The following is a 72,089-nucleotide window of genomic DNA, read 5'->3' on the forward strand; positions in this document are numbered from 1 at the left end:
TTTTAAATTTATTTTAATTTTAATTTTGGTTTTAATTGGATTCATGGGGTGGTTGAGATTATGAAGGAGAGAGAAAAATCAGTATTTATTTTTTTAGTTAATTAAAATTCTGTGATTGGTTGTGTGTAAAACAATTTCTTAGGTATGTGTCCTAAGAATTTTCCGTGGCGTGCTGTGGTTGTCCGTGTTCACAATGTGTTTGTTGTTTTTGTCTTATTACAATTATTGGATGGCGCGGTGGCGTGATTTGATTGGCTCATGGTTTATTTTTTGTTTTACTTGACTTAAGTTGGGGCATACCCAATTGATCTCAGAGAAAAATTCTTTCATGAACACGACTCTAAATTTTAAATTTATTTTATTTTAAATTTTGGTTTTAATTGGATTCATGGTGGTTAAGATTATGAAGGAGAGTAAAATCAGTATTTATTTTTTTAATTAATTAAAATTCTGTGATTGGTTGTGTGTAAAACAATTTTTTAAATATGTGTCCACCTAAGAATTTTATGATCTGAGGTGTTATTTATTTTGTCACGTTAATATTGATGTGCATGAGAATAATAAGGGTAATGCATACTAAGAAATAACATGTGAATAATAAAATCTGGGCCACGTTTGACCATGGGCCTAGCGCCAAATTCATCTCCACATCTCTCCGTTCCAGGCCCTTTGCGCTTGTCAAAAGAAGTCAGTTCATACAAAAAATTGCTTTCTCACTTCCCTGTGGGCCTTCTTTTTAAATTGTTTCTTTTATTTTTATTTTTGATCAATAATTCAATTTCCCTCAAATAAAAAAAATGATAAAAAATATCTTCTTGACTAATTAGATTTTTAGAATCCATAATTTTTTTTGGAATTTTAATTGTTGTTTTTTTCTTTAATTTTTGATTGGTCCATGTAATAAAAATATTTAGTTTTCTTAAGTTTTAATTCATGAAAAAATAGCTATAAGCTTGATAAAAAACACCATTGTGCTTATGATTCTTACTTGTTAGTTTAGAGTTTAATTCTTTCATTTTTGTGAATATTTTTGCACAATGTGAAATGCCCAAAATACCCCTAGTCGTTAAAGTTGATTTAGATCTACTTAAATGACTTTCTTCTATCCTTTTTACTTAGTATATTCCATTAGGATATTATATCTCTTAATTAGAATTTAGACTTTCATAAACAACAATTATGTTAGTCGATTAGGTTAGTCCCCCTTATTCATTTATTTTTTCTTTTCCAACTTTAAAATACCTAATATGAAGAGGCGAATCACATCATTGTTCACCTAAGTGGAAGAGAAGTGAGTGAGTGTATTCCCTGATTTGCTTCGACGCCACTTATACACTATTATGTGATTCAACTCGCAAAATAATCCCCTTTAAAAAATACCAATCAAAAAATACTCAAAATACCTAATAAAGGTTCAAAATTAAAACAATGTAGAAAGATGATGAGTGACCCCGTAGTGGGAATTGTTCATCATCCCTCTACAATTAAAAAACACAAACCAAGGTTTTTTTTCTTCTAAGAACAAGTTAAGTCCATTACATACTTAGGCGTGTAAGTCTCCAAAGGTCGAGCATCGTGGATTGTGATTTTAACCTCTGTTCATCTAAAAAACACCAAAACAAATGGAAAATTTTGAGCTGAACTATGGTAGCTTTGATTCCTGGTAAGGGATATGTAGGCATTAAGTCGCGGGGCCTAAGCGAGCAGAATTGTAAATATTCTTTCTTTTTCCCGTGTTTCTTTTGCATGCATTCGCATTAGGCTTAGACTTTAGTTTTACACCCTTTAGATAGAAATAAACATAGGTAGATACCGTCGAGTACGACGGACGTGAGAGGTGCTAACATCTTCCCCTTGCGTAACCGACTCCCATACCATGTTCACTGGTTGCAAGACCTTGTTCTTATTCTTTTCTAGGTTTTCTGATATTCCTTTCCCTCAATGGGATAAATATATTAGTGGCGACTCTGATCCATTTTTCACGGTAGTGACAATTATATTGAGCTGAAGGTGTCAAAGTTTCTGGAACCATAGATTTACTTCATCCTCATTGGTTGTTGTACATGTGGAATTTATTTGAGATTCCCACAAGTTTCTGTTGTCTTTAGACATTATACCCTTCATGAGAACAACATCTTTATCATCTTTGATTAAACACTCTGATTTGGAGAAATTTACCAACAACTCCTGATCACACAGCTGACTGATCCTAATAAGATTAGATGACACTCCTTTTACAAGAAGAAAATTTATAATTCTAGAGATCCAACATTCATAAACTTTTTTACTCCCTTGATTTCACCTTTAAAACTGCCACCAAATCTGACAGCATATTTGGGGTGATACCCGACATCTACCAGTAATTTACGAATACTTGTCATGTCTCTAGAGCATCCACTATCAAAGTACCACTCTTCTCTTTTTTTTTCTCAAGGTGGTATGAGATATTAGGTTGACATCTCTTTCTTCGATACTTCTCTTTTTGCTGACTTAACCAGCTTTAGAATGAGCTGAAGACTTTTGATCTCCAAGAAATTTGTAGCAGAAAGGATTAATGTAACCATACTCACCATAATAATGAAATCTTCAAGTTGAAGAGTTTAAATTTGGAGCTTCATTGAGTCCGTCAAGATGTTAAAACATGTGGTTTGACATGTTGATCATTCTTTTCTTTTCAGCAGGAAAGGATTTTTCTGCAGACTTTTTTTTTGGTAAAATATCATAGTGATATTTGACTTTTCTGCATTCAATATCTTGTGTTATTTCAGTTTCATTATTCATCCTTTTCAAGGATTTTGTCAATTTGTCAAGCTTGTAATTTAAGAAAGTTACATCCTTTCATAAATGAGAGACATTGCACAAAAGTTCCATCCCTTAAATCTCCAGATCAGTAATGATCTTTCTTTGTTCTTCCACTTTCATGAGATTTTCTTCACACTTGTCACAAGTATCCTTGTAGGATACATTTAGGTCTTTATAGAGATCATTCTCATAACAAGATTCTACTTCACCTTCCCATCTACTAGAAAAAGCCCTTACTAGTTTGGAAGTTTAAGTAGTAGACTCATCTTCTGAATCATCATAATAAGATCAATATACAATTAATCACTTTTCAAATTCTTGAGATAGGTTGGACATTCTGGCCTAATGTGACCAAATCATTCACACTCATGACATTGAATTCTTTTGCTTTTATTGGACTTTTCTTCAGGTCTGGTATCATTATGAGAATCATTGTTATTCCTGATGTCAGATGAGATGATCTTGACATTGAATCTTCCTCTTATATCCATTATCTTAAGAATTTTATTGAATTGCTTCCCAAGTAACACAACTATTTTAGACAGTTCTTAGTATCTAGATCAGCTTTACCTATTTCATATTCAGTACTAGATACAAAGGCTATGCCTTTGTTCTTTTTCTCATACTTGTCAGTAATAGCTAATTCAAAAGTTTGAAGTGTGCCAATCAGTTCATCAACCCTCATGATGGTAATGTCATGAGCTTCTTCAATGGTTGTCATCTTCATGTCAAATTTCCTAGGTAGAGACCTAAGAATTTTTATTACAAGTTTTTATTCTGACATTTTGTCTCCCAAGGCACTAAATCCATTTTCAATTTCAAGAATCTTCATATGATATTCCTGGATAGTTTCATTATCACTCATCTTCAGACTTTTAAACTTGGAGGTGAGAAGCTGGAGCCTAGACATTTTTACCTTGGATGCGCCTTTATAAGTTTTCCTGAGGATTTCCCAAGCATCTTTTGCCACACTATAGGTGTTGATCAACCTGAAAACATTCTTGTCTACTCCGTTGAATAAAGTAATCAGAGCCTTGGAGTTTGCAAGAGAAGATTTATCATCCTCATCAGACAAATCTTCTTTAGGCTTTTAAGGACACATTCCCTTATTTGTCATTATCAATAGGATGTTCCCATCCTTTTAAAATAGCCTTCCAAACTTTAGTGTCCATAGATTTCGGGAAAATAATCATTCTGACTTTCCACCAGTCATAATTAGAAGCATCCAAAAGATGTGGTATGTTGTTGTATCCTCCTTCTTTATCCATTAGTACTAGAAAATATCTTCCCTAGAGCTCACTCAACAAACAGAGCAGGGTGCTTGCTCTGATGCCAATTGAAATTCTGGAACTTACAATAGATGTCAAGACAGATTTCCTAACAACACATAATGTCAAGATAAATATTATAACATTTGTTGACTTACAACACAATTAATCAAACTGAAAACTTAATGCAGAAAGATAAAGAATACATTAATTGTTAACCCAATTCAGTGCAGCAACCCCTAATCTAGAGGCTATCAAGCAAGGAAGGAAATCCATTCGTAGTACTAATTCAAAGTCTAAACAGTCCCAGTTTAAAACTTCTCGCCTAATCCCTACCCTGTGCTACTTCTGCCTAGAAGTAGACATTTAGACTTGGGAAATTGATATCCCACCTCCAATCACTGTAATGATAAAATAGTCACACACCTTGTGACCAAGGGAACCCAAATAGAAAGATTAAACTTTCCAATAAAAATACTTAGTTAAGCACTCTAACTAAGAACAATACCCGGTATTGCTTAAAAGCTTTCATCAAGAACAATACTCAACTCCCATTCTTAAAAGCTTTAAGAGGGATAACACAAGTCCACCTCAGTGTATCATAAGATATATGAGTGATGTAACATCCCAATTTTATTAGCCATTTTATTAATTAGCTTATTTGGTGTTTTTATTAATTAATTATTTTATTTAATTATTTGGTATGATATTTATTTAATTTGAGTTTTGTGCTAATTAGATTAATTGGACTATTATTAAATATTATGAGATAATATGTTATTGGGCCTAAGTGGTATAAATATGACACTAGGTGGAATTATGGGTTAAGCCCAATTAATTAAGAGAGGATAGTAAGGAAATAGGGTTTTAGAGGTTACTATCATTTTGGTTAGAAAGAAGAATGGAAGAGAGAAGAGAAGAGAAGAGGATTTGTGAGATTCTTGAAGATAGAGGGAGATTAACTTGAGGTAAGGTTTAGAATTCAAATGATTATAGGTTTATATAATTGGGTAATGTTGTGTGTATGATTTGTGTATGATCTCTTATTTTCTCAATTTCATAGATTTGGAAAATGTTAGGGTTTATGTGAAATCAATTGGATTTTTGTGATTTGTTCATGTTCAATGTGTTATATGGATGAACCATAATTAGAAACATGAATAGGAACCCATAACATGTGATAAATTTCTATTGGAATGAGTTTTGTTGTGTTAAAATTGAATTTGAGTTGGTGTTGGAAGTTCTGAAAACGCACAATATTTTTCTGTTTCTAGTGTTGTTCGCTGGGCGAGTGCGCATTTTGTGGTCTTTGTCGGGCGAGCGTAGTGGGCAAGAGAGTGGTCAAATTTCTGACTTCAAGAGCTAGGCGAGCGAGGGTCTTCGCCGAGCGAAAATGCCCTGTTTTAGAAAAATTAAAATGTGCATAATGTTTGATCTGTAACCCTATTTTATGCATCGTTCGAAGCATTAGGAAGCTAATGTAATTATCTATATGATATGATAGAATTTATTGGGACTTGATTGGTTAATTATGATATTTATATGGAAATAACATGTAATTATGAGTTGTATGTTTATGACTTGATTAGAGATAAATGACAATTGTTGGCATGTTATGTGGTATGACATTCATGATATGTGTAAATGAATATATACAATTCGAATGTGTTTTGTTGGGAATGATTATTCGAAATATGTATGTATTGAGATGTGAATTGAATAATGATAATGCAATGCATGTTATGCTAGACTTGAATACATGTGATTGATTGATGTGTGTTAAGTGATGCATTGTGTGGTATTGAAGTCATGTGGTGTAAAGTTGTGCAATGTTGGAAAGATGTGATTATGTAGTTTAAGGGGTTGATAATAGTCTTATTTGCATAAGTCTTGCTTGTGGTAAACTTACACTAACATGAATCTTTGAAAGAGGCAATATTGAGTAATCTCATGGAGATTATGTGCTTGTCCCAAACCTAACGAGTATGAGGTTTGAAAGCTTAACGAGTATGGGGCTTTGAGGTGGTTATCTAGTTTGAGATATGGACAATCGGCTTGCGGAAAATGATAACAGAAGGATCCACATGCATGTCGCATAGAGTCACACTTAAGTCGCACGTGTCGGTGTGAATTGTAGTTGGGTGTGATTATGTGATATGATGGTGTGGATATGAGTTTTGGTTGATATGCATATATGTGGGTGTTGTGATTTGATATTGTATACTTTATAGTATTTCATTATTAGATTATAATTGTTGGTTTTGGTAATTGGATATGATTACTCGAATTATAGAACTTTGTCGAATGAGCGAAACATGTGAATCTTGATATATGGTATATGAATGCATGTTTTTGGGAAGAGTGACGAATTTTGAAATGTATTCTTGTTGTGTTTTACATTTCCCATTATTATGTTTATCTATAATGATTTGAATTCTCACCATTATGTTTGAATGATGTTTATCGTGACATTGTGCAGGTTCCGACGAGTAGTGAGCTTATTCTCTGATTAGATAGAGAGTCAAATTCTCTGGTTATGTAATATTTGGGGGTTTATTTGAACTCATGTTTTGGTTATTTGGATATTGTTATATTCTTCGTATTTTAACATGATAATTTGGATATGTTGTTAAAGGCTATGTTGCATAGATCTTGGATTTCATATAGCATAGTGATTATGTTATTTTGAATTGGTAGATGAATATAGTATGGGATATATTCATTGAAATTGTTTGAATTGTATTTATTTTTCTGCGTACAATATGCATTATATGTGAAAGCATGAAGTGTCAAATTGTGTTACAATATGATTAGTGCATGTTTTATATGTTTGTTCTAGGTTTTCATTGCGGTGAAAATAACATGCGACGCCCTTTTTATTATATGCATATGAATACTCTGTCAATGATTGTTATAATTTGGGGTTAGAAAAAGAGTGTTACAAGTGACTCAAAGAACGGAACGCGCGAAGTAATAGAGAGACTCCCAAAATAACAACCCTTATTGCACCCATAGTTTTCGTTGTGTGAATACTTGGCAAACTAGGTTTCCCAAGTTTCTTTTTATAGACTCTTGCAGAATGGGCTTGGACTTTAAGGTAAATTCAATTTCCCCTTTATGAAAAGAGCTGCAAGATCTTTGCACATAATAGGAACAAATCAAATCAAATCTTAGTTTTCTTAAAGAAGTCTCAAAAATTCTTTTTCTAAAAACATAGACTAATTTGTATTTGTCGTAAACATCCTTTGACTGTCAGCGCCTGTAATGATTACCTGAATATACCAGATTCTCATATTTTTCAATCAAATCTTCCAAGGTTAAAAAACCAGTCTGAACTATCAGGATGTTCTGGTGTAGGATGTCACAATATCTTGCAGAACTTCTTTCAAAACACATAACAGCTAAACCTGTTATAACAGTAGAATAAGATGTTTCAACATCTTGCTCAACATCGGTTAAGAACTATGTTTTAGCAAATTTATGCCAAGTACAAAAACCATAGAACTAACAAATTTGTTGGATAAATAATCCTTTAGAGGTTCCATGTCCTTGAAGATCGACATTATAATAGCATTTGATACTTTAGACTGGCGTTATCTTATTAAATTCTTGTTCTAATTGACTTTGATCGAAAGTTTTGTAATTGGGTTCTTACCATTCTCCACTCAGCCAAGCTATCAATCATGATAAATAGGAAAGCTGTAATATTCTTTTCTTACTATAAGAAGATCCTCTGTCTCCCTTCCTCTTCCATATTACTGAATTTGAACTTAGTAGTCAGAGTTATCCATGTTGGTGGATCAGGGAAAGTTGACATGCATATAAAATGGTAAGACGATCATTCCTAGCCACACTTTTTTTGAAGATGACTTATGATACTCTACAAATCTACCAGGAATAATGCTTTATTCATTGACCATCTTTTTCAAGAATATAGTCAAACTTATGGTTAACACATCAGTCAAACTAAGTGTAAGCTTTATGGTAAAGATAGATCTCGATCTAGATTGAGGCACATTGTAGATATAATTGGACTCATTAAGGTACAAACACCATTTTACTATCTTAGAGTTTCTATATTCAAAATAAAACCCATTTCTCATCTTCTTCAGATCATAACAAATAAAGTATTAGTCAAGCTAGCTACTTAGAATGGCCACCTTATTTCTTTGATGGACATGGTTTAATTAGTTCAGTCAGTCCTACAAGACACGCTTAGGATTTACGAACAATCAGTCAATCTTCTTAACCAATTGGATTCTTGGGTAATAATCTTTTAGTGGACAAGTACATAGACGATAAAAATATTATTACTACATATTGTATGGTTATTTGCTCAACTTTGTTTGATGGAGATATTGGTTTGAGAGATACTAAGAATATTAAAAAAAACTAGTTATATATCTCTTTATTAGAAGTTGTTGACTACCAATAAATAATGATCTTGGTACTTTCTAAGAAAGTATAATAAAGGTATCCTATATTTGAAGGGTTGTATGAGATATTTAGGGTGGTTGGTGGTGGTTAGAGCTAGCCCATGCAGAATGATGAAAAGTTTTGTATCTAAGGTTTCTGGGTTAATAATGACCTCTCATCCTTAACCCTAAAGCCGAGGTATTTATAGAGATCCCTTATGCCTGAATTTTTGGACCCAGAAATGGTTATTCTACCACTTATTTTATGAGTGTGGGATAAGCGAGAATTTTTTTCCTCCTATAATTATAGGGGTGTGTTCTCTTTTTTATAATGAATCATCTATTACGATTGTGTTGATTGTCACATCATCAACCATGTTTCTTGGACATATGGATAGTGAAAAATGCATTTATTATCCCTAGCCAAATCTAGGCGGCTTACAATATGTCGAGGGCAACCTAAACGCGTCACTGGTCCTCACTCGCATTCCTTCATACAATGCGACCATGGTATTCACCCAACCCTAGTGAGATTAGCATTGCTTCCTTTGGTCCTTATTCTTTTAGGCATGATAAACTTATCCCAATACATAATTCATCAAACACGGTGTCTTGTAAAGAGCGAAGTGATTTAGTTTGAGTATTTACGTTGAGGCCCTCAAGAGATACTTTAAGTTCAGTCTCTCAGGTGAGACTTTAAGTTGAGTTCCTCATACGAGACTTTAAGTTAAGTACTTTAGGTGAAACTTCAAGTTAAGTCCTTTAGATGAAACTTCAAGTTAAGTCCCTCAGGTAAGACCTGCACTGTGCCATTAGTTGTATTGTCTATTAAAGAATCTGTGTCATAATACACTTCAGAATCTTGCAAGAGATTCAATAATTTTTCTTTAAAAAAATTCACTCTAAGTTTAAGGATCTATATTAAAAAAGAACTCTATTAACTTGTGATTATACAAATATTAATTTTTGTAATAAGAATACTTGTTTTTAAGTCTATGCTTGTTTCTATATAAAAAAAGTAGTCAATGTTTGATTTAAGTATATTATATTATATATGTATAATATTAATGCATTCTTTCCCTTTAATTTTTATAAATACTTGACATGTTTAATGAAAATGTGTAAGACTATGATGTTTTGTTTTGAAGTAGAATGTGTTGTAGACTATATCAACTAAACATTCAAGTAACAACATGAAAAAAAAAAAAGAAAAAAAGGAAAAGGAATGATGATGTTTTAATTTTAACTACTGCAATTTTCTTGATTAATCCAATGAAATAATTTTTAAATGACTTATTTCCCTATTCAAATTTACAAAGGATTTTAAATTTTAGTGTTTTTTTCAAACATATCATTATAGTTTTAGTAGTTACAAGATTTAATTGATGTGGATATTCGGATATTATTTTTCAAATGCACGCTCAAAATTGATTTTATGCTTCATAATAGGTATGTGATGTGTTTGCACCTCACATTAAATTTTCAACTTGTTTAATATAACCACTTCTCATTATGTCATATTCTTTTGTTTTATGCTATAAACCAATGTATAATTAAGTTTATAGTAATTAGTATTATTTTCTAGTAAATACAATTAGTAGAGTATGACATTGATATAATTGAAAAATGCATTAGTAAATAAACATTCATAATAGGCATGTGACGTGTTTATACTCCCATCACATTTTTTAACTCGCTTAATAAAATCTTTTCACTTGTATGTCAATTTTTTTTCTTTATGCTATAAACCATTTAATGTGTAATTATATTTATAGTAATTATTCTTGTCCCGTAACTATAATTAGTAGAGTATGTTATTGATATAATTGATATAATTATATGTTAATATTGCAATGTTTCGACATCACATCCATATGTTTATCATAATCACATTGGACTTGGCATTTTATTGGTTGGTTCAACTCGAATACAAAAAACACATACTTCATTGTAACAATTTTTGTAAAATATTTTTAAGCACGCCCTAATAATTTATTATCACCTCAATTAGTAAATTAAAAATATATGATTTTTCATTTTTATTGTTATTAGATTTCTTGTACCTATCTTAATTTTGTACTAAAAATAATGGAATTTATTAGATTTAGTGTTACATTTTGTTAATTAAAACAGAAAAGTAGCACAATCAATTAAATTGTAAAATACGAAAAGGAATTAATAATAATAATAATAGCATTTTTCTTATTATTATATGTAATCAATTTATTTGCTTTAGAATATAAATCAATAAATAACTATCTATATAACAATATAATATTGATATAGTAATCTATTATATTACTTATATTGAACCTTTCATTCTGCTAGTTTGTTGAACTGAGAGAAAAAACATGTATTACATTCTAATAACATCAATTTTGAAAATGTATATTGATTTTTTTCACTTTATATATTTTTTCTTGAATTTTGATTTGGAACGGTATTTCTTATTTTAATTTTTTATTTCAATTTTGTTTTTTTTTTATGATTGATTTCAAATGAATTGAATGTCAATTACATTTGCATAAATATTTTTGTTATTGTTCTATTTGTTGTAAAATCAAAATTATGAAAAAAAAAATGATATTATGAGGTATTGGCGAACTAATATTGTTATTGTTCTACATTGCGCACATTAAAAAAATTACACAAATTACACTAGTAATACAAATTAAAATTAAAAAAAAATACAAAATACTAGTTTATATTATGAGGTATTGGCGAACTAAAAAAATAGGCCAATGGATTTGGGAGTGACCGTTTGGACACTAGTAATAATAAAGCTTATTCATATTTTACAGTCATATGAGTTACTTACCATGTAGATTGAAAGGTATGCTTTTAGGTCTTGTTTCCGAGAGCAGATAAGCAAGTAATCCCGGAAGACCAGACCTTGAGGGTAGCTCCCGACAGAAGGTTGGAAGGTAAATCTGGAAGACCTATTCTGGAGGAAACATGTACTTGATATCCAAACATGTGATATGTTCTCAGAGAATTCAATCGGGTGGTCAGTGGACACTTAATCGTGGTGCTATGAGTTGACAGGCTTTCCTGTACTAGATAGTGAGGAAACCTTAGGATTTGAGATGGATATGTAGTCTATGTATGTACCCTGCAGATCCGAGAGGGCCTATAAGATAGGGGAACTCACTGGGATTTAGTAATCTCACCCCATTCATCTTATATTTTTTCAGGTACCGTGCAAGATCGAGTTTTGTCAAATGCTTGGATCAAGAGCTTTTGATTGGATATTGTGAAGACCGTACCTGATCTTTTCTTCCGCTGTGTATTATTATCATTGTGTAAACATATTTATCGTATCCATCTTCAAGATTATATTGGAATGTATACAGTTATGTCATTATTTCTGACTTGTGTATGTACTCAGTACCAGTTATTAGTATTCTGCTAATATGATTTTAGACACATATTGGTAGGATATTACAGTTGGTATTAGAGCAAGTCGACCCTCGACCTAGCTGTGAGGCATCATTAGAAAACCTCATTCTCCCTCATATGTGTGTGTTGCTAGCTCGATTCTACTGCCATGTTATTCAGTTGTTGAACTTGATCAACTCACCAACTGGATACATGATAGGCAGGATCGCGGTAGAGCCTCCACGAGGATGTGTTAGCCCCAAAGTGACTCGTGTGGTAGCAGAGGTCCAGTAAGGATTTGGGGAGAATTGTCGGACATGGATAATGCTGCATATGCAAGGTGGTTGCAACAATAGTCTCCACGGGAGAAGTCATGGGAGTTGGAATTTTAAAACACCTTTTGGGACAAAGAGAACCTTTAAGACGGAGTGTATCTTAGAGGAATTAGTTGAAGTGGTAGAAGTCGGTTAATTTGGGAGAATGTTGGAATTGTCAAACATAAGAGGAAAAATTATCACAAAATATTTGACACCCCAACTATTGTGGTAAGGCCTAAGACGACTAGAGTTCTAAGATTTTGATTGGATGGAGTGAACCTTCTCTGGAATATCTGTAGTAGTGAAGTGAATCTATGAAGCACCTAAGTAGGAATGATGTAAAGGAATTCCGTGATAGAGTTGAGCTTGGAGCTATTAGGAATTCGTTACTTGATCATGGTGCTCGTAGCAAACATAGACAAAGAAACGGTTGGATGGAAGAATTTGGGAGTTGGACAGAGGTGTTGGATCTTTCTAATTACTTTGGCCTAGGCAGTACTTTGAGGGACAAGGTTGTTAGAATCTAACTTGTTCTGGTGTACCTTAAGATTATCATTCATACATTCATCTAAAGGAAATTTACATCTTAATTTATATTTTGTAGGAGATTATCATGCAGGGGTCATGGGCCGAACTTGTCAACAAGATATTCATTTCTAAAATTTAAAATTTTTTAATTTTAGAACATACTTTCATTATTTTGAAGTTTTTATTTTTTTGTCTAAGGTTTAGAAGAGGAGGATAAATATGTTCCTTCAAATATTTATCCTTGAACAATAGTTGAAAACCAAGCATCCATACTCTTATCTCTTATCGATGGTCAAACTTCTTATTTCGAGCGGAATAAGAATGCGTTAAGGATGGGTGTTCGCTGCGAAAGCTTCAACACATGTCACTGTCAGGCTTTATGTGTTTGCATTTTAAATCCTTTATTTTAGGGCATATCACTCGATGTTCATACTTTTCATTTAAAAAAGGAAATAATGAATTACTTTATTAACATATAGTCATAAATTTTTTCTTGCCTTTAGGTATTCATATTCCACCAGACTATTGGAAAAAACAATAACTATTGATGTTTCATAGGATTACTATGTGATATTTTAAAATTAGGATCAACATTTTATAAAAAAAATTATACATTTGTTGGGTTCATAAATTATTAAGATTATTCACAAATAGTTTATTCACATTGAGAATGAAATTTAAACTAATATTCTTATATCTTTATTACCATTAAATTAATAATACATACACATTTGTGTTTTATTTTGCAAAACATTACTTAAAATTCAGTAATCCTCGTTACCAATTGAAAATCATGAAAATCATGAAAAACCAGTATTTTATAACTTTTTGCGTGCGCACATTAAAAAATCACACAGACAAACACGAGAGTGCATGTCACAATATTTATTTAACAAATAATTTAAATTAAATTTTAAGAAAAAATACTTGTATATATAACATAATAGTAAAACTTATTCATATTCTACCCTTAATAATTTTGTAAATGTATATGACATAGTACTAAAACTTATTCATATTCTACCATTAACAATAAAGCTTATACTTTGTTTATGTGTTGTTTGAGTCTTCTATTAGATTGGATGCTTCAACCATCAATGGCTTGAACTTATACAATTCTACTTCTCACTACCATACTGTTATGTATTTTCCATACAATTGAAGCTCAACATTTTCAGACTACAAAATTGTTTGTTAATGCTTCTAGTTCATCAGGGAAATATGTGACACTTTTATGTGAGTTATTTGAGGTCAACTTTCAACATTTTCACATTTATCGGAAGGTTTTTTCCTTCAAAATTACATTTTAATTCATGTTTTGTAGGATATTATTGTGTCGGTTGGGCCGAACTTGTCAACAACAGAGATCCTTTCTAAAACTTGTTTTTTTTTTTCAATTTTACTTCATGCTTTCATTATTTTTTGAAAATTTTGTTCTTATTTTGTATCAGGTTTTGAATCTTAGGGAAAATTTGTTTCTTAGAATGTTTATCCTTGGACAATAATTGAAAACCAAGCATCCATACTCTTATTTATTAATCAAACTTCTTCTTTTGAGCGGAACAAGAATATGTTAAGTATGAACGTTCGATGCGAAAGCTTCAACTCATGTCATCCTCAATGTGTCGACATTTTAAATCCTTAGTTTTTGGGCATATCACTCAATGTTCATACATTTCATTTTTAAAAGGCAAGAATAAGTTAATTTATTAACATATGGTCACATAATTTTTCTTGCCTTCATCAGATTATTGAGGAAAACAATAACTATTGATGTTTCATAGGAAAACTACTTTAAGTTTTTACTTGACGATGACTTGATATATATTATTAAGGGAAATGATACTATAAAGTTAGGATAAACATTTTATAATTTTTTTAATACATTTTTTGGGGTCATAAATTGTTAAGTTTATTCAACAAATGATTTCTTCACATTGAGAATCAAATTTAAACTCATATTCTTAAATCCTTATTACCATTTAAATTAATGACACATACAAATTTGTGTTTCTTTTTGCAAAACACTACTTAATAATAGTGTCAAAACGGATAAGCTCTCCACTTTTTTTTGTGCGCACATGGGTTAAAATATTAACATATATTTTTTATTTAATTTTAATTATTTGTGTAATAAACTTGGTGACATGCATTCTCGTGTTTGTTTGTGCGGATTAACATGTTAACTTATACTAGATCAAGCTATTGAGTTAATGTGTATCAACTAGTTAGTATGAGATTATAAGGCTACCTATTAGATTAACACTACTTTTTCTACATGTGGAATATTGATAAGGGACAAAAATATAAAGTGGTATTTTATGCACATTCAACAACAAGAATTAATCTAAAAGTTTCATTTGTTTTTAATCTGTTTAGCAGGAACTATACTAACCCTTAAACTGTTTAAACTGTTGAATGTTATATCTTACAGGATAGTCATGTAAATCAGTCGGATGATCTAATGCTTTATAAGAAGCATCGCAGTTTGAAATGATTTGGATGTCTGGGTAGGCATTCCTGATTGCATCATAAAAGTGATGATAACTTCCTTTGTAGATAGGTATTACTTTATTTTTGCAGTCTTCATTTCCGACAGTAACATATCTAAGGTCAAGAGGAGTAGGATGTCCCATAGAAGCTCTAACGGAACCCCACCTTGAAGTGGGACTTCCTCTTGCAAACTCGATTCCATCAAGAGCATCCTAGAAGTACAATTAAAATTAGAAATGAAAAGCCATTAATCATGTAAGTTTGAAATTTCAAAAAATAGAAAAAATGTTAGAAAAAGAAAGTCATGCATACTTGCACATAGGGAAAAATGTCGGATATGTTAGCCTGTTCAGAATGACTGATACCTAAAATAAAAAATCAAGACATAATTGATAATTATCCCATAAAAGAATTAGTACTAATTCTTGGCTAAACGCATAAAAAGGACATAGTTACCATTATTAAAAACCCATATAAGAAGTGCCTTTAGGTCTTCTTCTAGCTGCTCAAGAAAAACAAGGTTAATTGAGATATAAAAAACTGTCACTTTGGAAAGAATATGAACAAGATTGAAGAGCAACGATGGAACATGAGAGGCATAAGAAAGGCATTTATATATAATCATGCCATTATCATTAAAAACTCTTATTACATGCAAGCTATTTTGTATTCTTTGAGTATAGTAGTGTTAATTAGTTGTGAGGAAAAGGCTAAGAAGTTCAACATACTATGTAACAGTAACAAAGTTGAAGCAAACAAAAATAGCCAATGTCTTTATGTTCTTAAAGAAAATAAGTGAAGAATCCAAATACACTAACTTGGAGACCCTCATAGAAACCAAAGTCATCATCGGTCCAATAGTTTCAAACATCACCGTAGTGTCCGAGCCTGTTCTCCCAAGGTCCGACAGTTTCTTTCCACCGAAACGCTTTTCTTAATACATTTCCTTCAACAAAACAGCCACCTGTTGCAATGCAAATGACAAAATAGCATGTTTTAGTGATTAAAAGTACAGATTTGACAAATATTTTAGGGACTTTGGATATGTAGTAGAGAAAGTATAATTAAGGGATTGAATTGGAGTTTACTTGATTATTGTTCAATAACATACTAACTTGAAATGCTTGTCTTACTAAATGCTATTTTAAATATGTGCTTTAGATAAAAACATTGCAACATGAAATTTTGTGAAGGGTTGCTTTGATTATTTGAAAAACCTTGGACATACAGGTATGCTTTTAAAGCCTGATTATCAATTACTAAAATACACGTATGCATCGTGGTGGCTGGATTTATGTTAAAGCCCAATCAACAAATAGGGTAAAAGGGTGTGGTAAATCCAGGATTTATGTTTTATAAGGGGCCTTTAGTAAAAAAAAACTTCAGGGCTCAAACCAAAACTCGCTATAATGGCAGGGGGCTTTGTGTGTGTGTGTGTGTGTGTGTGTGTGTGTGTGTGTATATATATATATATATATATATATATATATATATATATATATATATATATATATATATATATATATATATATATATATATATATATGTGTGTGTGTGTGTGTGCGCGCGCGCGCGCGCGCTTTTATTCACTAAAGAGGACTAAAACATTTATTTTTCATTTGCAATGTAATAAGTGTTGGACCTTGGGAGAACAAGCTTGTATGTTTTGATAAAGGAAATATATTAAGAAATGTGTTTCAGTTAAAAGAAAGAATAATTTTTTTGTACACCTTGTATGAGTGAAAAAACCCTGAAAATACACTTTAGGAGTGTAAGACCTGCACTGTGTCGTTTGTTATGTTGCCTATTAAAAGGTATGTGCTATAATACACTTTAGGATCTGGCAATAAATCCATTCTTTCTCTTTAATTTTTATAAACACTTAGACATGTTTAATGAAAATGTGTAAGATTATGATTTTTTCGGTTGCATTGCAGGAGTATGTGTCATAACTATATGAACCAAACATTCAAATAACAGCCGGAAAAGAAAAAACCAAAACGGAAACAGAATGATGTTGTTTTAATTTTAACTACTGCGATTTCCTTGATTAATCCAATGAGATAATTTTTAATGACTTATTTATCTATTAAAATTTATAAATGATTTTAAATGTTAATGTTTTTTCATACAAGTCATTATAGTTTTAGGAATTATGATTTAATTGATGTGTATATTTGGACATTGTTTGTCAAATGCACGCCCTAAATTAGTTTTATGGTTCATAATAGGTATGTGATGTGTTTGTACCTCACATTAAATTTCCAACTTGCTTAATATAATCACTTCACTTGTATGTCATATTCTTTTGTTTTATGCTATAAACCAATGTGTAATTATGTTTAATTTATAGTAATTAGTATTTTTTGGCTCAAGTAGTCTAATGACTAAAACTCACCCTTTAAAGGTGAACAAGTGAGACGTCACAGGTTTAAACTTGCGTCCCTACACCTAATATCCTAATGTCCTTACACATCTACCAACTGAGTTGGCTTGAAGGAATTAGTATTTTTTTCTAGTAACTATAATTAGTAGAGTATGATATTGATATAATTGAAAACTGCATTCATTAATAGGCATGTAATATGTTTGTACCTCACATCAATTTTTCCAACTTAGCTTAATATAGTCACTTTGCATGTATGTCATATTTTTTTGTTTTATGATATAAACCAATATGTAATTATGTTTATAGTAATTAGTAACTATAATTAGTAGAGTGTGACATTGATATAATTGAAAACTGCGTTCCTCTAATAGGAATTCATCGTAGGCATGTGATGTGTTTGTACCTCATACTAGATTTTCCAACTTGCTTAATATAATCACTTCGCATCACATGTATGGCATATTCTTTTGCTTTAGGCTATAAACCAATGTGTAATTATGGTTATAGTAATTTTTATTCTTTTCAAGTAACTATAATTAGTAGAGTATGACATTAATAAAATTGGAAAATGCATTAGTTAATAGACATTCATAATAAGCATGTGATGTGTTTGTACTCCCATCAAATTTTTCAACTCGCTTAATCTAATCACTTCACTTGCATGTGATATTCTTTTTCTTTTATGCTATAAAACATTTATGTATAATTATGTTTATAGTAATTATTCTTATCCTGTAACTATAATTAGTAGAGTTCGACAATAATATAATTATATCCATATCTTTACCATAACCATTTTGGACTTAAAATTTTACTAGCTGGTTCAAATTGAAGACAAATAACAGATACTTTATTGTAACAATTTTAAAGAATATTTTTAAACACACCCTAATGATATATTATCAACTCAATTAATAAATTAAAAATATATAACTTATCATTTTTATTGTTATTTAATTTCTTGTACCTATCTTCATTTTGTACTAAAAATAATGAAATTTAATAAATTTAGTGATACTTTTTATCAACTAAATCAGAAGAGTACCACATTAAATTAAATTAAATTGTAAAATAAGGAAAGGAATTAATACTAATAATACTTATTATTATTATTATTATTATTATTATTATTATTATTATTATTATTATTATTATTATTATTATATGTGTGTGATCAATGTATTTGCTTTAGGATATAAATCAATGAATAACTATTTATACTGTAATATAACATTGATATAGTAATCTATTATTACTTACATTGAACCTTTCACTCTGTTTGTTGGTTGAATTTTAGGGAAAAAATACGCACTCCATTCTAATAACATCAATTTTGAAAATGTATATTAATGTTTTTCCAATTTACAGTGAATGTTTCTTATTTTATTTTTTATTTCAATTTTGTTTTTTTTTTATGTTTGATTACAAATTAATTGAATGTCAATTATATTTACATAAATATTTTTGTTGTTCTTTTTGTTGTAAAATAAAAATTATGAGAAAAAATAATTTCTTGCGTGCGCGCATTAAAAAAACCGCACAAACAAACACAAGAGTACATGACATAATATATATTACACAAATAATTTAAATTTAAATTAAAAAAATACCTGTTTATATTTTGACGCATGCGCGAATTAAAAAAATAGACAAATAGGCTTGGGAGTGTCTGTTTAAACGCTAGTAATAATAAAGCTTGTTCATATTCTACAGTTATCAATTTTGAAAATGTGTATGACATAGTAATGAACCTTATTCATATTCTACAATTAGCAATTTTGAAAATGTATATGACATTGTAATAAAGTGTATTCTTTGTTTCTGTGTTGTTTGAGTCTTCTGTTAAATTGGATGCCTAAACCATCATCGGTTTTGTTGTGAATTCAATGCCAAGAACAAAGTATAAAACAAGGAAGAATAAAGGACAAGGAAGAAGAGGAACACAAGAATTGGTTATAACCGTTATTCTTTTACTTTCTCTTAAAACAAGATTACAAGTTTACAAGAATAACAAATAACCTCTCTCACCCTAAATTAGGATTTGCAGCTTAGCAATGATGAGAGACTAGTATGCTATTTATAATAAAACCTACTAGTCTCTCATCATTGCTAAGCTGCAAATCCTAATTTAGGGTGAGAGAGGTTATTTGTTATTCTTGTAAACTTGTAATCTTGTTTTAAGAGAAAGTAAAAGAATAACGGTTATAACCAATTCTTGTGTTCCTCTTCTTCCTTGTCCTTTATTCTTCCTTGTTTTATACTTTGTTCTTGGCATTGAATTCACAACAAATTGGTGCGGTGAGCGTGGAGAAGATGCCGTCAACAAAGTATGAGATTGAAAAGTTCACCGGAGTGAATGATTTCGGTCTGTGGCGCTTGAAGATGAAAGCCCTATTGGTTCAGCAGGGTTGTTTGGAAGCGTTGAAGGGAGAGGCAGCCATGAATGCTGCATTAACGGCAGCGGAGAAGACGACTATGATTGAGAAGGCACACAGCGCAATTTTGTTGAGCCTTGGTGATAAGGTTCTCAGGCAGGTATCAAAGGAGACGACGGCATCAGGGTTATGGGTGAAACTTGAAAGTTTGTACATGACCAAATCGCTGGTAAATCGACTCTACCTGAAGCAAGCTTTGTATTCATTCAAGATGATTGAAGACAAAGTATTGGCTGAGCAGTTGGATATGTTCAACAAGCTGATTCTGGATCTTGAAAATATTGATGTGAAAATCGATGATGAAGATCAAGCGCTGTTACTATTGTGTTCTTTGCCTCGATCACATGCTCACTTCAAAGAAACTCTCTTGTATGGAAGGGAGTCCCTGACGTTTGAAGAAGTTCAATCAGCCTTGTACTCTAAGGACTTGAATGAACGAAAGGAGCATAAACCTTCGACTGTTGGCGAAGGTTTGGCCGTTAAAGGAAAACTCTTACGAAAGGATGGTAAGTTCGACAAGAAGAAAGGCAAAAGCCAGTCGAAGACTTACAGTGGCGAAGCATCTGGCATTCGATGCTACCATTGTAAGAAGGAGGGTCACACAAGAAAGGTGTGCCCTGAACGCTTGAAATATCATGGAGGTAAGGATAATGGCAACGCTGCCATTGTTCAAGATGATTTCGAATCATCTGATGTTCTTGTGGTTTCAAGCAGTGACTCTAAGAAGGAGTGGATTATGGATTCAGGTTGCACTTGGCACATGACTCCAAACAAAGACTTGTTCGAGGAATTATGTGATCAAGATGGTGGATCAGTATTGCTGGGAAACAACAAGGCTTGCAAGATTGAAGGTGTTGGATCTGTGAGATTCAAGCTCCATGATGAGTCAATAAGGTTGTTGACTGAAGTCAGGTATGTTCCTGATTTGAAGAGAAATCTGCTTTCTCTTGGTGAATTCGACAAGAAAGGATATGTTTTCCAAGGAGAGAAAAGTATCCTAAGAGTCATGAAGGGTTCGAAGGAAGTCTTGAGAGGCGTGAAGAAACAAGGCTTGTATACCCTTGAGGCTGAAGTTGTAAGTGGTTCGACAAATGTTGCATCCACGAAACCTTTGTCGAAAACAGAAATCTGGCACATGAGATTGGGCCATGTCAGTGAAAGGGGTCTGGTCGAATTAGGGAAACAAAATCTGCTTGGTGGAGACAAAGTCGAAAAGCTGAAGTTTTGTGAACCCTGTGTACTTGGAAAATCTTGCAGAGTGAAGTTCAACAAAGGCAAACAAAGAACACATGGATCCCTTGATTACATCCATGCTGATCTTTGGGGGCCTGCAAGGTGTCCATCACATTCAGGAGCAAGGTATTTTCTATCCATAGTAGATGATTATTCCAGAAAATTATGGGTATTCATCCAGAAGACTAAGGATGAAACTTTTGAGAATTTCAAAAGTTGGAAGACTCTGGTTGAAAATCAGACTGGCAGAAAGGTCAAGAGGTTGAGAACCGACAATGGCCTTGAATTTTGCAATGAGGCATTCGACAGTTTTTGTGCTGCCTCTGGTATTGCAAGGCATAGAACTACTGCAGGTACTCCACAGCAAAATGGTTTGGCTGAAAGGTTTAATCGAACTATTTTGGAGAGAGTCAGATGCATGTTGACTAGTGCGGGGTTAACAAAGGTGTTCTGGGCTGAGGCTGTTTCGACAGCAACATATCTGATAAACAGATGTCCTTCGACAGCGTTAGATATGAAGACACCTGAAGAAGTTTGGTCGGGACATCCACCAGATCTCGACAAACTGAGAGTATTTGGCTGCGTAGCCTATGCTCACATTAGGCAAGACAAGGTCGAACCTAGAGCTCTGAAATGCATGTTCATGGGATACCCTGAAGGAGTCAAAGCTTATAGGCTATGGTGCCTAGAGCCAGGTCACAGGAGGTGTATCACAAGTCGAGATGTAGTTTTCAATGAAGTTGAAATGGCTTTTAAGAAAACTGATGATGTTGGTCGAAGTACAGAAACATCTGACGAAGAGCTGGAACAGGTAGAGATTCCTGTTGAGGTGGAGCATGTTGATGCTGAATTGCATATCCCAGATGAAGTCGAAGAAGAAGCAGAAGATGCTGAAGTTGAGGAAACTGACGATGACTACCTATTGTCGAGAGATAGGTCGAGAAGAGTCATCAAGCCACCTCAGAGACTTGGATATGCAGATCTTATAGCTTATGCCTTAATCTCTGCAAGTGAGGTTCTAGACGAAGAACCTAGAGACTATAAGGAAATTATGAGGAGTCGAAATAAGACTGAATGGCTGAAGGCCATGGATGATGAGATGAAATCTCTTCATGATAATCATACTTGGGAACTGATTAAGAAACCTGTTGGGGCAAGGTTAGTCAGCTGTAAATGGATTTTCAAAGTTAAGGAAGGAATTGAAGGAGTGACGTTGAAAAGATACAAGGCAAGGTTAGTTGCAAGGGGTTTCACTCAGAAAGAAGGTGTCGACTTCAATGATGTGTTTTCTCCTGTTGTGAAGCATAGGTCCATTCGAATGTTGCTTGCCATGGTGGCACAGTTCGATCTTGAACTGGAACAGATGGATGTGAAGACTGCGTTCTTGTATGGTGATATAGATGTAACGATCCTGATGAGGCAACCTGAAGGGTATGTCGCAAAGGGGAAGGAAGATTATGTGTGCAAGTTAAAGAGATCTTTGTATGGTCTGAAACAATCTCCTCGACAGTGGAATAGGAGATTCGACAAGTTCATGGCACGCATAAGTTTCATTAGAAGTCAGTTCGACCACTGCGTTTACTTCAGATTTCGACCTGGTAATTCATTTGTTATTTTGTTGCTTTATGTGGATGATATTCTCATAGCAAGCAACAGTGTCGAAGATGTGATGAGGGTGAAGGCTGAACTCAATAAGGAGTTCGATATGAAGGATCTGGGAGCTGCTTCCAGGATTCTTGGAATTGACATTCGAAGAGATAGAAAGAAGTCGAAGTTATGCCTATCTCAAGAGGCATATCTACGGAAGATTCTTGAAAAGTTTGGTATGTCGAATTCGAAGCCAGTTGTGACTCCAACAAACCCTCAATTCAAGCTGAGTGTTGATCAGTGTCCCAGTACTGATGTCGAAATAGCCTATATGAATAGCATCCCATATGCTAATATAGTTGGTTCTTTGATGTATGCTATGGTCTGTACTAGACCCGACATAGCTTACGCAGTCAGTCTTGTAAGCAGGTACATGGCGAATCCTGGAAAGGCTCACTGGCAAGCATTGAAGTGGATTTTAAGGTACATAAATGGGTCTCTGAATAGAGTCCTAATTTATGGTGGAGCCTTGGGTGAAGATAGTAAAGCAGTAATAGAAGGATATGTCGACTCTGATTATGCAGGTTGTATGGATTCTAGAAAGTCTATTTCTGGATATGTTTTCACTATGTTTGGCACAGCAATTAGTTGGAAAGCAACTCTTCAGAAGGTTGTTGCTCTATCAACCACTGAAGCGGAATATATTGCTCTCACTGAAGCTGTGAAAGAAGCATTGTGGCTTGAAGGTTTTGCAAAGGAGCTGAAACTTCAAGGTCGAAGTATCACTGTTAAATGTGATAGTCAGAGTGCAATACACCTGTCGAAGAATTCAGCCTATCATGAGCGAACTAAGCACATTGATGTGAGGCTGCATTTCGTCAGAGGAGTAATCGAGCGTGGAGAAGTCCAAGTGCTGAAGGTTTCGACTGAAGACAATGCTGCTGATATGATCACCAAGACATTGCCGAGTTGCAAGTTTTTCCACTGTATGCAGTTGATAAAGCTGCATGAAGAAAGCTAGTCTGTTCCTTGACGTTGTAGAGTTAGGTCCAAGGTGGAGATTTGTGAGATTTTGGATCGAACTCTAGTATGGCCGAAGGGTAGCTTCTTGGTTCGACAGGGTTAAGCATGAAGTCGAAGGTTGTTCACATGCTTGTGTCGAAGATGCTAGGGTTGTTAGCATGTTAAATTAGGTTTTAGTGTTTAAACCCTAATTTGTTAAGTTAGCTTGTTTATTAAGTTGGCTTGTGTAATGGGCCTTGTGGAAAAAGCCCATTAGTTAGTATGTTAGGTTTTATTATAAATAGCATACTAGTCTCTCATCATTGCTAAGCTGCAAATCCTAATTTAGGGTGAGAGAGGTTATTTGTTATTCTTGTAAACTTGTAATCTTGTTTTAAGAGAAAGTAAAAGAATAACGGTTATAACCAATTCTTGTGTTCCTCTTCTTCCTTGTCCTTTATTCTTCCTTGTTTTATACTTTGTTCTTGGCATTGAATTCACAACAGGTTTCAACGTATACAATTCTGTCTCACTACCATACTCTTTTGTATTTTCCATGCAATTGAATAATCTCAATCTTTTCAGACTAAAAAATTGTTTGTCAATGCTTTTAATTCATCAGGGAAGCAAATAACTGACACTGTTATGGGAGTTACTTGAGGCAAGTTTTCAACATTTTCACCTTCATCTAAAGGTTTTTTTCTACAAATTTAAATTTAAATTTTATAGGAGATTATCATGCATGTGTTGGGTTATGGGATGAACTTGTCAACAATAATCTCCTTTCTAAATTTTGAAATTTTCAATTTTACAACATGCTTTCATTATTTTAAAGTTTTTGTTTTTTTTTGTCTAAGGTCTTCCACCTCTTGTCCTTGTCAAAGGCCCTTGTACACTCCTTGTTACTGTCACCAACCCTTATATCTTGCAGAGATCTTTTGTTTCACCCCTTATCAATAGTAATTTGTATATGCTTATCATGCCTCAGAGAATAGAGGAAAGATGCAGTAAAGGTTGTATTTCTCCATATCTGTACCTAATTGTTATAACTCATCAATAGTGCAAGTTCCAATCTCATTACTTATGTTCTCAGTCTGATTTTCTTTAACCATAATACTAAGTTGTTCCTTGTTGCCCATATGCTCCAGAGTAAGAACCTTTCCTTCAATAAGATTCTTGATTAGTTGATTAGGACTATCAAAATTCTTGTTCCAACCATGTTGAATGAGATATGTGATAAAATTAATATTTTCACCATGTAATGTCATCACATCTTGCTTGACATTATATTCCTTCAACATTTGTTTAGAGAAACTTTCTCTTCTTTCCCTATGTTCAGCTTCAGCAGTACACCAAGAAGCACATACTTGCTTCTTATTGATCCAGAAAAACAGATTGTTCCTCAAGGAAAAACATCCATTAGCATTTGATACTTTCTTATTGAGTTCAGTGATGTCCCCTTCATTAGGGTGTCTTGTAATTAATTCCTTTGATTGTTTTATCTGTTCTTCAATAGAGAGGCCTTTATTGGATTGAGAACTCACTGATTCAGTGTTTATGAATTCACAAATTTCCTCCCTTAATGCTTCATTAGTATGCAGATATAATAATTTTCTTAAGGTAAATAACGCAGGTAATTGTTAACCTAGTTCGGTGCAACATCACTTACTCTAGGGGCATCCAAGCTAGGAAGGAAATCCACTATGATAGTATTAGTTTGAAGTTCTAAACAATCCTTGTTTTACAAACTTCTCACCTAATCAATACCCGTGATATTTATATTTAAGACACTTCTAGATATGAGACCCCTCTCACTTCCCTTTAATCACAAACCAGTGACAACCTAACAGTGATAGACAAAAGGTAGAAGACACTTTTCAAAGACAAACAATTAGTTCTACTTAAAAGCTTATGACTGATGAGAAAAGATAACTTGACACACAATCCACTCTTGTTTAAAAGCTTGTGAGTGATTGACAAAATACAACCTACAATCAGTCCAACTCTAATATCAAAGTGATTAGAGAGTGGCTCATAATTAACAATAAACAATCTAAAACCCTAAACCATTATCTCATACACACAACTTCTCCAAGTGTTTTTAGGTTTTGAAGGTCCTTATAAAAAGACTTTAGCCATCATGGGCTTGGACTCTTCACGCATATCCAATAACAATAACTGCGAATCTTCTGCTTAAAAATAGGAACAAATATCACATGTTTCCTAAAATGTCTCAACGTCTTATTTTATGAAACAAGTGCACAGTTGAATTATTTTTTTTTTAAACAAAATATTCATTTTGGTGATGTCTAAGGGGAACCGGCTACTAAGTGGTTCACAGTGAACCATATCTGAGAACCGTTGGATCAAAAAGTTCTGCTCAATCTTATGATACACCTTAAATACTGGGTTTTTCTCTTACTATTAAAAAAAATACTTCATCTTCCTAAATTGATAAACTTGTTTTGGTTTATTGGGGACAACCATCAGAAAATAAATATCAATTTTATTATATCCATTCAGTATCCACAATCATCTCTTTTCATCTAAGAGGCGTCTTCTTTTAGCTTTTAAGTTATATAATACTTTCTCCATATTGATTTTTATGTAAATATCATTTGCATTATGTATGACGCTCGTCAAACCAAGTTGAAAATAATTTCTCCAACTGCTTTTTTTCTTAATTTTTTTCTATGGGAAAGTAATCTGAAAGAAAAATAATGTTTAATTTTAGGATGAGAATCAAAAACAAAAAGAGATAATTTTTTTTAAAGTCAACATACACTGTGCATGTGGCAAGAAAAAAATTTGTAATGAACAAAAAGAAATAATTTTTTAGTTTTAATCACAAATTCAATCGATGAAATTAGATATTTGAGTCATGATTTCTAACTCAGAAAGGAGTTTAATATTTTTTTTTTGTCGACCCACAGCACAAATAACTCAGTATTATGATTAGGTTTTTTTTCAAGTTTATTTGAACTTAAAATTTCATTGGATTTGGGATAATATAAAATAAGAGGAACATTTTATCATATGTCTAATTTGTTGTAAGAGGTCACAAATGGTCAAGAAAATAAGAGAAGAAATTGCAGCCATGGTTGTTTGGGAGAGGAAAAAAATTGATAGAAAGAAAATGACAAACATGCCTAAGAAAAAGAAAGGGCAGAGGTGGATATAGCGCGTCAATAACATGTAAGTTCATATAGACTTATTTAATTTAACGGTTTATAATTGTTTTTCATAATGGTCCAAAGATTAGGGATTTGATTTAATCCTCACCCTAACAAGCACCATATATATATATATATATATATATATATATATATATATATATATATATATATATATATATATATATATATATATTGATTAATCATATATTTTCGATTCAAACAAAAATTACACTTTCTGAACTTTCTGAAAGTATGAAAGATCCGTTGCACTAACCCTTCTATCAGCCACCATTACACTGTCAAATGTCAAAGAGTAAATAGGGTTAGTTGGTGCATTAATAGTGGGTCACTTTCTTTCTTCATAAGGCTGTGTTTGGTATGGTAGAAATAGAGAAGAGAGAGTAAGGAAAGAGAGAATTTGAAGAGAGATAGTGAAGTTATCCTGCTTGGTAGTGAAGAGAAATAGGAAAGAGAGACTAAAAAAAATGTGGGTCCCACCTAAAACTCTTTCTCTCCAAAAATGAGAAGAAATAGAATGAGAGAGTGAGTGATGTTGTGTTTCCAATTGTACCCCTTCTTCACATTTTATCTCATCACGTTTTAACTAGAATTTTTTAATATGTGAAGCAAGGATTTTTTTTTCTTCTAATTAATAGCTCTATTATCAATAAACACTGCAATTTTTTTACGTTGCACACAATTTTGTAGTGTTAAAAATATACATTAAAAAAATTATATTATATTTTACTATTTTATTTATAAAAATATATCTTCTATTCATTTTAAAAAATAATTGAATTAATAAAATAATTTTTATATATAAGAATTAATTATATTAATTTGAATAAAGTATTTTAAATATAAGGGTAATATAGTACTTTTAAAAACAAGTTAAACTTCTATCTTCTCTATTTCTTCTCTCTTTCTCTTATAACAATCAATATCTCAAATCCACTCTATTTCTCACTTTCTTCTCTCTTCTTACACTCTCTCTTATCTATTTTTCTCTTCACAATTTCTCTTACAAACCAAACATAGTGTAAAAGAACAAAACATAACTAATGAAAACAACTTCCCTGCTCTGGTACAACTGCTAGCATTAAATAAAAATCATCATCTCAACTGCGATACCGTATAACTTGCACTAATCAATTGTTCAAAAACCATTTGAACTTGATTTACTAAGCTATTTTGTCTTTGTCTTAATATCTTTTATAAGTGATTCTTCTTTTTTACACATACTTTTGTGCATGTTTGGTTTAGCGTTTTCTCGCCGCTGCCGCACGTTTAGAATTCATTTTGCCGTGAAAAGCAGAAGCTACAAAACTAAGCTTCTGCTGTACCGTCATTTCTCGCCGTGGTTTTTCTTTCCCTGCCGCTCAACCAAACATGCTACTTGTTGTATTCTTTTTTACACACATTGTTTGTGTGACATGTTTAAAACAACTTTTAATTTCTTTAATAAAGCTAGATTAAATCGTTAAAATATTAGTAATTAAATATTAATATCATTTTCTCGCTTTTGTCAAAATTTTACGCATTGTTTGGTAAAAATTAGCTTATAGTTAATTAATTAATAATTATTTTAAGTTGACGAGCAATATCGAATCATTTATAATTAATGAATGATAATTTATAATGAATAATAATTTATAATTGATAATTTATTATTAATAATTAATAGTGGATAAATTAATTGAAGTGTTTAATAAATTAGTGGTTCTACAAACTAATAAATATAAAAGAATAGAAAAGATATTCTTAAGTAATAGTTAACAGAATCATTATCTTCTATATATTGTTATTTGATTAATTTTTTATTTTATAAAATTAAATGTAATAAAAAAATACACATAAAATTAAATGCAAAACCAAAATGTATTCAACTTATATATATAAATTTTGATTGTAGACGATAGATAGCAAAGTCGGGATGATGAATGAGAGTGATAAAGAGTAATGGTGAAATCAACTGAAAAAAGAGAATGAAAATAAGTGGAGTAATAACGACGTGCAAGAGAATGGAGGAAGCATTGCAATAAGATATATATATATCCATCATTTTTTATATACAAAATTTAACTTTTTCTATGCTTGCAATTTATGTTTTATTTTATTTTAAATTATAATAAAATTATAAAGCTTGTGTTATAAAATCATATTAGAAAGAGCACAAGTCTTACATTAGTTGGGGATTGAGCCTCTACAAAAATTTACATAGGTAACTCTCTTATACAAGTTAATTTTGAAAGAATGAATAAGTCATACTTTAATATAATATTAAAGTCTATTGATTAATTTATGGCAGCCACCATTAATATTCACACATCAAAATGAAAAAAGTAACAAGTGATAGAGATGTACTATAATATAAAGATCTCAAGTTCTACACATAGAGATGTACTATAAATTATAATATAAAGATCTCAAGTTCTACACTGCTTAGACATAAAACTTTTAAATAATTTTTTTTTTTTTGGTTTTTGTACTGGTTTCCGACCTACATAATAGATCAACTGATCTGGCTCGTGCTACGGAGACACGTGCATTTGTCAAACATTATTTTTGTCAGGAATCGAATTCGATATTCCCCGAATATCGCCTTTGCAGAGACTCGTTTGTCACTCGAATCCAAACGCTTAGTTAAACTTTTAAATTATTTATTTTTAATTGAAGTGAGTTAAAAAATTAAAATCTAAAAGTTAATAGTTAGTTTCCTATAATATTTCACACAAAATAGAAATATTTTTTAAATTCTATATCATATGGATTATAGTAACTTGTAAACTGAAAATTTCTCCAATAAAAATAAGGTTAAATATGTTTTTAATCCCTATAAAATTATCCAAAATGGCCTTTAGTCTCTATAAAAAAATGTCGACTTTTAGTCCCTATAAAATTACTTTTACACTCAGTTTTAGTCCCTATAAAATTATTTTTACACTCAGTTTTAGTCCTTGTAGAGGGATCAAAAGTAAGTGCAAAATAATTTTATAGAAACTAAAAGTCAACATATCCTTAATATATTAAAACAAAATACAAGTTTCCCTCCTAATTCTTAATAAGTTTCCCTCCTAACTTCTTATTGAATCTATAGTTGCATTTAATTATTCAAACCTTTTTATTTTTTTATACAACTCTTTTCAAATTATAAATTCCAAGAATTCCAACTTCACTAATTAATTGTAATTTTTATATTCACAACATATGAAATATAATTTTTTTTGTGAACATTTATAAACATATAATATATCTTCCTAATAAGTCATGTGCATCCCGTTGAAGCGGTAAAGCGGCAAGCAACAAAAGTTTGGAAGTATTTATCCGGGAAATTATCGTCTCCACAGGGACTAGTGCATTGAAATGCCGTTCAACAGTTTCCATAGTTATGAGTTTGGATTGAATTTGTTAAAGATAAAAAATGGAAAAGTGAATATTAACACAAAAAGAATACATTCTTCAAATAGAAGAAACTATCAAGTATTGCATATAATATGCTCTTCACAAACTTAAACTTATTGACCAAATATACTCAACTTGTAACCTATCAATATTACCACATGTCAACAACACAACCCACAACATTATCTAAGTGTCGATCTCTCAGACACCTAAACAACACATGAGAAATCCGAGCTTCCCGTAAATGTCGATCTCTCATACAAACACGACCGCTCAGACGCATTAAGCACTGACACTAAGTGATTATCAACCTAATCCATCTCTACAATTAAGTTAATAGAAAATCATCCTAGATAAGCATTAGAGCCCTACATCTCTATAGCAACTCAAACACATAGCCACAAAGCAACAATCTAAGACAATAATCCATAAAAATATGAAAGCAAGCTTTATATAACATAATAGTCAACAAATATACATGAGATCAAAGTATATATATACAAAACCCACAAATGAAACCACAAAGAGAAGAAAAGAAGAAAAACCCAAAAATCTCCCGGTTTGTCGGCTCCGATTGATGAAGGATTCAACCCCAGATCATCCATTTGACAGTTCCATTGTGTTTACTAACATCTTTCCACTCAAAAAATGCTATTGGATGGATTGGAGCTCTAAAATATCCAACCATAACCTAAAAAATATGTTTTTGGCCCTTAAAACGTGTTTCAGTCAGTACCGCTTCGCCCGGCGACGCAAACGGTTCGCTCGGCGACTCCAGGCAGTAGCAAATCACATTTTTGAGTATTTCTGCTTCGCCCGGCGAGCCAATTGCTCCGCCCGGCGAAGTACACCAGAACAGCAAAATTTCTACACTGTTTCGGCCATAACTTGAGAACCGTAACTCCGATTTTTGCCCGGTTTGAAGCGTTGGAAAGCTTATTCAATGCTCTATCTAACTATGAATAAATATCAATGCTTGAATACCTACAAAAATAAGATGAAAACAATTAAACTCAATGATATTTACACGATAACGCAATATATACACTATAACGTAAACTATACCAAATATACACTAAAGTTAAGGTTTATTGACGAAAAGCAAATGAATTAAGCTGATGAGTGCTAATTATTCACACTCAAATTCACAACAATTTACCACTCATCACATCCTTAATATATTAAAACAAAATACAAGTTTCCCTCCTAATTCTTAATAAGTTTCCCTCCTAACTTCTTATTGAATCTATAGTTGCATTTAATTATTCAAACCTTTTTATTTTTTTATACAACTCTTTTCAAATTATGAATTCCAAGAATTCCAACTTCACTAATTAATTGTAATTTTTAATATATTCACAACATATGAAATATAATTTTTTTTGAACATTTATAAACATATAATATATCTTCCTAATAAGTCATGTGCATCGCACGGGTAAAAGTCCTAGTTTTTTATAAGGACTAAAAACCAAAATTCAGATATTTATAAGAATAAAAACATATTTAACCCATAAAAATATTTAAAAAAGATTTATAGCAAGATGCAATTTCATTTTTTTTCTTACTGAACAAATTTGACGAGACAATATGATTTTCATAAAATTTAGTTAGATATACTATTTAAACTATAATAGTAATAGAATTAAATGTTTATCTATTTTCATCAACCACACCATTAAAAGGAGAACAATGTCTCCTAATTACAATGGATAGCTTAAGGATCACTTACCTATTACAAGTTTAATATCTTTTGATCTAGGATATTATATTCGAAGTTTATTTTGGTCTCAAAACTTTACAAATGATCATTTGTATTTTTTTAACTTTTTTAAATGTAGCAACATTTAAGTCATTTCCATCTATTTTGTTAGTTAAATTCAATATAAGGCTTGAAATTCCATGCTACATTATGTTTGAATTTAACATTTAACTTTAAATCTTTTATATGATGAGTTTTGAGATAAATTTAGAATGAGCATTATCTATTACCAAAGATTAATATGATCAAACAAAGGATCAATCATCATGATTCCATCGAACATCAGAGTCCTCATCAAAACCATTATAATCATTTAAAGGATTATTATATCATCAATTGCAGTACTTGCAATTGTATATATTCACGTATATACCCTACTCAATAAAGGGGGGGACTGATTTGGAATTTCCTAAAAAATCACACAAATATATAAGCTTTTTGTAACCCTTAAGTGGATGAACTCTTAGCATAACTCAAACCCTTATACCTAAAATGACTACCACTCATTGTATTTTTAGAAACTACGTAGATGGATTACCATATTTCATATATATATATATATATATATATATATATATATATATATATATATATATATATATATATATATATATATATATATATATATATATATATATATATATATATGAGGGGTCGACTGGACGAATACGTGAAAATGGGGTAAATAGATAGGGAAGAACCCTTTAAAGGAAAATCCCCCACGAAGACTGCAGATGTCGGGACCAATGGAAAGGGCAAGGAGCCCAACAAAAGGAAGCACCTGTATATCAATGCTATTAATAGAGGATCTCCTCGAGAAAATCTCTCCTCCAGGGGGATAAAGAAGAGGAAAATTGTCGAGATGTTATACATAAACATAAAAGGGGGAGACACATCGAAAAATATCCCCGACCGGCCTATGTTGGGTTTTGAGATTCAAAAAAGATAGAAGAGATCCTCAATGAGATTTCTCATGGTAATTATAACTACAATTGAGCAGTTTGATATCTCCTGAATCCTGATTGACGGTGGCAGCTCCTGTGATATCATGTATTCGAAGCGGTTTGAAAAAATGAACCTCAAGATATGAAGCTTATTGTCATATGAAAGCTATGACTGATAAGCATTCAACGAGACGACCACTCGTCCATAGGGAAATGTTGATATGGTAATAGCAATTAGTGATAGAAAATACGTCAGAGTAGTCAATTCACAATTTTTCGTCATCCCTTGTCAAAGTGTTTACAAATGTATCTTAGTAAGGCCCTTTTCCGCTATGTTGAATGATGTGGCATCGTCGGTTCACCTCAAACTCAAATATCACAACCTTCAAGGAGATTCGTTCACCATTAATGTTGATCTCGAGGGAGCAAAAAAAATCTATCAAGCACTTCAAAAAGACCAAGGAGAAGGCATGGCCATGGAGATTAATGTTGGTTCCCTCATAAACCAGCTCAACATGATGGGCATTTGTTCCCTAAGAAGCAACTAGGCTGACAAAGGCGAACAAGACAAATAAGCGGTGGCTAGCCCGTCTGGTTTTGTTCCCTTTTCATTTAAATTAAATGCGGTGATTATATCATCATAGTCCTTATGTACGGGATACCTTGCAATTATAAATGAAATATGACTTTCATGAATATTCATTTCTATACAATTGTGCACAGTAACTGCGAGTCTAGGGTACAACCAACGTGATCGAAGCCTGATGCACATAAAGTCAGGGGTGTTTTCGAAGACACTTTGTACGTCCGACTACAACAATCAATTCCCCACATTATAAAGCACATACAAAGAAAATTAGGGGTGTTGTAGGAGACTCTTTGCACATTCGAGTACAACAATTACTTCCCCACATAATGTTAGAGGTGTTATTATAGACGTTTTGCACTTCCAACTACAATAATCACTTCCCCACCTAAATCCAGGGGTGCTATTGGAGACGCTTTACACGTCCGACCATAGCAAACACTTCTCCATCTAAAGTCAGGAGTGTCGTCGAAGACGCATTAATCCCTTTTTTTAGTCCTAGTCCAAGATTTAAAGGCACTAGAATCCTTCTCAAAAACACTTGTCTCAAACGATAATTGGCAGAGATTTCTATAATATCATTGTCGTTTGACAATCTAAAAAGATTGACCAACCGTAATCAAGTACACATCTAGGAAACATCTATTTCTTGAGATACTTTATTCTCTAAAATTTGAATGACCAAATTATAATTTGAGATCCAATATATTAAACCTTTACTTATTTCATAATAATATTCATTTTAAGCAAATTTGAGAACATTAAAAAAAAAAGACTTTTAATCAAATTAAACAACTTCCCTCCATTATTGATAAGTAGATTTATAACCATTTTCTTCAATTTAACATAGATTAGTAGATTTAACCATATTCAACTTTTTATTCTTGAATGACATTGCTGAAAAGCAACAATATATCTAATGCATTATGCAAGTATAAACAAAAATATACACTAATTAAAAGAAAACTTATATATTTCATTCCAAATGGGAATATGATCCAAGAAATTTGAGAAATGATATATAGACAGTAGAGTAGTAGACACTCTATGCTACTAATATAGCAAGGGTACATTCGAAATTTCAGTTAATAGGATGGACAGTTTTGTAAATTGAGGTTATTACTTTTTTGCTTCTCTTCTCACTCTCTCTCTCTCTCTGCAATTTTAAGTTCTCCTCCTCTTTTCACTCCACCTCTCCTCCTCTAGGTTTCCGCCGTGTTCAGCATCCCACCGACTCTCATCACCATTTAGTAGTTCACTCTATCTTTTCTCAGCATTTCATTTTCTTTTTGTTTTTCTTCTGAGTTCACAAAACCCAATCAAAGTCCTCTCTTTTTCTTCTTTGCTCAAACTGAAAGAAGAAAATCTTAGTATTGAAACCAGTAAAAGAGAGTGAGTGTAGTAGTTACAAGAACGCGAGAACTACACTACATGGAGTACTCTCCTCCGTGGATGGATCCTTCGCCGGCAACAACTACCCCATCTTTCACGGTTACTTTCTCTCTAGTTTCCTTTTCTGTTTCTCTGTAAAACGTTTTCATCTTTTTGTTTCTGTATGGTCTTTGCTTTTATAATTAGGGTTCATCTATTTTATACTTATGATTTGATTTAGCCATGAATTACCTTGTTCCTGGTTATCGTAACTACATTTTGATATTATTTGATTTTTCAAGTATTATATAATCTTTTATTTTAGGTACTCGTTCGGCCTTGTTTCAAATTTAACAGCTGTGATTTTCTTGATTAATTAGGTATGATCATTTCTACTTAGTTTCAATTGTTATATTTAGTTTATTTTGTAATACTTTGTTTTTTCTTCTTGAACAGCAAGTGAAGGCCTTAATGCTCTCGTGATTATGTTTATGTGTTTAGGGAATTTTATAACCATTTTCAAAATCGATTTGAATGTGAAGGTTTCAATTATTTGTTCCCGTTTTACATAATAATAACATATTTTCACTTAATAGCTAAATAGTTCCTGTTTTTTATGTTTAAATTAAGTTGGTCCTCAAGCTCTTCAGAGAATCAAGTAGGGTTACAATTATAAATTCAAATTTATAAACTAATTTTTCAATACTGGTTGCATTTGCAATTTCATGGAGTGTAGATGGTAAATCAGAGTTGAGAATATAGATAAAGGAATTTTATGTGTATAATACATTTATAGATTCTTCCAAATGATGTTGTAAATATACTTTTTCTTATTGAAATCTTGAGCCTAAGGTGGAGTGTGTGTTTGTGAGTGCGTTTACTAGCCTTTCTCATGTGAACTAAACTAATGACTTGTGCAGGTTGCTTACATCATCCAATGCAATGGATGAAAATTCCTTCTTGGAGGCAAATCAGGTATGCCAACAACTAAATTATAATGATTTGAATGTGTGTTAGTGTGATGTCCGGTTTCATAGTTTGTAATTAGGTTGTGTACATTAATAAGTTTATAACTATCTTTATTATGTCCTTTTATGTACCGATAGTGCCAAAAGAAAGTCTCTTAGAAAACCCTCGCAAGATGATGGAAGTTCAAGTTGATGCATATTCACTGACAGTGTTAGACATCAAGTCATCATAGCCACATTTGTGTATTCCTGTAATGTTTGAAAACATGAATAAGGAGAGAGTTGTGCATACTTGTAAAAAACATGAACGAGGAGAACGTGAACGAGGAGAGAGTGAGTTTGTGTGTACATGCTTGTAATGTTTGAAAACATAAATAAGTTGAGAGAGTTGTGCATACTTGTAATTAAAAACATGAACAAGGAGAGTGAGTTTGTGTGTGATAGTGAAATTGTTGATTAGTTATTCAAGTTTAGTTGACGATATTGTTGTTGTCAAGTTGTGTCCATTGACGAGATAACTAGTATTGGATATTCTGACCAAAATCAAAGCCAACAAAAGCTAATATTGACGTCTTAATGCAATGTTTTTAGACTGATGATCAAAATTAAGCTGATTGTTTTTATATTTAATTTGTAATTAAGAATTTAATCAATTAATATTTAACTCAAGAAAACAAAAATTATAAACTATTTTCCCTTATTTTTTTAAGGATTATGAGGATCAATTGTTTGTTAAATGGATCAAGATTATCAATTACATCTATCATATCATGTTATGAGTTCCACGCCTCATTAATGTTTTGAATAAAGCTTAAACAAGCAACAATTATATTATTTTTTTAACAAAATAGAAATAGAAATAATTAGAACAAAGCATCGCAAAAATTTAATAAAATCAATACGAAAACCTTTGCAATATGTCATTTTCTTGATGTTACTACACCTCTATGATGACCTGCCGGTTCCATTTTCTACTAGTGCCATTGGCAATCTCCCTAGTGATTTAACATTTAGCCTATGTTTGGCTTTTGAGAGAAACTGCGGCAACACTGCGCGTTTCACAAAAGTGCGGTAACTTCTCAAAATTGTAGTTGAAGGAGCATCAAACGTGCGGTAGCGGTGGCATACTGCTTCACCAAACACACAGTTAGAGAACAAAGTTTAAATACAAATTAAAAGAAAAAACAAATTGGATTTTTAGTTTATGAATGTAATCAAAGTGTTTGGAATTTTTTTTGGATGGAATACAGAAATTCACTTGTTCAAGGCTTAATTAATACAGAAAAAATATTATATAAAAAAGTCAGTGTCAACCAATTGAAGATCATCTTCACTAGGATGATATCAGCTTACTAGCGCATCGATGATGGAAGGAGCAAGCTAGGACGACAGTGGAAGGTTGAAGAAGATGTAACCGTGATGGAAAGTCAAAGGAGGTGCAAAGGCAGAAGATATTTTTAAAAAGAGTAGAGAGCAGAACATGACATACTTAATACACAGGATTGTTCAAGTAAATGATATTGCTTCAAAGTTACCTTGAATTTCCAACTTTAAAGTTTGGGGATCTAGAACCCCAAGATTCCTTGACTTTAAAGCAAAAGAGTCAATATAACTTTGAACTAATATAATCCATCTGATCAATTACACTTACCATATCATGCCATAATATTCTGAATAATATAATGTTTTAAAAATTGGTCCGATAATCAAATTGGTAAAGATACTGGATCTGGTTCATTTGTCGAATTACTGGATCACTTATCGAACTGCATGATCAAACAAAATACCATATTTCACTGTTTCATTAATGTTTTGGATAATGTTTAAAATTGAATAACAACTATTTTATTTAAAAAACATATTAGGAACAATTAGAACAAGGCATCAACATTTCAAAAAAAAAAAAAACAACAACAACATAAACATAACAACACAAATTTGATTCGTACTATATGCATTATCTAAAAATAAGGAAAACACAAAATCCTTACTTTTGTTGTACTAACTCAACAAATTACTACTTTAAAATAGAGTTTTCGTCTAATCAACATCTTGAGTACAATTCATAACTATGCATATCATTACGGGAAGGAAGTCCCTAATTATGTAAGTCTTCATAACGCTTTACTTACCGTGAAAAGGATCATGCTAACCCATCATACAATTTCTCATGATTCCAATCCCTTATTAACCACGTATAACTTTATAATAACTATATCTTGATGATGTTTAAGTTTATAATGGTAGTCATCACTTAAGTATTACTAAACCTCTTAATAATGAGCCCAGAACATGAAAATGAAGTTCTATGTCAATTTGGGGGAGCGGGGTGTCTTGAGTCGATTCCGATAAATTAAATTAAATTTTACACTGATTTGAATCTATTAAAGCCTGACCATGAATCGACTAAAAGAAACATAGTTCAAATTTTACACTAATTTGAATAAATTCAAATATGGTTATCATCCTATTTTCTATTTATACAAAGTCATGAATCGATTCAAACAGTACCATGAATCTATTCAGAGACCTCAAAACTAAAAAAAAAAATTAGCATCTTTCTAATATAATTTTATCTCAAACCTTTAAAAACCATCTCTAGATTCAATCCATATTTGAGCACAATGCAATCATATAATACAGCAAATTCCTCAACACACTAAAACAAAACATAAGATTTTAGCAAGCATTTATCACGATAAAGAATAAACTCTTAATCTACCATATACAAGATTATTATAGTAGTCTAATTTCAAGATCATATCCTAAGGGTGGGGAACCTGCCCTAACAAAGTTTGAAGATAATGATGATGATAATGATGATGAACTTCCTTCACTGAGTTATCAAAGTCTATCTTTAATGACATGTAAGATAACCATCAATTTCCCATGTCTTTCTTCTTCCAAAACCCCATGATCAATATCGATCATCCTTGAAGTTCCATTCCTTTTCCTACCCCTCAATTTGGGGTTTCTTATCTTGCTTCATGTGCTTTCCATTAAGTTGAATTATCTTTTTAATGTAGCCTCTTTTATGAGTATGACAAGAGTGGATGATTGGTGATGAGTGCAAGAAAATTGAATAGTAACTCACCCCATTCTCACTTTTTCCTTCTTTCTCGTGTGAATGAAATTTAAGGGGAATAACAAATATGATTTTCACTTCAGCCCTTTAACTATATGTAATGTCATGCCTAATTACCAATTTTCCTTTCTTTTATGTAAAATTTCAATAATGCTCTTGCATCAGATAAAATCCCACAATAGCCTTTTGTCCACAATAATTTAGGTATTGTGCGACCAAGTCATTCAAAGTCTCTCTTAACAGTATGGTACCAGATGACGTCTTCTTCTGCCCATACGAGGGTCACCTCCAGACACGTCTGTTTTACGTCATCTCTTTATACTTGTGATGGCTGGCATATGGATCATCTCTTATGTATCCTTTTATGTCAAAGCGATTGATGCGCCGGTTTGACTACTTGCAGTTTATTCTGAGACCTCCCTATGAGGTCGCTCCTCCCGGTGTTTGCCGCAGAGATCTTGGTGATATACATGATGATTTCGAGAGTTACCTGGTACTAGAGGAGTATCGCCAAAAGCCCGCTCATTTACATTGGGCTTATGTTGAGGGCTACATGATATGGTTTTATAGGATGTCACACCCTATCTTAACGCCCAACGTTTCGGGAGAACCACATAGACCAGCTAACCAAGAGGTACTTGAGGTTCAAGATAAACATGCATGGAGCGTGACAGCGATAATGTTGACGTGTTCCAGAGATGGGTAGAGGAGTCGTAGAGGCAAGATTCTTTCAGGATGGTTCTCCCCAGTTGACCCTCGTGGAGGCCATGGTTGCCGAGTTACTGAATGTTGTGCAGTACAAACGGCGGAGGAAGTAGGTTGTTAGACATACCCAGTAATTTATATTGGGATGTATTATTTTATTTTATTATATTTTCGGATGTATGTTCAGACAAATGTTATGTATGAATTATTTTGATTGTTTTTTATTAATGTATGCATTTTTGCCTTCCTTTAATTTTAATATCACTTAAGTTTACTTTAATTTTACGTTAATATAAGTTAATATAAGTTGAACTCACAAAAATCGAATGTTTGAGCAATGGTGTTGTTTTGATGTGAACCAGGGAGGATTCCGAAGATGAATCTTTGAAATAGTTTCCCTTTATTATATTTATCACACTTTTAGAAACTTTCATGAAGTATTTTGGAGATGAATTTTCAAATACACGCAAATAAAAATAGGGGGGATGCATATCCGAATCTTATGTTATTCAAAATGAAATGGATTTCATAATACTACATTTTTGTTGCTGTGACTTGTATCTTCGGACGCATGAAAGAAAATTTTAAATTTTCTAAGATGTAGTATATTTTATATTATGTATATTATATAAAAGTCTAATAAGCAATCTCCGTTTTTAAATACTAATACATGTATTAATGATCCTTAAAACGTTAGGGGCCCACTTAATGAGTCCAATAATTTTAACTTTATACTTACTTGATAAAAAATGTTAACTTTTTTTTTTTTGATAAGCCAAGATGGAATATAACAAGCACAAGGGGTGCTAACCCATGGTTATAAAAGAAAAAAGAAACAAAAGCACTCTCACCCCCTACAAAAACCACACCAACCCACAAAGCACTACACAATCATAAACAAGAATCCGAATTATTACACCAATCATCCCACGTAATAGAGTCTCTACCGTTATAAGAAGTAAGAAACCACTCCCAAGTGAGGAATTTAAACAACCCAAACACATCAAGATTACTCACTACAACATTATTAAAAACCACCTCATTTCTACACTTCCGAATCCCCAACAAAAAGCCATACCAAAAAGCCATCTAGAATGGGTTTTGAATTTAAATCTACACAAGGACTCCAAAAGACAAAGACGGTCAAAAAGCGTACCCGAAATGTTAACTAATTGCATCATAATCCTCCACATTTAACTTCATATTCATATTAGGTCGCTTCTCTTCATTCCATTGGTATTGATAAACCTGACTCTTTTCATAAGCACTTTGTCAACCACCTAATACTGGCGCAGAGAAGAAAAAAGTTTAATAAAAAAAATTACTCAGGTAGGATGACATGTTTGGTAATGATTAGTTTTTTATGTAAAAACACTTGGGTAAAATACGCCTAACAATTGGGAGAAAATACACCCAAAAAAAATACCAGCAAAAATAAAAGATTAAATTTGAATTTTATAAACTACAATATTTTGACCAGTAGAGCCATCTTTGGCTAAAAATATTCCATTATACTAATTCATTTCACACATAACAAATCAAACATATTTTATTCATCATTTATGATTTTTTTTTTTGGTTAAGTAGCTCACATGAAATCTAACATTGTATTTAACTTTTTAGATTTTTTAAGGAACTCACATTTGATGAATATAAGGCCAATTTGTTTTGCTTTTTTTTTTAAAATATTTTTATAGTGTTACATAATTTTGTGTAAAAAATTTACAAAAGAATCTTTTTATAAAAGTTTCGAATAAAAATTTAGTTTGAATAGTTACTCTTAAAATGTTATTTTAGGTATTTCATCTTTTTATTGCAATTTTTTTATGTCAAAATTTCAAGAAATCACTTAATTTTGAAGTTTTCAAATAAATTTTCATAAAAATCATTTTTAAAATACTACTTTTTAAAAAAATTACGATTTTAACTATGTTTTGGTCTTCGATAATGTTTGTTTATGTTATAGGATGTCAAAAGTAATGTTTCAATTTATAAATAACGAATATAAAAAAACTTATAATATTTTAAAAAATAATTTTATAAAATTTATTTTAAAAAATACATCAAAAAATCCGTTTTTTAAAGCTAAAGCAAACATGTGTGATCTAATTTTTAAGTTTGCCACATGAGATGGAACATTACAACTATTACCAAGTTTAAACCACTACGTCATGATTACAATTGGCTTATGTATTTAAGTCATGGTAAACGTAGTAGTAGAATGGATCAGTCATTCTCTATGACTAAAGTTGTTAAAATCGCGATTTAAAATTAAAAAAATAAAAATAAAACGATTTTTTTCTAATATCATAGACATGTATGACATTCTTTAAGTTGGGAGGTGAAATTCAGTTCCACGTCTCTAATTCCAGCAACATTAGTGGCGTGAGCATCTCCCAACAACACTTTCTTATCTTCAGCATTCATGTATGTTTTGAACATAGTTTGATCATAACAAACATGACGAGAGGCACCATTGTCTATCCACCAACCATCACATCCACCAACCATGTTGGTTTTAGTGATCATAGCAATAAATTGTTCACCAGTCAGGTTAACATGTGCACTAGAGCCAACAACAGGTTAAAGTCTGCTCTTACATCTCTTAACCATATGATCTGGTTTTCCACAATTTAAGCAAGTGAAAGCAGATGACTTAGAAGGGTCATAGGAAGGTTCTTAATTCTGCCTATCAGTTAGAGCTATTGGGGTCCTAGAAGAGTTTTTAATTCGACTCACATCATTGCGATTTTGATTCTTAAGTGGTTTGCCATATGGCTTCAAAACTGCACCAAATTTCCTTTTGTTGTTAGAAACAACCAAGACTTTATGTTTATGATCTTGTCTCCAAGATTATTCTTCAATTGGGAGGAAAGTAATCAGACTCTCAATTGAAAATTCTTTTGTTTAGCGGCAAAGGATGTTTTAAATTTTTTTTCAATTAGGGGGAAGTTTGTCATGATAACAATGATTTAAAATTGTTCATCTAAGGGCATACCTTCAATAATGATCTCGTGAGCTATATTTTGAAGTTCCTAACATTGAGATTCCAAGGACCTTTCATCTACCATCTGATACTTGAGGTAGGGGCTAACATCATACTTCTTGGTTTCAGCTTCTTCAGTGTCATATTTCTTTTTCAAAGCTTCCTAAATCTGTTTTACAGTTTTGCAGTTAGAATATTAATCATAAAGAGCATCAACATGACCATTTAGAATGTGATTTTTTCAAAAATAATTATTCTCTTGCCATAGGGCAATTTCTTTCTTGAGGTTAAAATTGCTCGCTTTAATTTGTGTTGCAGATTCAATTTTAACAATTCATCTGAATCCCTAGTTTTTTATGTTAGTTTGTTCAGTTGATCCAAAATGAGCAATAGGGATTGTCCTCAATCAAAATGTTGACAACCTTTTTCAAGGTTAAAAAAAGTGCATCTTTTATTGCCAACGTTTGAAATAACTTTCCTTTACTAGAACGGTTTGTCAGAGACAACAGTCGCAGAAGTACCAATAACTTCTTTGGTAGTCATGGTAGTTCGAAATGTCTTAAAATTTTTGTTTTATAGTTTTAAAAATTTTCCAACAGAATAAATTATCAGGTCAATTTATGGACTAGGTCGCTCTCCTTAAGACTTTTCGCGACATTGCTCAAAATTATGCAATAAGAAGAGCATATCTCAACAATGCCCCGAGATCCTTAATTAGCGGTCCATATATCAATACAGAGAGATCACTCAACCACTACGCCTCCTGGATAAAATAGCCCAGTTTTAAATTGTATGATTACTACTTGCAAGATAGATAATCGATCTAGAAATACATCGTCTGATGGTACAAGGATCATTCGAGTATGGTATAATACATCCCCCAATATATGGTATAAAGACTAGTCATAATAATTTTTCAAACAAGGAGAAACTCCAAAGAGAATTCAATAATGGTCATTGGATCACTCAATGATGTCTCAAACAAATAGAAATTCAAATAATTCTTCAAAGAGAATCCAAAAATAATACTCGATAATTCCTCAACTCAAATGAGGAGAAAATTCAACGAGTAGGAGAAGTTGGCGCTTTGATAGTTCGAAAGGCGCAGAGCTATGAGAGTGAAGAAGGAAAAAAACAATAGAAGTTTTTGGTGTATTTTGAAATGAAACAAGTGATTTTCATATATAATGAAATAAGATAGAAAAGATCTCTAATCTAAGCAATTTGAGATTACAAAATATTTTCAACTAACACACACAGAACTTAAGGATTTTTTTCAAATTCATCTCTCTATTGGAATATTGCCATATTCCAATAATCTCTCACTTGAATTTAAAAAAAAAGAAGTTTAAGAAGTAACATAAAGCGTTTATAATATTGTGGATAAATATGGGTGTCTACAACTCTAACCTTAGTGTAACAAGTATGATTCTTATTCAACAAGAGTGACACAATTGTCTTAAACTCTATCTCAGACATTAAAATCACACACAAACTTTTCTTTAGGTGTATTTTAATAGATCTTGCTTTAATGGCCAGCACGTGTATCACAATTTTGTTAAGGCTTTGGGAATTTTGTCTCGAAATTCCATAAAAACCGGCCTAAGTTCAACAATCACATTGGTGAGTCTATCAAGAGCACTCCTGTAGCTAGGTACTCCCTCATAAAGAGTATATATCTCATTAAGAGTTTTTATTATTTCATCCAATTTTCGCTTCATGATTCATGCATCTCTTATTTATAATAGCATGATCACCTAATATTACTCACAAATTATTATTACCCATTGAACCTATTTTTTGGGATCTCCCATCTATTAAGTCGGGTTACCATCACGAGCAACTCATTTCTCTATAGGCATTAGTCCCATCTTCTTAGATGTATTTTGGAATTTCTCTCTAGCTAATCATTTCGTCAAAGGATCTGCTAAATTTTCACCAACACGTATATGATCCACTCTTACCGTTCATTTAGAGATACAATCTCTAACAATGTTGTGTTTTCTTCTTATTTGACATCTTTTACCAATAAACTAACGATTCTCAATTTTCTCAATAGTTGTGGTACTATTGCAGTGGATTAAAACAGTTGGTATAGGTTTTTCTCATGAAAGGATTTTAGCTAGAAAACGTCTTAAACAACTTGTTTCTTCACTAGCAGACTCTAATGTTATCATTTGAAATCATCATGGACAGAGCCAAAATAGTTATTTCTTTGATATCCAAGATGCAACTCTCCCACTTATATTGTTCGATTATTACTTGCACGGTAGATAATTGGTCTATAAATGCACCCATCGATGGTACAAAACTCATTCGAATATGGTATAAATATCATCCGTAGTATCTGGTATAAATACTAGTAGTAATAATTTCTCAAACGAGGAAAATTTTAAATAATTATCTAAAGAGAATTCAATAATGGTTACTTGACCACTCAAAATAATTTTTCAAACAAAAAACGTTCAAATAATTCTCTAAAAAGAATCCAATAATAATACTTGATAATTTCTCATGTGAGGAGAAATTATAATAATTCTCTAAAGAGAATTCAAGAAAATACTTGAAAAATTCAACTAATAGAAAGAAAGAAGGAGAAGTTGGTGTTTCGACAATTCGAAAGTCACAAAGTTATGAAAGTGAGAAAGAAAAAACTCAATATAAATTTTTGGTAAGCAATGTGAGATTAAGAAATATTTTTAACTAACACACAAACACACCTCTCTTTTTTTTTTAACAATGAGGAACTTAAAAACTTTTTTTAAATTCATCTCCGTATTAAAACATTGAATGTTCCAATAGTTAGGATCATTGCAATTTCTTGTTAATAAAAATTTATTCTTAATCTACATTGCATTTTGCTGATAAGAACCTCTTCTTGAATCTATTTAATTGCTAATTATTGTATTTAGGAACTAAAATAGTTTATTTATATATTCGATATGATGATGCATGTTGCTTTGATGTGATTGCAGTAGACTCAGCGTTATTTCGGCTCGGCTGCGCGAGATAAATGTGCAAAGTTTATTTTTTATTACATTGAGAGCCTAAGCCCAAAAAAAAATTAAATAGCAACAAATCTAGAATATACAAAACCATTTTAGATAAATCTGCAAAGTTGACACTCTAATATTCTAATCAATTCTTAAATTATAGAGATGAAATTAATTATGGATCGAACAAAATATGTATTTTCGCATCTGCTATGGTGAGTAGTGTTAGAACAAGATTTGTTCTGATCAATATTCTTAGTTTTGATGATAACAATGTATATGAATTTTGTATGAGATAATGTGGTACTCTAATACTATGCAATTTCCATTTCAGGAATTATATAAAGAGTATGCACAAAATCAGCGCAAGAAGCACTGACTCAGAAGGTTCAGCATGCAACATCAGAACATGGTCTGGCAAGACATCAGAAGATGGTCAAGCAGAATCAGAACATGGTCTATGGAAGCATCAGAAGGACTTGAGATCAGAAGCAGAAGCACTGAAGTTCTCATGGTATCACGCTAAGAAGCACTTCAAGGTCAGAAGACAAGAAGATGCTCTGCACCAAGCTGTTTGACTCTGATGATATTCAAACGTTGTTAACACAAACATCAGATCAGAAGGAAGTACAAGATGGCAGGCTACGCTGACTGACAAAAGGAACGTTAGTAGCTATCAAAGGCAACGTCAGTAGACACAGCGAAAGCAAGGCTCGAGGTAGTTGACAAAAGAGTGAAACATTAAAGGCAATGCTGTACGGATCACGCAAAGCATTAAATGCTCTCAACGGTCATCTTCTCAAACGCCTATAAATTGAAGTTCTGATGAGAAGCAAGGTTACGAACTCTTAATACAACACTTGCGCAAATATACAGAAACGCTGTCAAATTCAAAAAGCTCTCAAACTTCATCTTCAACCTCACTACATTGCTGTTGTAATATCTTAGTGAGATTAAGCTTAAACTTAAGAGAAAATCACAGTTGTGATAATAGCTTTATAAGAAGCATTGTAACTCTTAAACGAATTTGTTTACATTAAGTTGTAAGAACTAGAGTGATCAGGTTATTGATCAGAATACTCTAGAAAGTCTTAGAGGGTATCTAAGCAGTTTGTTCCTAGAGTGATCAGGTTGTGATCAGTATACTCTAGAAGACTTAGAAGTTGTCTAAGTGGAAAACCATTGTAATCTTGTGTGATTAGTGGATTAAATCCTCGGGTGAGGTAAATCACTCCAAGGGGGTGGACTGGAGTAGTTTAGTTAACAACGAACCAGGATTAAAATCATTGTGCAAATTTTTTTTATCTTACAAGTTTTAAAAGCTACACTTATTCAAACCCCCCTTTCTAAGTGTTTTTCTATCCTTCAATTGGCATCAGAGCGCCGGTTCTAAGGTGCAAGCACTTAATCGTGTTTAGAAAAGATTCAGGAAGAGAAAAACGCTTAAGTCAAGATGTCTGGTGAAAATCCAACAAATAAATCTACATCTGGCTCTGCTGAGCAATACAATGGAAATGGTAACAATGGTTATACTAGACCACCAGTATTTGATGGTGAAAACTTTGAATACTGGAAAGATAAACTTGAAAGTTACTTCCTTGGTCTAGATGGTGACTTGTGGGATCTGCTGATGGATGGTTACAAACATCCAGTGAAAGCTACTGGTGTAAAGCTTACAAGACAAGAAATGAATGATGATCAAAAGAAGCAATTCAAAAATCATCATAAGTGTAGGACTGTTTTGCTGAATGCTATCTCTCATGCTGAATATGAGAAGATATCTAACAGGGAAACTGCCTATGACATATATGAGTCATTGAAAATGACCCATGAAGGAAATGCCCAAGTCAAGGAGACAAAAGCTCTTGCCTTGATCCAGAAATATGAAGCCTTCAAGATGGAGGATGATGAGAATATTGAGAAGATGTTCTCAAGATTTCAAACGCTAACTGCTGGATTGAGAGTTCTTGACAAGGGATACACAAGGGCTGATCATGTTAAGAAGATCATCAGAAGCTTGCCAAGAAGATGGGGTCCTATGGTGACTGCTTTCAAAATTGCCAAGAATCTGAATGAAGTCTCTCTTGAAGAACTGATCAAAGCTCTGAGGAGTCATGAAATTGAGCTGGATGCTAATGAACCTCAGAAGAAAGGTAAGTCTATTGCGTTAAAATCTAATTATAAAAAATGCACTAACGCTTTTCAGGCTAAAGAAGTATATTCTGAAGAATCAGAATCAGAAGAAGAAGATGAACTGTCCATGATCTCCAGAAGGGTAAACCATCTCTGGAAGAGCAAGCAAAGGAAGTTCAAGAGCTTCAAAATTTCAAAGAATCCTGAAAGAGGAGAATCCTCTGGAGGCAGAAGATCTGACAAGAAGAAGGTCATCTGCTATGAATGCAATGAGCCTGGACACTTCAAGAATGAATGTCCAAAACTTCAGAAGGAGAATCCCAAGAAGAAGTTTCATAAGAAGAAAGGTCTTATGGCAACATGGGATGATTCAGAATCAGAATCAGAATCAGACTCTGAAGGCGACCAGGCAAACCTTGCGCTGATGGCCACAGTGGATGACAGATCAGAATCTACATCAGAATCAGATTCTAAAGAGGTATTTTCTGAACTATCTAGAGAAGAGTTAGTTTCCAGTTTAACCGAACTTCTGGAACTCAAGGCTCATCTTAGTATCAAATACAAAAAGCTGAAAAAGTTATTTGAATTTGAAACTAAGAAGCTGGAAGTGGAAAATTCTGAACTGAAGGAAACAGTTTTAAAATTATCCAAAGATATTGGATCTCCTTCTAAATCAGAAAAATCCATTCCTAGACTCAATCATATTCTGAAAGAATATAACTCGAGCTTCAGAAAGTTTCTATCTAGAAGTATTGGCAGAATTCATCTTGCTTCTATGATATATGGTGTTTCTGGAAACAAAAGGATTGGCGTTGGCTATGAAGGTGATATCCCACGTAAATTTGAACCTGTAGATGATTTGAAAATCACATACAAGCCATTGTATGATCAGTTCAAATATGGCCACTCACATGATATTAGGCTCACTTCACATGCCAAAAGCTTTAACACTACATACACCAAGAAGCATGTGACACAACCTAAAAAATATCAGGCTGCCAAACCTAAAGAATATCATGCTGTTCCTCCTGTTACTTATCATGCTAAACCCAAATTCAATCAGAACTTGAGGAAAACTAACAAGAAAGGACCCAAGAAACTGTGGGTACCTAAGGAGAAGATAATTTCTGTTGCAGATATCCTTAGCATCAAAGAAGACAAAGCACAAAATGTCATGGTACCTGGACTCTGGATGCTCGCGACACATGACGGGAAGAAGGTCTATGTTCCAAGACCTGGTGCTTAAATCTGGTGGAGAAGTCAAGTTTGGAGGAGATCAGAAGGGCAAGATTATTGGCTCTGGAAGCATAAGTATTGGTAACTCTCATTCCATAACTAATGTACTTCTTGTAGAAGGATTAGCGCATAACTTATTGTCCATAAGTCAATTAAGTGACAATGGTTATGACATAATCTTTAATCAAAAGTCTTGCAAGGCTGTAAGTCAGAAGGATGGCTCAATCCTATTTACAGGCAAGAGAAAGAACAACATTTATAAGATTGATCTTTCAGATCTTGAGAAGCAGAAGGTGACTTGCCTTATGTTTGTTTCTGAAGAGCAATGGGTCTGGCACAGAAGATTAGGACATGCTAGTTTGAGAAAGATTTCTCAGATTAACAAACTAAATCTGGTCAGAGGACTCCCAAATCTGAAATACAAATCAGATGCTCTTTGTGAAGCATGTCAGAAGGGCAAGTTCTCCAAACCTGCATTCAAATCTAAGAATGTTGTCTCTTTCTCAAGGCCGTTAGAACTTCTGCACATTGATCTGTTTGGACCAGTCAAAACAGCATCTGTCAGAGGGAAGAAATATGGATTAGTCATCGTAGATGATTATAGTCGCTGGACATGGGTAAAGTTCTTAAAACACAAGGATGAGTCTCATTCAGTGTTCTTTGAATTCTGCACTCAGATTCAATCTGAGAAGGAGTGCAAAATCATAAAGGTCAGAAGTGATCATGGTGGTGAATTTGAGAACAGATTCTTTGAGGAGTTCTTCAAAGAAAATGGTATTGCCCATGATTTCTCTTGCCCTAGAACTCCGCAGCAAAATGGAGTTGTAGAGCGAAAGAATAGGACTCTACAAGAAATGGCCAGAACCATGATCAATGAAACCAACATGGCTAGGCACTTCTGGGCAGAAGCAATAAACACTGCATGTTATATTCAGAATAAAATCTCTATAAGACCTATTCTAAATAAGACTCCTTATGAATTGTGGAAGAACAGAAAGCCCAACATTTCATATTTTCATCCTTTTGGATGTGTTTGTTTTATTCTGAATACTAAAGATCATCTTGGTAAGTTTGATTCTAAGGCACAAAAATGTTTCCTTCTTGGATATTCTGAACGCTCTAAAGGCTACAGAGTATACAATACTGAAACATTGGTTGTAGAAGAATCAATCAATATCAGATTTGATGATAAGCTTGGTCTTGAAAAGCCAAAGTAGTTTGAGAATTTTGCAGATATAGATATTGATATATCAGAAGCTGTAGAACCAAGAGGCAAAGTTTCAGAAGCTGAAAATCTCAGAAGCAAAGAATCAGAAGATCAAGTTGCTGCATCTTTAGAGAATCTCAGAATTTCTGAAGAGCCAACAGTCAGAAGATCTTCTAGACTCACCTCAGCTCACTCAGAAGATGTGATCCTTGGAAAGAAAGATGATCCTATTAGAACCAGAGCATTCCTTAAGAACAATGCAGAATGTCAATTAGGTCTTGTTTCTTTGATCGAGCCAACTTCTGTTGATCAAGCTCTAGAAGATCCAGACTGGATAATTGCCATGCAAGAAGAACTAAATCAGTTTACAAGGAATGATGTATGGGATTTGGTTCCTAGACCAAAAGGATTCAACATCATTGGTACAAAGTGGGTTTTCAGAAACAAGCTTAGTGAGAAGGGAGAAGTGGTAAGAAACAAAGCCAGACTGGTGGCTCAGGGATATAGTCAACAAGAAGGAATTGACTATACAAAAACCTTTGCACCAGTGGCCAGGTTAGAATCTATTCGCTTATTAATTTCTTTTGCCACTCAACATAACATCACTCTATATCAGATGGATGTTAAGAGTGCCTTCTTAAATGGCTATATAGATGAGGAAATCTATGTCCACCAACCTCCTGGTTTTGAAGACTCTAAGTCTCCAGAACATGTTTTCAAACGTAAGAAGTCATTGTATGGATTGAAGCAAGCTCCTAGAGCTTGGTATGAGAGATTAAGTTCTTTCCTTCTGGACAATGGTTTCACTAGAGGACAAGTGGATACGACTCTCTTCTGTAAAACATCTTAGAAGGACATTTTAATTTGTCAAATTTATGTTGATGATATTATTTTTGGAACATCTAATGCTTCACTTGGAAAGGAGTTTGCTAAGTCTATGCAGGCTGAATTTGAAATGAGTATGATGGGTGAACTCAAGTATTTTCTTGGGATTCAAATCAATCAAACTTCTGATGAAACTTATGTTCATCAAACGAAGTATGTGAAAGAACTTCTGAAGAAGTTTAATCTTTCAGAAAGCAAAGAAGCCAAAACTCATATGCATCCAACGTGTGTTCTAGGTAAGGATGAGGTAAGTAAGAAGGTAGATCAGAAGTTCTACAGAGGTATGATTGGATCTCTTCTATATTTAACTGCTTCTAGACCTGACATTCTATTCAGTGTTTGTTTGTGCGCTAGATTCCAATCAGATCCTAGAGAATCTCACTTAACTACTGTTAAGAGAATTCTGAGGTATCTGAAAGGTACTACTAATGTTGGTTTAGTCTACAGAAGATCTAAAGAATACAACTTAGTAGGATTTTGTGATGCTGACTATGCTGGAGATAGAATTGAAAGGAAGAGTACTTCTGGAAGTTATCAATTTCTAGGAAGTCATCTGATCTCCTGGTACAGTAAGAAGCAAGCTACCATTGCCCTCTCAACAACAGAAGCAGAATATGTTGCTGCTGCTGGTTGTAGCACACAAATGCTCTGGATGAAGAGTCAGCTAGAAGATTATCAAATATATGAGAGTAACATTCCTATCTTCTGTGATAATACTTCTGCCATATGTTTATCTAAGAATCCTATCTTACATTCCAAAGCTAAACATATTGAGATTAAACATCATTTCATTAGGGACTATGTTCAGAAGGGTGTTCTCTCTTTAAACTTTGTGGATACAGACCATCAATGGGCTGATATCTTTACAAAACCCCTTGCTGAAGATAGGTTTAAGTTCATTATGAAGAATATCAGTATGGACTTATGTCCAGAATGAGAAGATAAGAAGGTCTTACGTATGGCTAAGTTCTGAAATGTGTTGGGATTATGTTTTTATAAGAAGTTCTGATTATGGTCAATTAGAAGTTTTGATTATGTTATTACTAACGTTTCATTATCTAAGTCGATTCAGAATCTCTTTTAAAGTAAAACAGCTGTCACCAGTTTTTCCAAAAAAAATGAACACGTGTTCACTATTTTTGGACAAGCATGCGTGCAGTTGAGGAGACGCCGCCCTAGGTAACTGTGCAAATCATTTCAGTTTGTCACTATATCTCTCCTAACGTCATATCTCATTAAATGCAAATTGATGTCATGTTTTTCCGTAATCATTTCATTTAAACCATAGTGCATTTATTATTTTCTTTTATTCAATCTTTTAAATACCTCTCTTCATCTTCATTTCATCTTTTTCACTCTCTCTCTTCATTCGTCCCTCACTTTTTGCATTCATCACATAAACCCTAGCTTGTGTCTGCAACTTAGCATCTCATCATGAATCCTTCATCAAACTCTTCAAACCAAGCAGAAATGTCTTCCACTCAACTGGTTTTTAGCATGCGTGGTTTTGCTCCATTGAAGACCTGTTCCATTCCTACATTAGAAATGGAAGTTCTTTGTGAGTCTTCGGTGGATTTTGAGAATCTGAAAGCACATGGTTTCAAACCTAATGCAAAGATATTGGCACAAGGGTGGTCAAACTATCTTGATAGATTGATTGGACCAATTTATCCGGCTCTTGTGAAAGATTTCTGGGCTCATGCAACGGTTACTCCAACTGTAATCATCTCCTTCGTGTTAGGGCATGAAGTTGTGATTGTAACCCCTAGGTACATGGAATTGCTATGAATATGTACTTAACCCCTAGGTACATGGTTCGATTCCTGCGGGAGGCAAAAACAATATTTCCTGGGCAGCCGATAAGCGGACCTAGGGGGATTATTGATTAAGCCGGTAACATGCTCGGTTGGCCGACACGGTTGATGCGTGCAGCGGATATCGGGGTGTTACAGTGATAACTGAGAAGTTGATCAGGAAGCTGTACAACTTGGATGATGAAGAAGGATGCACTGGTCCTCTTCATGCCAGAGTTAGTTGGCTACAGGTTGAAAGACAAATATCGTATGCTACTGGTATTGAATCTCATAAAACTGGTACATTGAGGGCGTTCTATCAAGTTTGGGCTGAGATTATTCTGGGTTCTCTCCATCACAGAAGAAGATCGTTCTCCTCCTCTTACATTAGTCCTGATCACAAATATACTCTTTTCTGCATTAGAAGAAGAATTGAACTCAACATCTCCAACATTCTTTTTCAGAATCTGAAGATGGCTATTGAAGAATCAAGAGATGAAGAACGTGAGAAGTATCCTCATCTTCCAAGAAATGCTATTCCTTTAGCCAGAATGATTTCAGACATTCTGATAGAAAGTGATTTGATGGACTCTCTAAGGACTATTGGAACGTCCAAATTCTTTGGAGTCATTCAAGGTCATGTCTTCAATGGTCTTGATCTGCTAAGATTGGAACTTATCAGGGAGTTAACTTCTGTTCCTGTAATATTCCCAGATATTCTGACCAGAAGAATTCCGGTTGAAGGCTTTGCTACCTTGTTTCAAGCAGAACTTCACAAGGCTGTTAAGCATTATTTGGAAGCTTCTGTAAGAATCAATCTTCTGTTGATCTTGCGTGGATTCGTGGAAGAGTGCTTCCTTCTCTGGCTGACCTTCAGAAGAAGGATCAGAAGAAGCAAGAAGCAAGGTTAAAAAGAAAGGCTCAAGAAGAAGAAGCCAAGAAAGACAAGAAGCTGCTGCTGAAGATCATCTTGCTGAGACTATTCCTGTTGAGGAAAATCATGATGATGATCTGACAATGGAAGCTGCTGCTGAGATTGCTGTCCCTCTGAACAGAAGTTGTGAAGCTTCTTCTGGTGAACCTTCTCTTCTGGTGAAGACTCTAGAGGTTATTCAGAAGAACCAAGCTGAGCTAGCTTCTCGTATGGACAAGCAAGAAGACACCAATGCTGAGTTCCGCTCTTTCATGGAGAGGCAGACTGAGAGCAATGCTGGGATTCATGACATGCTGGCCAAGATTATGTCTAAGCTAGGGTCGTCTTAGTCCTTTGTGTCTTAGTTGTTTCTTTGTTTCTTGCATCTGTCTTCTATGCATCTTCCTTGTACCTTCTGATAATTCTCTTTTGCTATCAATGAAAATTATCCTTCTTTTCTCTCATATGGTTTTGTTTTTCATCTGAATCTTTTGTGTTTTTGATGTTATGACAAAAAGGGGGAGAAAATGTGATAAATGATCTGATTTATATTATCAGTTACTAGGAGAAAGTCTCCACATTTCTAACAGAACGTACAAGTTCTATGTCTTTGAGTGTTTTTGCAGGAAGTGAAGATATTCTTAAAAGCTCAACATGAGAAGCAAAGACATGAGGAAAAGCAATTCTGTATGGAATCAATCTCATGGAAATTAAAGCAAGCTGAGTGCTATGAAGCTTCAAGATCAGAAGCAAGAAGGAAGAATGTTATGATATTCTAATGATAGAATATGCTCTAACACATTCTTATTCCTTATATGTTCTGATGCATGTTTTAGTTCTAAATATGCTCTGAAACATTATTGTTTTTGCTCTGATACATATATTATGTTCTGATTCATTCATGCTCTGACTTTTGTCGTTTAGTTGGTTCTGTAACATTTTAGGATGTAGAGATGCTTTGATGATGCTCTGGTACATTCAACAATGTTCTGATACAATCTAGCATGCAATGATTCAAGAAGAAATTCAAGCTCTGAAGCTGTCCTATGGAAGCAAGAATCAGAAGCTATGAATGTTCTGAAGATCTAAGCATATGTGATCGTCTCAACTGAAATGGAAAATACTCAAGGAAGTCCTTTATTTATAAATTTCTTCCAGTATTTATTTCAGGGGGAGATTATTTATCTTAGGGGGGGATTGTTAATCTCAGGGGGAGACATATTCATACACTATGTTTATATGCTTATGCTATGACTGTGTAATTGTCTTTAGCCGTCTGATTTTCTGATTGCAAATTCATATCATTTATATATGTTTTTGTCATCATCAGAAAGGGGGAGATTGTTAGAACAAGATTTGTTCTGATCAATATTCTTAGTTTTGATGATAACAATGTATATGAATTTTGTATGAGATAATGTGGTACTCTAATACTATGCAATTTCTATTTCAGGAATTATATAAAGAGTATGCACAAAATCAGCGCAAGAAGCACTGACTCAGAAGGTTCAGCATGCAACATCAGAACATGGTCTGGCAAGACATCAGAAGATGGTCAAGCAGAATCAGAACATGGTCTATGGAAGCATCAGAAGGACTTGAGATCAGAAGCAGAAGCACTGAAGTTCTCATGGTATCCCGCTAAGAAGCACTTCAAGGTCAGAAGACAAGAAGATGCTCTGCACCAAGCTGTTTGACTCTGATGATATTCAAACGTTGTTTACACAAACATCAGATCAGAAGGAAGTACAAGATGGCAGGCTACGCTGACTGACAAAAGGAACGTTAGTAGCTATTAAAGGCAACGTCAGTAGACACAGCGAAAGCAAGGTTCGAGGTAGTTGACAAAAGAGTGAAACATTAAATGCAATGCTGTACGGATCACGCAAAGCATTAAATGCTCCCAACGGTCATCTTCTCAAACGCCTATAAATTGAAGTTCTGATGAGAAGCAAGGTTACGAACTCTTAATACAACACTTGCGCAAATATACAGAAACGCTGTCAAATTCAAAAAGCTCTCAAACTTCATCTTCAACCTCACTACATTGTTGTTGTAATATCTTAGTGAGATTAAGCTTAAACTTAAGAGAAAATCACAGTTGTGATAATAGCTTTATAAGAAGCATTGTAACTCTTAAACGAATTTGTTTGCATTAAGTTGTAAGAACTAGAGTGATCAGGTTGTTGATCAGAATACTTTAGAAAGTCTTAGAGGGTATCTAAGCAGTTTGTTCCTAGAGTGATCAGGTTGTGATCAGTATACTCTAGAAGACTTAGAAGTTGTCTAAGTGGAAAACCATTGTAATCTTGTGTGATTAGTGGATTAAATCCTCAGGTGAGGTAAATCACTCCAAGGGGGTGGACTGGAGTAGTTTAGTTAACAACGAACCAGGATAAAAATCATTGTGCAAATTGTTTTTATCTTACAAGTTTTAAAAGCTACACTTATTCAAACCCCCCCTTTCTAAGTGTTTTTCTATCCTTCAAGTAGATGTAGACTTTTTAATAGGGATGGCAAGAAGACCCAAACCCGCGGGGCCCACCCGCACCCGAACCCGAGTCAACGGGCGAAAACCAGAATTGACTGGGTTTGGGTTCGGGTTCGGGTGTCACCCGATATTTCGGGTGCGGGTTTGGGTAGTGTGAAACCCGCACCCGAAACCCAAAATCAAACCCGCTTATATATATATATATATATATATTGTGGAAAGTTGTAGAAAAATGTATTTTATTGTCGGTTTGGGTGAAAAAACCCGAATCCAACGGGTGTGGGAGTGGGTGTTATTTTTTCACCCGAACACCCTTTGGGTTTGGATTCGGGTGTTGATTTTGGGTGCGGGTTTGGATAATGCGAAACCCGCACCCGACCCGACCCGTTGTCATCCCTACTTTTTAACCCGGACGGACTAGAAGAGTAACTAATTCTTTTTAACATTCATTAATAGACAACTTTAAAAGAAATCCGTAACTAAACTCTCAACAATCAATATTTCTAATAATACATTTAATAATATTTTTGAAGGTCTTGAATTTAAAGAGTATGATGTTCATCAATTTGTTAAACGAAAAAATAAGGAAATTTCTTTATCCACCCCCATGTCTTCTTGGTCACCTCTGGCGAAAAATCCAAAATACCCTTAACTTCGGAAATGCATTTCCGAAATGCAAAAAAATGTTGTTTTCGGAGATGCATCTCCGAAAACGCCTTTTTTCTTCAAAATTTGTCTTATTTCAGAAATTCATTTTCGAAAACAGCATTTCAGAAGTGCATTTCCGAAATACTGCGCGTTTTGCAGATTAAACAAAACAGCCCCTCCCCCTATTCATTTTTGCCCTAAATCACCATCAAACTTCCTCTCTTAAGTTTTTTTGCAAAATACATTAAAGCTACTCAAAAGCTACTATTGGTAAGTTTCTAAATATTTAGATCTATGATTCAAATGCATTTTAAGGTGGTTAGAAATTGCAAAAATGATATAGGGGTAGGTTGGTAGTAGTATTTAGGTTGTTTAGAAGCATTATAACATGTTTTAATGTTGGATTTTGGGGTCTGCCATGGAAGTTGCAGTAGTAGGCTTCGCAGGGGTGTTTCGGAAGTTCATTTCCGAAAACACATTCATTCCCAGTTTCGGAAATGAACTTCCGAAGTGGTCCAGAATTGATTTTTTTTGTTTTTTCAATTGTTTCGCATTCTTATTGATTTCAATTGTTTTCAGGAATATGGCAGGCAACGCAGCACTCATCAGACAGGGGAGAGAGACCCAGACAGCGTCGGCTAGACGCGAGCGGGTGACGCAGCTGGCGTCAACGCAGGGACGGGGTCGTGTGCGAGTACCCGTGCAGATGGACGAGGGTACTTCCTCATCTGGATCGAGGAGTCGTTTGGCTCGGGTCTCTTCGTCCCGCCAACAGGAGGTACGAGAGGAGGAGGAGGCAGTTAGATACCAGGAGGCGGAGGAGGTACCAGATGTTGACCCTCCGCACGGGGAGTAGGAGGAGGATGAGGAAGGCTACCCGGGAGGGCCCATTGACACGACCTTGCTAATTTCCTACCACGAGCACGTCGTTCGACGTGTCTAGGGTAGAGGAATTTTTTATAATTTGTCCGACTTTATTATTTAACCGTTTTTTATTTAGCTGTTTATTCCACGTTTTCTTAACGATCTAATTAACAGTGTTTTTTTGTTTTTGTTGTAACAGGAGAGACAGACTTTAAAACAGGTGAACCATGCCCGGAAGATTTTCAGTCTCTTTAAACCAGAGGCGCGGTGGTTTAACGATGCGGTGACAGCTTCAGGGCTAGGTGGGCTATGCATAACGGGGTATACCACCATCAGCCACGACATGCAGGGGGCCTTTGTGGAGCGGTGGCACAGAGAGACGTCTTCTTTCCACTTACTGGTTGGGGAGATGACGATCACCTTGCACGATGTGTAGTGTCTTCTCCACTTGCCGATTAGGGGGATGCTGCTGGACCATTCCCGGATCCAGAGGGTCGATGCCATCAAGTGGATGACGATCTATCTGGGTATGGAGCCAGATATGGCTGACTTTGAGTGTCAGACGACAAATGGGCCTCATATCCGGTTCTCCACATTGAGCGCTTATTTCGAGAACCACCTGGTGGCGGCGGCCGAATCCGAGGAGGCGGGTAACACCCTATTTATGGAGTATCACCGTGCCCGCGCTCTCCCGTGCTGGTTCATTTTTGTGGTAGGCGCTGCACTCTTTGTGGACAAGAGTGCAAGATACGTCGACGTGACCTAACTCCGCTACTTCATGGACTTGACTACCGTTCACCAATGGAACTGGGGGTCAACTATTCTAGTATACCTATACCAGAAGCTGAATGAGGCCTCCAACTAAAAGACCATGCAGTTGACTGGATCCTGCACATTCCTGACGGTACGTTTCATTTTAATTGTTTCACATTTATTTATGGTTCGTATTTATTTTTAATACATTATCGTTTTTGTGTTTCAGAGCTGGATCATCTCCTACTTCCCCCGCATCCATGGCTTCCACGTTGATTGTGCGTACGAGGACGCCATGCCCAGGGCCGCCCGATACGTTCTCCAGAGGGGGAAAAATGTAGTGGGACCATATCGTGGTGTCATACCCCAAAATTTGTCCACCAGATTTTTAAACTCAAGCTCATGTGAATGCCAGAAGCTCGAGACTCAACTGACTGCACACTCTCCTAAAACAACAACCCTCAAACCAGGGTTTTGATTCTCCCAAAGTAAAGACAACTTCTGATACCTCAAGTGGACTTCATGACCTATCATATGCATCACAATATCCTCATGACAAGTTTTAAGCTCTGATTCCTCAGAATGTTCAGTCAACTGCTCAAACGATCAATAATCGACTATTTAAACTAGAAGTCAAACTATGGTCAAAGCAAAGTCAAAACTTCTGATTTTTTGTCAACATCCTCATTATGAAGTGTCATTCACCATTCGATCAAGAATTGATCATGGTTCATCAAGGAGATTTAATCTCAAGGCCACAAATTTATAGTGATTAGTTGATTTTATATTGAATTTTTATAATATAAATCAAGTAATTAAGATAATAATCAAATAGTTGAATGGGAGAGATATCTAACCAAATTCAAGCACCTCTAGGCCCAATCATATGTTCCATTTTTATTTATTTTATTTATTTTGGATTTAATTAATTTAAATTCAATCTTAATTGAAATAAATAATGAAAATATCAATAATATTGGACTAAAGCTTATTTTGTGACAAAATAGTTAGAAAATATGCAGAATATTTGATTGACAATGCATGGCAAAAGAATTGGAGAAAATTTTGGCAAGATTTGTTTCAAATTTGGCAACTTTCAATCAAATTCCAAATAAAAGATTTCATAGACATTTGGATCAAATCTCTTGCCCTAATTGGTTTTACTATAAAACCAGAATGCAGTATAATGACAAAGGGGGAGGGATAAGGATTTCCGGCCACACGTAGAACCGAGTCGAACTCGTGAAAAAGTGGAAAAAGGCCAAGACCGTTTTCTGAATTGCAGCGGGATCAAAGCTCAAAAAAGCATCCTAACATGTTTATCGATGTCCTCTGATCACTCCTGGATGCTTACAAAAGATCAAGACTCCCGGAAGCGCGACATGGACGTTCTCGGTTTCGACCCTTCGTCAATTCGCGTTTACACGCATCCAGGCTTTATTAATTGAATTTGATTGTGTTTTTTTGTTCATAATCTTGTTCCTGTGCTTTCTGGATGGTTTAATTGTACCTTAGATGCAGGTTTTGATCGACACCATGGCTAGGGTTTCAAAGCTTCAAATTGGGGTTTCTCAAAATTGGTAAAATTAGGCGAAACCAATGGTACGGTTGCGTTCCAGGGGCCAATCTCGATCGATTCATGGTCTCATAACATATTTTTGTTGTTCTGTTTTTTAGTTTCGAGATCTGCAGGTCCAGGTCCAAACGAACAAGATGATGAACAGTGGAGGCGCGGGTTTCTTTGGTTTGAATTCTGTTTTTTTTCGTTTTTTTTATATATTATTTAATAGCTTTGTATGCATAACAAAGCACGCGTCTGGTTGGAATGGTAAACGTGAATGAACGTATTCCCCAAGGGCCTGGGTTCGATCCCCAGGTTTCAACACTATTTTTATGAATTTGTTTGCCTCAAGATCCGGTGCACTACAACAACAAAGCCTCGCGGTGCACCCTCAAAGATTAGCCATCAGATTGTTCTCTCCCCAAATCTAACGGGTGAAGAAACGCTGGAACACCATGAATGTCCTCAGCCAACCCGTACCTGATCAAAAGCTGAGTCATTCCATTTTCTTTTAATTTTAATTATATAATTTGTTTTTTCTTTTTGATAGTTGTTTATATACAATTTCTTTCTAATTTTACTTCTTCATAAAAAACATAAAAAATAAAAAATATTTAATTTAATTGTTAATGATAATTTTATTTAATTAAACTTCTAAATTAATTTAATTACTTAATTACGTTAGTATTCCTTTTAATATTTATTAGGATTAGGAAATTTAATGGAAACCTTATTTTCACCAATTTAATTAAATTGGGTTGAAAACCAACAATTAATTAATTTTTATTCTATTAACTATGACTAACTTGTGCCCTAATCAGGGTTTATGGGACCATTTATACACTAAGAAATATTTCTTTTCTGTATCTTTTCAGGTTTATCTTCAGATACTCTTCCGACTACGCGCCGCCAAATCAAAAGCTAAGTTCCTATTTCCTTTTTTTCTTTAAAAATGATTTAACTTTTATTTTTTGCCTTCCGCCCGAAATAAGGTTTGCCTTGAATTAGCCATACACTCACCACATCCTTTTTCTTTATGTCCAACTTTTCAGGGTTATCGTCAAAAACCTCTGCCCATCAACCTTCATCAATCGAAGCTAAAGGTTTGTCAAGTCGCTAAAGCTACGAGTTTGGTAACCCTAAACCTTCTTTGTTCATTATTACTTAAGTCAAACCCTTTTAAGGGATCCGCTGGTTTCATTGTCCCCTTCCCCTATTATTATGTAACTGTTTACTGGTTGTATTGATTGGCCTTGAGGGCACTTAAATTGTGATATTATTTTTTACTGCGTGGTTAGTAATTTAGGGAGTGCAAACCATGAACTGAACCTAGATCACCTAACTACAAGATAAATATTATCTGAACATAACCACGTGATTGTTACACCCACACACCTTTAGGGTAATCCCTCTGGTTGCCTTTGTTGCCTGTTGCCTTGTTGTCTTTAATTATACTAAATAGTCAAAGTCCCTCGATTCCGAGGATACCTAAAAGCAAACAAATGTTGCCCTAAGTTCATTATTATCATCAACATTGTCCCTCGAAGTTGCCTCGGTAAAACATGATGATTGTCCCTATTGCTAAGGTATCCTCGCATGATGCCTAAAAAGATTAATGACTATTATATCCTTCCCTTAGACTACCTGCCCTTTATGGCATGGGACAGTCTTATGGCGAACGATTACTCGATGACCCTTAAACATCCAATCGAAAGACTTCCTACCCTTTATGGTATGGATAGATCCTTTCACCTGAAAAGCTAAAAGAACACATTTTTAAACTTAGGGTAGTTGCTACTAATTGCTTGCTCTAAATTCAAAAACTATTTTTCCATTCTTTTCAAATCAAGTTCAAAAAGACTACGCTTACTTACAAGCTAAAGTTCTTCTTCGAAAATCATTTCAAATTCAAAATACTTTTCACACCTCCTTTCAGAACAATTTCAAAACGAGGCTACGCTTATTTACAAGCTAAAGTCCTTAACGAGTTTTTTGCTATTCGCACACTGCTTTTCAAACAATTCAAACAAATCAAATATTTTCAAAGTGAGCTAAGCAATTAAGAGCCCATGGATAACCATGGATGCGAAGGGTGCCTTACACCTTCCCTTTGTATAACTTACCCCCCGAACTCAAAATCTTTTAAAAGGTCTTTTCCTGTTCTTTTAGCCTTTCCTAAAATTGGATAAAATAAAAGTCGGTGGCGACTCTTGCTTACCGCGACATTTCGATTGATAAAAAGTCAGTTCACCGTATTACACGTGGGTACCTCGACCGCACGATGCACGATGATATCAGTTGGAGGCCATTCAGCGACTACACTCCTGTTGTCGCCTTTGACAGCATCTCGTTATATTCTGGCTGGTTGGCATGCGGGATCAACACCATGGTGAGGTATCTCCTTGAGCGGTGCATGCGGCAGTTTGGATTTTTGCAGATGATACCCAGGTCACCTTTTGAGGATGCTCCCGACATAGTTACTCGAGTGCAGCTCACTGACATATTTGCCGATTGGGAGCGTCATGTGGTTCCGGAGGAGTATCGTCACATGCAGGTCACCCAGGACTAGCACAGTGTGGAGGGGCATGTCACATGGTTCTATCGGGTGTCACATCCTCTGATGATATGACGCTCCCGGAGCTCCTAGGCCAGTATACGAGGAGATCCTGGAGAACCAGCAGGCCAAGGATGACCATGCCATTGATCTCCTGCCGATCTGCCAGCGGATAGAGCTGCTTGGGCGGGACGCGTTGGATCGAGGTATCATTGATCAGGGCGGTCCAGAGGCAGTCGCCGTGGTGGAGAGGGTCGTCGTTGATGCGGGCCGTGCGGTGGCATACAGGAGGCAGAGGAGGTCCCAGAGAGAGAGGGTTAGGCATACCCAGTAGGGGTTCAGGTTTATTTTTCTTGTATTCGGATTGTATTTCGCACACTATTACTCGTTTTGTATATGTATATTATTCGAATTTTATTTATCATATTAGTATTTTATGTTGATATGTCGTTTAGTTTGTTCGGCATTTTCGTTTAATTAAATACGGGACTGTTAAGAAAAACATAAAAAAAACACAATTTCTGCATAATTCGGAAGTGCATTTCCGAAACCCCAAAAAATGTGAAAAAATGTGTTTTCGGAAGTGCATCTCCAAAAACACCCCCCATTTAGTGTTTTCGAAAGTGCACTTCCGAAGTCTGGGAAAATTTAAAAAAAAAATACTTCGAAAATGCATCTCTGAAGCAGGGGTAAGTTGGGGTTTTCGCTGGGGTGACCCCATAAGAAGGTGTATAAATAAATTTCCAAAATAATCCATCTAGGAATAACAAAAAGATGTTGGGTTGGAACTTGGAAATGGCTGGCCACATGTAACTTTGAATGTTTGACTCATTTGTGCATCTCTTAATCTCCCCCTAACTGAGAAAACCTCCAAATATCTTTGGCATGGGCGGACACATGTTGAGACATGGTGTGGCTATAGCCACACCAAAAATTTTTAATTTTTAATTTTTAACTTATACATATAATATATTTTGATTAAAAATAAAATTATAACTAAACTATTTTTTATTTCTTAATTATCCTCTCTCACAACTTTACATTTTTTCTCTTTCTTAAACCTCATCATCACTAGTATTTTAAAAATTGAACCGGTCATCGAATCGACAAAGATACTGTATCATTGATTCATTAGTTGAATCACCGAGTCATTAGTCGAACTGTATGATTAAATCTAATTAAATCAGATAAGTCGGTTAATAAACCAGTCTCTATAACAAAATTATATAATTATTAAATCGATCGAACCAGATGATTTGATCTCTAAAAAAATCACAAGACCTTAAAAATTTAAAAATATCATAATTTATAAATTCATTCTTTAAATTCAAATTTTAAACATAGTGATCACACACAACACAATAATACAAAATACAAAATAATGTAATAAAAGAATGTCTAATTAATTTTAGTTTAATGAGAAAAAATTGTTCAAAATAAGTTTTGCACAAATTCTATATATATTTTAACTTTTAAAAAAAAAATTCAATACGACATCATTTTGTCTGAAAAAAAAGTAAGCATTTAAACCGTCAGTTTTTGAAAACTACAGCTATTCAAATTTTTACTAGTTTTGACTGCTAATTTTAAAAAATTGTTAATTTTTATCGATTTTGACCGCCAGTTTAATTGTCAATTTTTCAATTTATTTTAATTCATACTTTATTTTATGTTTAGCCACACTAGTATATAATGTCTGGATCCGCCTCTGATCTTTGGTGACTCGAATCCCATCTCCCTTTATGTACTTAAACTGTTAAACACTTTTTGTCATCATTTATTATACTTTTAATAAATTAAAAAAAAGAAAATAAATGAATCAATATCATGAAAATCCCATATTAGAATTTTGAGTTGACACACTTTAATGTGGTCCCGCTCTTCATATCTTCCGTGTCCAAAACGCGTAACATGTCCCCTTTTTCCACTTGGCGAAAAGTAGGTTACTTAAATACAATAATAATTTCTTTTTTTCTAAATTATTATTTTTTATTTTCATTATTTTTAATTTTATGAAATATATTTAAAATTTGTTTAAATTTAAATATATTTTATGCATGAAAGAAAAACACAATTCATACAAATAGGCTTTAAGTTTTGAATTAATTTAAACAAATTTTGAAACGTGACTGTTATTTATGATGTTGTAATTTTATATGAACATAATTATTATATCTATTTTATTATTAATTATTTTAATTTTGAGAATATATACTTTATCAAATTAAAATACATTATATTTTACATTTTACTATAAATTATTATACATAGAATTATTTAATTTTTTCAGTTAAATTCAATTTTTTGATAAAATATATATTTAGACTTAAATGTAATTTTAATTTTTTTTTTAAAAAGACCTCTCCATTTAATTAGAATGCCGATATATATATATATATATATATATATATATATATATATATATATATATATATATATATATATATATATATATATATATATATATATATACTTTGTTGGTGCACAAGGTTAAAAGAACAGAGAAATAAAATATGCTCAGTAAATGACGGCGGTTGTAAAAGCTGTAAGGGGAATGATTCTATTGATAAATGACAACTACTAGTCTATTTATACACAAAAAAATAGGGTTGCCACGTAAGCCCTAATAAAAGTAAATGTAATAACTAAGTAAACAAAATAAACTAGAACCTAATAGCTAAGCATAACAAACACAAACTCCAAAAGCTAAACACACTTCTTCATGCAACATCAGAAGCTTCAGCTTCTGAGCAACACTGCTTCTGAGTTTACACTTCAGAAGCTTCTAAATATGAATTTTTCAACATCATCCCTTAATTCATATTCAATTAAGAAAATTTCTTTATCAACCCCCATGTCTTCTTGGTCACCTCTGGTGAAAAACCCAAACTACCCCTAACTTCGGAAATGCATTTCTGAAATGCAAGAAAAAGGTGTTTTCGGAGATGCATCTCCGAAAGCGCCTTTTTTTTTTTGAAAAAATTGTCTTATTTCGGAAGTTCATTTCCCAAAACAGCATTTCGGAAGTTCATTTCCGAAATACTGCGCGTTTTGCAGATTAAGCAAAACAGCCCCCTCCCCCTAATCATTTACCCTAATCTTCTTCCAAACTCAACCCCAAGAGATTTTTGTGCAAACCAGTTCCAAGCTACCTCAAAGGCTCCATCTACTTGCTCTATTACATTCAAAAGTCCTCCAATCTATTCAATCGGTAAGCATTTTGATTTTAAGATCTATGATTAAAATGTATATTAGGGTGTTTACAAATAGCAAAAAATGTATTAGGTTAGGTTTATATTGATATTTAGGATGTTTAGAATGTGTAGACATAGGTTTGATGTTTGGTTTAGGGGTCTGCCATGGAAGTTGCAGAAAACTTCCTCGCAGGGGTGTTTCAGAAGTTCATTTCCGAAAATACCTCCATCCCAGTTTCGGAAATGAACTTCCGAATTGTATCAGAAGTTCAATTTTTTTAGTTTTTTTCTTTTGTCTCGCATATTAATCGATTTCAATTGTTTACAGGAACATGTCAGGCAACCAACCAGCACGCATCAGACAGGGTAGGGAGACCCAGACTGCGTCGGCTAGACGCGAGCGGGCGGCGGCGCAGCTGGCGTCGACACAGGGACGGGGACAGGGCCGGGGACGACGTGTGCGAGTTCCCGTGGGCGAGGGAGAGGGTACATCTGCTTCAGGATCTAGGAGTCGGCTGGCTCAGGTATCTTCTTCCCGCCAGCGAGAGGAGGAGGAGGAGGAGGAGGATGAGGAGGAGGTGGCGGCAGTGCCCTACCACGAGCCGGAGGGGGTACCGGATGTTGACCCTCCAGCCGGGGAGGAGGATGAGCAGGAGGACAGCTATCCGGGAGGGCCCTTTGACACTTCCGTGCTGATTCACTACCACGATCACGTCGCTCGGCGTATCTGGGAGGGAGAGGTATTTTTTATAATTTAACCGTTTATTTGTCACCATTTTTTATAATTTAACCGTTTATTTGTCGCTTATTTAATATATGTCGCTTATTTGTTTTTTTTGTAACAGGAGAGAGAGCCGTTGAAAATGGTGAACCACGCCCGAAAGATTTTCAGTCTGTTTAAACCAGCAGCTGAGTGGTTTAACGACCATGTGCGAGGTTCAAGGCTTAGCGGGCTCTGCATGACGGGGTACACCACCATCAGCACCGGCATGCAGGGGGCATTTGTGGAGCGCTGGCACAAGGAGACGTCCTCTTTCCACTTGCCGGTTGGGGAGATGACGATCACCTTGCATGACGTGCAGTGTCTTCTCCACCTGCCGATTAGGGGGCCGCTGTTGCACCACTCCCGGATCCAGAGGGTCGAGGCCATTGAGTGGATGACGCTCTATTTGGGCATGGAGCACGAGGTTGCTCACTTTGAGTGCGTCACGACATCTGGGCCTCATGCCCGGTTCACCACACTGAGCTGCTATTTTGAGCACCACCTGGACGCGGCGGCCGAGGTTGAGGACGAGCTATTCACACACTCTCAGCGCGGCTGCGCTCTCCGGTGTTGGTACATGCATGTGGTAGGCGCTGCATGCTTTGTGGATAAGAGTGCAAGGTACGTCGATGTGACCTACCTCCGATACTTCATGGACCTGGATACCGTTCACCAGTGGAACTGGGGGGCAGCTACTCTGGCATACCTCTACCAGAAGCTGAATGAGGCCTCCAACTGGAGGACGAGGCAGTTGGTCGGATCCTGCACACTACTTACGGTACGTTTTATTTTAATACATTATCGTATTTATTTATTTATTTATTTATTTATTTATGTTTCGTATTTATTTTTAATACATTATCGTGTTTCTGTTTCAGAGCTGGATCATCTCCTACTTCTCCCGCATCCACGGCTTTCACATCGATCCTGCGTACGTGGACGCCATGCCCAGTGCCGCCAGATACGTTCTCCAGAGGGGGAACGATGCGATGGGACCATACCGTGGATACCTGGACCGCACGATGCACGACGATGTCACCTGGAGGCCGTTTAGCGACTACGCTCAGATTGCCCCCTTTGACGGCATTGCTCTATATTCAGGCTGGCTGGCATGCGGGACTACCATCATGGTCCGGTATCTCCCTGAGCGGTGCATGCGTCAGTTCGGATTCGTGCAGCGGATACCCAGGTCACCCTTTTAGGCTGCTCCCAACACAGTGACCCGAGGCAGCTCACTGCCATATGGGAGGACTGGCAGCATCATGTGGTACCGCAGGAGTACCGTCTCACTCGGGTCACACAGGACTGGCACAGTGAGGAGGGATACGTCACATGGTTCTATCGGGTGTCACATCCTCTCTGCTGAGACCCGACGTTCCCGGCGCTCCTAGGCCAGCACACGAGGAGATCCTGGAGAACCAGCAGGCCGAGGATGACCACGCCATTGATCTCATGCCGATCTTCCAGCGGATAGAGATGCTTGGGCGGGACGCGTTGGATCGAGGTGTCGTTCAGCAGGGCGGTCCAGAGGCTGTGGCCGTGATGGAGATGATCGTCACTGATGCGGGTCGTGCGGCGGCATACAGGCGGCAGAGGAGGTCCCAGGGAGAGAGGGTTAGGCACACCCAGTAGTGGTCGGGTTTATTTATTTTTTGTTTTCGGATTGTATCTTTAGCACATTATTATTATTATTTGGATTCAGATCGGTTGTATATATTACTTTTTTTATCATATTAGTATTTTCACCTTTATATGTCATTTATTTTATTTCCAGGTTTCTTTTAATTAAAAATACGAAACTGTTAAGAAAAACATAAAAAAAAATCTCTGTTTCTGCATAATTCGGAAGTGCATTTCCGAAACCCCTCAAAATCTGAACAAAGGTGTTTTCGGAAGTTCATCTCCGAACACACCCCCCATGAGGTGTTTTCGGAAGTTCATCTCCGAAAACACCCCCCATGAGGTGTTTTCGGAGATGCACTTCCGAATTGTGGAAATTTTTAAAAAAAAATCAAAGCTTCGGAAGTTCATTTCCGAAGCAGGGGTAATTTGGGTTTTTCGCTGGGGGTGACCCCCATATGGAGGTGGCTAAAGAAATTTTCTCAATTAATCAAAACTACAACACCAATTTCATCCCTCAAATGGATAAAGTGTTCAGTCTTGACATCCTTCGTCAAAACATCTGCAAGTTGCTTCTGGTTGCTACAGTGTGCAACTCCATTCAGAAAAACAGATTTCTCCTTGAAAACCCATATGACGCTGATGGTTTTCTTCTCCTTTGGAAGCTCAGTTAACTCCCAAGTCTTGTTTCTTTCTATAACTTCAAGTTCTTCTTTCGTGGCATTCAGCCACACTTTCTTCTTGAGAGCTTCTTCAATACCCACGGGTTCAGAGTCTACTAAAGTGGCACACTGAACAACTTTTCCTTCAGAATCTACTTCAGTGTCCTGCAACATATCAAACTCTGCAAATCTTCTTGGTATTTGTCTGATTCTTTGTGGTCTCTGAACAATCAGATACTTGACCACCTTCAGAAATTGGATCGCCTTCAGAAGCTCTTTCTTCAGAAGTTCCAACTTCAGAGTCATGACTAACGTCAGAGGCTGGACTATCTTTAGAAGCTCCTCCTTCATAGGGTCCACCTTCAGAGTCATGATTACCACCAGATTCAAAATCTGGATAAGAATCAAATTCACCATCTGTCTCATCTTCAGAGTCTCCTTCTTCTTCCTTGGAGTCACCTTCAGACTCAGACTCACCTTCAGAACTTTCAAGTTCTGAATCATCTTCAGGACCTTTAGGTTCTGATTTATCTTTAGAAGCATAATCTTCTTCAGATTCTGACTCATCTTCTGATTCTCCTTCAGACTCAAAATCACCTTCGGACCCTGACTTGTCTTCAGCTTCAGAGTCATCTTCTGACTCTAACTCATCGTCATACTCTTCAAATTCAAAATCATCTTCTAATTCTGAATCATATAAAAACACTCCTTCAGAATATTCAGAGTTATCTTCTTCCCCTTCAGAATCAGAAAACTAGAAACTCACAGGTTCCTCATCAGATTCATAAGCCATTAATAGCACAGGTTCATCATCAGAATCTCCTTTGGCTATTTTTGCTTCTTCTTTATTTGACCAACAATATCTAGCAAAGTGGCCAAACCTATTACAACAGTAACACTGAACCATTCTCTTGTCATACTTCTCCTTTCCCTTATGATGTTTCTCCTCATCAGAATAGAAAACTTCTGACTTTTGAGACCTACCAGGTTTTTTCTGCTTCTGGTCCTTCTTGACAAAAGAAGCTTTCAGAGCCTGCTCAACCTCTCTCTCTCAGAGGTTCTTTCCGTCAGACGCAACTCTTGTGCCTCTAGACTGCTCTGTAGCTCTTCTATTCTCATGGGGTCCAGACCTCAATACCTTCTCAATGATTACTTGTTCAGAAAGAGTTTCTCCACAAGCTTTCATCTCATTACTGATAAGAATCACTCAAGAGATGTACTTAGAAACCTTCTCGTTGTCCTTCATGTTGAGATTCTCATACTACTTTCGTAGGGACTGAAGCTTCACCTTCTTCACTGATGCGTCACCACCATAACATCTAACCAGTGTATCCGACGCAGCCTTCGCCATCGTCGAATCAATGATTTTCTCAAACACGTTCACATCCACATACTAATGAATGTAGAACAATGCCTTTTGATCTTTCTTCCTCAGTTTACGCTGAGCATTTCTCTATGCATCAGTTTGTTCCTCCATCACATTTGTTGCAACCGAAACATAACCTTCGGTAACAAGCTCAAGAACATCATGAGCACCAAACAACTCACGCATTTGAATCATCCACCTATTCCAGTTCTTTCCATCAAGCACCGCAAGTTTTGTATTCAAATTACTTCCACTCATTTTAACCTTATGCAAGTCACTCAGATCTCACCAAACACAGTGTTTCCCAATCCTGCAGAATCAGAAAATGTGATTTTGTTCTGATTTTGTTCAAGATTCAACACGAATACAAGAACCAAAATCAACCACACAACGTTTCAACGTTTCACTCGTGTTTCCCGTGTTTCCCCGTGGATCCGAACCGGAGCTCTAGATACCAATTGTTGGTGCACAAGGTTAAAAGAACAAAGGGTAAGAAATGGTAGTCTACAAAAATGTTTGTTCGCATGTATTTTCGGAAGTGCATTTTTGAAATCACCTCTGACCAGTTTCGGATATGCACTTCTGAAATTTGGTCTGAGTTGTTTTTTTTAAGTTTCAATTTTGTTTTCTTCATACTCTTACCAATGGCATTTTTTTCAGAAAAATGACTGATAATCAGGTAGTGACCGCACGACTTAGATATGGGAGGCAGACACAGACATCCTCAGCTCGGCACGAGAGAGCCGCACAACAAGGAGTGGCTAGGGGACAGGGTCGAGTCCGAGTCTAAGTCCAAATAGATGACGCGTCTGTAGGATCCTCAACTGCATCGAGGTTCGGCTGGCTCGGGCGTCTTCCTCTCGTGAGGTTAGTCGGAATGAGGAGGATGAGGTACATGAGGAGGAGGAGGCGGTGGGACGTAAGGAGGAGGAGGAACCTGAGGGCCACCCTGAGCACGACGAGGATGATGCTCGGGATGTAGAGGAGGAGGGCTACCATGGAGAGCCTTTTGACATATGTCTCTTGATATATTATCATGACCATGTCGCTCGATGTATCTGTGAGGGCGAGGTTGTTTTTTATCGCACTATAATTTAACCGCTTTAATTACAAGTAGTTGAAATGAATTCAAACGGTTTAACTAACATTGTTGTTTTTTGTTGTGACAGGAACAGGAGACCATATAATCTGTGAACCATTCGCGAAAAATATTTGCTCTGTTTAAACAACAGGCTCAGTGGTTTAATGATGTTGTAGCTGGTTCCGGACTTGGCTGGTTATGCATGACCGGATATAGTACCATAAGCCACGGCATGCAGAGGGCTTTTGCCGAACGGTGGCACAAGGAGACGTCTTCTTTCCACTTTCCTGTAAGGGAGTTGACAATCACCTTACACGATGTGACATGTCTGCTCCACCTGCCGATCAAAGGGAGGTTATTGGACCATTCCCAGATACAGAGGGTTGAGGTCATAGATTGGATGGTGAATTATCTAGCTATGGTCCAAATATTGCCGATTTTGAGTGCAGAGCGACGAGTGGGGCGCACATTCGGTTCTCTAGCTTGAAAGAGCTTTATGAGAACCACTTGGTGGAGGCAGCGGAGTCCGAGGCAGAAGGT

The 72,089-nt window shown here is 34.6% G+C and overlaps 2 protein-coding genes and 1 long non-coding RNA gene across 3 annotated transcripts; 1 reads left to right on the forward strand and 2 right to left on the reverse strand.

Moving 5' to 3' along the window:
* Positions 1–15,098: 15,098 nt before the first annotated feature.
* Positions 15,099–15,866, reverse strand: LOC131632175 (alpha-L-arabinofuranosidase 2-like). Its single transcript, XM_058902956.1, has 3 exons — positions 15,658–15,866; positions 15,514–15,566; positions 15,099–15,413 (listed from the first exon to the last, which is right to left on the reverse strand). The coding sequence occupies exons 1-3, from the start codon at positions 15,824–15,826 to the stop codon at positions 15,099–15,101; spliced, it is 537 nt and encodes a 178-aa protein (XP_058758939.1). The 5' UTR covers positions 15,827–15,866.
* An 18,992-nt stretch (positions 15,867–34,858) lies between these two features.
* Positions 34,859–37,484, forward strand: LOC131632158 (uncharacterized). Its single transcript, XR_009292918.1, has 4 exons — positions 34,859–35,208; positions 35,414–35,468; positions 36,009–36,063; positions 36,195–37,484. It is a non-coding gene; the product is annotated as an uncharacterized LOC131632158 (long non-coding RNA).
* Positions 37,485–68,922: 31,438 nt separating this feature from the next.
* LOC131632176 (uncharacterized) lies at positions 68,923–70,453 on the reverse strand. The gene is made up of 3 exons (XM_058902957.1): positions 70,391–70,453; positions 69,341–69,856; positions 68,923–69,267 (listed from the first exon to the last, which is right to left on the reverse strand). The coding sequence occupies exons 1-3, from the start codon at positions 70,451–70,453 to the stop codon at positions 68,923–68,925; spliced, it is 924 nt and encodes a 307-aa protein (XP_058758940.1).
* Positions 70,454–72,089: the final 1,636 nt, after the last annotated feature.

The sequence above is a fragment of the Vicia villosa genome, unplaced genomic scaffold (assembly GCF_029867415.1).
Source record: "Vicia villosa cultivar HV-30 ecotype Madison, WI unplaced genomic scaffold, Vvil1.0 ctg.000911F_1_1, whole genome shotgun sequence".
NCBI classification, from domain to species: Eukaryota; Viridiplantae; Streptophyta; class Magnoliopsida; order Fabales; family Fabaceae; genus Vicia; species Vicia villosa.

Excerpts from the sequence above, each read along its gene's own strand:
- LOC131632175 (XM_058902956.1), bottom strand. The coding sequence starts at position 15,826 with ATGATTATATATAAATGCCTTTCTTATGCCTCTCATGTTCCATCGTTG. Across the intron at positions 15,567-15,657 it reads TATATGGGTTTTTAATAATG|GTATCAGTCATTCTGAACAG; the intron begins GTAACTATGTCC and ends TTTTTATTTTAG. Across the intron at positions 15,414-15,513 it reads ACATTTTTCCCTATGTGCAA|GATGCTCTTGATGGAATCGA; the intron begins GTATGCATGACT and ends TTGTACTTCTAG.
- LOC131632176 (XM_058902957.1), bottom strand. The coding sequence starts at position 70,453 with ATGGCGAAGGCTGCGTCGGATACACTGGTTAGATGTTATGGTGGTGAC. Across the intron at positions 69,857-70,390 it reads GTGACGCATCAGTGAAGAAG|TTTTCTGATTCTGAAGGGGA; the intron begins GTGAAGCTTCAG and ends GTGAGTTTCTAG. Across the intron at positions 69,268-69,340 it reads CAATTTCTGAAGGTGGTCAA|GACACTGAAGTAGATTCTGA; the intron begins GTATCTGATTGT and ends GATATGTTGCAG.